We start from the raw sequence: 60,978 nt of genomic DNA on the forward strand, positions 1-60,978 counted from the left end.
ATGGACTAGACCACTAAAGAGAGGCAGGCTGCCAGAGCAATCCTCCCCACGATCCATGCTCATCCTGTACCTGCGAATAGCTGTCTTCGCCAGGCCGGGGAGCAGACAGACGAGAAGGTCCTCCGAAATTGCCCGCAACCCCGTCCCAATCCGTATCGGGTGGCCAAGGATCATAGTGTTGGGCTGAACTAGGAGCCACAAACTGTGGAGCATCATCATCATCATAGGCAGTCCCTCGTATCGAGGATGACTTGCTTCCACGCCAAAAAGGAATGAGTTCGCAGGTGTTTCAATGAAGGACATAATATTCCCGAACTGCATGTTGAAGGGTGGAAGATGCCTGTGCGTGGATTTTTTTTAACGTTTGGTAGCCATTGCACATCAGCCACCACACGGGCTTGACAGAGCTAGGTCTTAGTCCAGTGGCAAGAATTAACCAAGACGACTGGAGACCACCTCTGCTGCACGGACATATCGCAGTGTGGGCTGGCCCGTGCTGCTCCTGGGACCTCGCCTCTCCTGGGCCCCCATCACGTTGCACCACGATCACTCGCCGCTCCTGCTGTACCTGCCCACGCTCCAATCAGCAACCTGGACCTTGATGTCCAATCCAGTCGCCCTCTTCACAGCCGTCGCCCTCCAGCACACGTTGTATCTTGAAGTGGTATGCTTCTTTGAAGGCCCCAACCTGCTGATGATCCTTGCAGGTTGGGGCTGCCGCACCGAATGCCGGCATACGGAGGCTTCGTTTAAAGGTTAAACGACATCATTGCATCGACATCATGGCCCTGACGGAAATTTGACTGAGGGATGATGACACCTGTGGAGCAGCCTCCTTTAAGTAGTGGAAATAGGGGTTGCAATCTCTCGCACTCCACAAGAGATATGAATGTGATTTTTTTTTGCATCCAGGCTGTAAGCTGCCTGGGTTCACCTGTTTAGCAATGGGCTTGATTGGAATCATGTATCACTGTGGGCTTGCAACAAAAAAGACAAGACAGGGCACGCTGGGAATTGTGGTCTTTCTCCTGCGGGCACGGGGCGAGCACCATCGGGCAGAGACTACATTGCCCGGCAGGCACCGCGCGACGGCCGGATAGTTCCCGGATGGCGCAGCGCGGTCCAGCATGCAGCGCGAGCAAGAAGACAGTCTCTAACCGGCCATTTTGAGGCTGATAGGAGCGGTTTCTGAAGCCTCGCAGAATCCGAGCAGAATCCACGCTCAAGGGGGCCCATCATGCCCGGGAATTTACAGGAAGGCTTCGGTTGCGTCGTGACCAATCGGTTCGACCAACTATTTGACGATGAATCCGACCCGTTCGAGATTTTAAAAGAGGCCGAAATCAAGAAAGACAAGAAGGAGAAAGACAACAAGACGGCCGCGTCCAAACCGCAGCCCAAGAAGGAGTCCCAGAAGGACAGGAAGGTTCCCGTAACAAGCAGCGACATTAAACCAGAGTCCCAAGCTCCAGTGACCTTGAGAAAAGAAGGTATTGGGACCTGTGCCGAGCTGGTCTTGTTACATTAATTGATTGAAGGGGAAGTGTTTAGCGATTGTTTTAATTTTGCAGGTCTCGGGTTGGGCCCCGCTCATGGCAAGTGTCAGCCAACCTCGTGTTGAGGAAGCGGGAGGAACTGCCCCCTTCTCCGCGAGTCTCCACACACGCAGTCGGGCTTCTGTCGCCGGGTGGGCCGTTGAATGCGAGTGTGGATTAGGGGGGGGTCGTCCCTGGGGTCATCCCTGGAAATCCGCGTGCTTTGGGTTCCTCCCGAAACTGTTGCTCTGATGCACAACACGGAGACCAAGAGGCAGATTAACACCCACAACACCTTCTCATGTTTTTGTGGACGAGGACTTCATTTTTTGAAATTATAACCTGGTTAAAGCATTGCAATTTATGCTGTGCTTTCAATTTCCTTCGCCACACTCGTCGTAGAGGAAGCAACAGGCTTGGAAGGTGGCTTAAAGGAGTCATTTACTGGATGAAGCCTCTTCCCTCACACCTCCCAACTTCACGGTGTTTCAAAATCAAGTGTTTTTCCCTCGCAGTAGTTGGTGACCTAACCATTTACTTGCCGTGTGCACTGACGTTATTTTTTAAGCCAGGTGTAATGATTTGTTGGAACAAATATAACTAATTTGAAGGATTAATTTGGGCGTAGTTGGTGTAGGTGAAGTCTGTATGCTTAGTTTGTACATTTAAATAAAAACCTGCGAACAGTTAAAGGTATAAATGTAACTACACGCAAGTTTACAATAAAAGCAGAAACCACGTGGGTGAGGTGTGAAAGTTTGAACAGTTGAATTTATGCAAAACGAACAGTTGGGTGTCGCCCTAAATCTTGCATGTGCTGGTGTACTGCAGGTTGGTTCAAAATATGGTAAAACTTTCCCTTTTGCAGTAGAGACTTCAGCATAATGGCCACCATCTTGTCTCAGCGACCATATTTTCTACTCGAGCATTTAGTGTACTGTGGTTTATCTCGGTGCTTGCTGCAATGTACTTTAGTTTGAATTTAAGTTTCAATGTTGCTGTATCTGAATAATGTACACGTCTCTAGTCGCCTGTTGTCCCACGATAACTCGGGTTTTTATTATACCTGTACTTTTAATTTAATGTGGGTGGAAACCTGACACAATCATCGTGTAAAATCTATTTCCAGTATGATACACAGTGCAGTCTCAAGCTCTCTGTTAATGTGTATATTAAATTGTAGAGATCTCTCTAATGTATGTTGTATGTAGTTATAACTACATAATTTTGATATAGTTGCATTATGCTCTTGTTATAGCTTTAGGTTTTTGTAAGACAACAGGTGCAAAGGATCATACAGTCCTTGTTGCATGGTTTTATAAACTGGTCCTTTTTCAAGCTGAAATAATGGCCAGAAAATAATATAATCTTTGAGTTTGAGCAGTAGTTTTAAACCTTTGAGGATCACTTATCTTGAATTGTAAAAGTCCATGGCTACCTATGAAAACAGCGCTGTCTTGCAGAAAGTGTTTGGGTACAACAACGTAAATAATGTGCAAGTCAGTTGTCAAATACAAAACAAACACAAATCTGGTGAATTCACAGACCCTCTTTGAATCCTTTCACCCAGTGTCCAAAGGTCCTGGCAGTTGTCCCTTGAAGACCAGGTACTTAAGTCTGAAGTTGGATTTCTTACTTGCTGGTTTGTTCCATTTGAATTTGGTGGGCCTGGTGGTTTTGAAATGCCATTCCTTAGCACTGTTGCCTCATTGGTGACTAAGTCCCACACCAGAACCGAGATATGAAACTGGAGATATATGCAGATTCACGGAAGCATTGATTAAAATTTTAAATGTGGCCCCTGAAGTTCCATTGTACCTGTACACATTTTGTGATCACAGAAGACTTAGGACTTCTAAGTGGGTGATGGAAAATGTAATGGACAGACCTCTTAATTTGTAAACCCTGAAAGTTATTGAGTTTCCATTTCAGTTTGTAGTATGTAGTCTGAGCTTGGTTCCTCTAAAGAACTTTTTTTTTAGTGCCTTTTACATTCTTGGATTGACACACAGTGCTTTATAGCCATTGTATTGTTTTTGAAGTGCAGTAACTATTTTGTAGGCAAATGTGGTAACCAATTAGTGCATAACAAGATCCCACAATCAACAGTGAGAGAAATGACCAAATAATCTCATTTGATGGTATTGGCTAAGGAATTAATCCTCTATGCTTTGAATAGCAGCCTGGGATCTTTTGCCTCCATTTGAACAGGTAAGACGGCTTTTATCATCTGCATTGAAAGATGACACTGCTAACAATGCAACACTCCTTCAGTACAGCGCTGAAATGTCAGCTTTGATTATATGGTTATGTTCTGGAGTGGGAATTGCATTGATGGCTTTCTGACTTGGACAAGAATGCCACCACTGAGCCAAGTTGATACGGTTTAATTTCAAGACTTGCCAATAAAAGTCGGAAGTTATGCATGTTGATAATTTGGAACTCTTCTGCAGAAAGGGGCGTGAAACCATTTAGATAACACAAGATTTTTGGCAAATGGAATCTTATGATCTGGCCAGTATTCAATCCTGCAATTTTTATCCCAAATATCCATGAATCCCTGTGACTGCAGATAAATTTGTCCCAAAGCCCGAGAGCAATGGTTCAGCTCATTCAGACATTGGGCATCTCTTAAATTTAACTGTTCACTTCGTACTGCCTCTCTACGACTCGACCATTGTACTGAAACTTAACGACAAATACGCATGTAGAGCATGCCATTTTACAACCATATAGGTGAGTCATCAAATTCATAGAAATATAGAAGATAGAAAGTAGGTGCAGGAATAGGCCATTCAGCCCTTCGAGCCTGATATGATCATGGCTGATCATGCAACTTCAGTACCCCATTCCTGTTTTTTTTCTCCATACCCCTTGATCTCTTTAGCCGTAAGGGCCACATCTAACTACCTTTTGAATATATCTTAACGAACTGGCCTCAACAACTTTCTGGGGTAGAGAATTCCATAGGTTCAAAATTCTGAGTGAACTCAAAGTATGAAAACGTATAATCAATACATTTTTATACTGTTGTAACTAACAGTATAAAATCTGAGCGAATATAACTTAATAGATGTAGAGACTGAAAAATATATTTTTTCAGGAAAAATCCATGCCTGTAGATTTTGCATAAATCTTAATTGCAGCTCATTTATATTTGGGAATTCGTTCCTGGAGCCTTTGCGGATGAGGTAGTATTTATGTTGGAGGTGCAGCTGAAAACAAGTACTTTGGCACATGGCTTTTGTTTATACTGCAACTTTGCCACTGATTTTGAAAGTGACAAATTGCACCTGTAAATGGCCAATTAAATTTGTTGGTGCCCAAACAGTGACACATAGTGGAGTAGGTCTTCCACTGCCCCAGTATTTCTATCTGAGGGATTAGAGATTAGTTCAATCATGGGAGAGATGCTACATCCAACCGATTAGGTAGTGTAATAGGGTTATGGTGCAGTTATTGACATCCACTTACAACTTGTGGTAGTTTGAGAAAATCAATTTCAAATGTCAGTTTAAGGTGTTCCATTTCAGACATTTGAATGTGTTTCCTGAAAAGCAAGCATTTTTTGAGTAGATTGAAGATGAGCAAACAAGGGAATGTAACATGATCCAGTTTTTCTTGTCCAAAATTTATAAATTTGCTTTGTTGCATAGCTTTTGCTGTTTTAAAAAATTAGGGAAGTGCACATGTTCATTTAGTTTGCAAAGTAAGAAAATTCTATTTCTGTGCAAGGTAAAGTGGTTACTTCAGAATCTGTTGAATGTTTATCCTGTGTAGGCTAGAATTGAGTTTACTTAAATATATCAAAATAGATTTGAATTTGCTTCTGAATCTAATTCAGTTGTACATTGCTAACTAGTGGCAAACTTTATTTGTGCTGTGCCCGTGGTAGCATTCCTCCCTGGTTAGAATATTGGTTGATGCCCTACACAAGGACTTGGAGCATAAGGCTAACGCTTCAGTGTATTACTGAGTCGTGCTGCGTTTTTGGAGCAGTCGAAATTGAGACAGTAACCAGAAAAGTAGGAAATTGTCTTAACCAACCATGCCAAATAAGATTATTTGGTCATTTATCTAATTTGCGATTTGTTTGACCAAGCTGTGAGCATATTGCCTGCCATGTTTGCCTCAAAGAGTTGTTACGTCTCAAAAAAAAGTAATCCTGAATAGCCTTTGGGGCATCACTGTGAAAGCCACTATATATATATATGCAAGCTCATTATTTCTTTAGTATTCGTTCACAGGTAAATTAACCCCCATTAGCTTTTCAGTTTAACTTTATTTTGATGCAGTGCAATTCCAAGTTGACAACTGAAGAAAAGGAAAATGGCTAGTTTTGAAGAGGTGGAAACTGTGCAGTAGTTTTTTTTGGAATCAATTTAAAATTGTTTGCTGTCCTGAATTCTGGGTGAGAGTATTTCAAATACCTAACTTTTTTTCTTGGGAATAATGTCTGTCTTGTCATCAGGTGGTATAAATCTTTTTTTGCTATGGCCCGATGTCATAACACATGCCTCTTATCATTTACAAACTTGTATTTTAGGTGTCAGGAGGATTGGCAGAAAGCCTGAGCAGCAGCAATCTCCAGGTGAAGGGAAGCCTGGTGAGAGGAGGCCAGACCGAAGACCACCACCCCGCGAACGACGCTTTGATAGACCTGTGGAAGAAAAAGCTGAGGGGGGCGAATTCTCATCTGAAAAGTATGTGCAAACTGTTCATAAATGGGTCCACTGTGGTCTGTAGAGGGAAATCTAGTACTGCTGCAGGTTGAGCCTTCTACTGGAGTGCTGTCAAATCCATTTAACTGGATATGCTTTTGCATGTCTTGGATGGTTGTTAAGTTCACCTATTGTACATGAATCATTGCAAGTTACCCAACTGAGAAGCACTGAAAATTGTTCAGCTTTTCTACTTGTGCTGTTAAAAAGTACTTAAATATTTATCAAATATATGATCTAATTGACTGAGAAATTAGTTATTGTGCTAATTTGGTTACATTTGCTCCTCAAAAGATGCTAGTTGTTAGATCGTCTACACTTTGAAAAAGTTGACCATGCTATATAGCCAGTTAAGAATAGATGTGAACATGATCTAATGTACACCACTGCAAATTGTAGAGAATGGAGGAAGAGTTCAATTGGGAAATCCCAGCTTAACTCTTTTTTTGTTAGTGGTTAAATTTCATATCAAAATGATTCCTTTTGAGGTTTGCAGTGCTAATCTTTGTGCGGTATTTTTTTTAAAAACAATGATTGATGCACTTGTAACATTTGACTGTTTAAATTTGGCCTTAAACAGAAGAGTTGCATTTAAATTGCAACCAGGTTCTCTGCAAATCAAGGTCACTGAGAATTACCTCTTGTGCTGCTGCAGCCTTATTACTTTAAAAAAAGATGTTTGCTAGCTCCTCTCCATAGCTTTTAGAATTGGAAATCTAAGTACATTGTTTTGTACTTTGCAAAATAAATGTACTCTGTCTGCAGCATGTGAAGCGGGGGTGAGCAAATCCCAGGTTTAATTTGAGAATCCTGTATGCAATAAATTAATGTATTTCTCCTTAAGGCAGTGATTAATGTTTGGGTACAGTTCGATGGGTGTTAGCAGCTCTATAGTACCATGCGATCCTAGGGAGAATTTAAACAACCTTTAAATCTGGGAGGATACCAGCTGCTGTCCTCGCCTAATTTGGCTAAGGCGTGCCAGACTTTGAGTTTTATATCTCTTCGGCTTAGATCAGTTGTGGTACAGTATATAGTTAGATGGTTTGATTAGCACCTCTTAAATAGTGTAGGTTAGAGGTCTCCTTCCAACATCACCCTTTCCTGCATTCCAGCCAGCTAGGTGCTGTGAACTTAATGAAGGTTGTAACCTGATTGTACATGGGGCGGTGTCGGAAAGCAGCCAAACATGCTCAAACTTGTAACAAATTCTGAGTCACTGCTCACTTATATCCGATGGGCATTCAGTCATGATTCTCTGCAGGTACAGTACTTTAATATGAAGAAAGTGACTGACTTACGAGATGGAATCTCTGGATATACCAATGAGAGCAAGGTTAGTTTAATGCATTGGGTTTGGGTGGTTGCTTGTTAGGGAAAACTTCTAAGTGGAATACTTTTTTTTTAAAAAGCAGTATTCCAATCAGATGGTCTATTAGTTAACAGGATTTTTCAATCAATATTTTGGAGAGTGGTAGACATTAAAAATTTAACCAGCATTTGAATGCTAGTGAATAAAACTGCATATGCATGCGAATGTGAAGATCAGCTTTCCCAGGGCATAAGAGAAATTCTGAAACACCAATAAAGCAATTTGGCTCTCCAGTCCTGTTTCACTTTTACCAGTCTCACCTGTAGTACAGTCTCTCTCTCTCAGGCAGTCCCCCAGAGTTGAGGATGACTTGCTTCCAACTAAAATGAGTTCTAAGGTGACTGATGAGACCAATGCGGATCTACAGTCTCTGTCACAGGTGGGGCAGATAGTGGTTGGAGGGACGGGTGGATGGGGTGCTTGATTTGTCGTACGTTCCTTCCGCTTTTTGTGCTTGGCGAAGAGACTCAAGTGTTTGGTGCCTTCTCGGATGAGCGGTCTTGGGACAGAGATTCCCAAGAGTCAGTGGGATGTTGTATTTTTTCCAGAAGGCTTTGAGGGTGTCCTTGAATGTTTTCTTTGCCCTCCTGGGGCTCAGCTTGGAGTAGAGCACTTGTTTCGGGAGTCTAGCATCAGGCATGCAGACAATGTGACCTGCCCACCGGAGCTGGTCGAGCGTGGTCAATGTCTCGATGTTGGCCTGAGAGTGAACGCCGACGTTGGTGCGCCTGTCCTGTCGATGAATTTGCAGGATTTTGCAGAGGCAATGTTGGTACTTTTCCAGTGCTTTGAGGTACCTACTGTACATAGTCCATGTCTCTAAAGTATATAGGAGGGTGGGTATCACTGCTGCTCTGTAGACCATGAGCTTGGTGGCTGGTCTTTGAACACTCTTCCTCAGGTGGCCGAAGGCTGCACCGGCACACTGAAAGTGGTGTTGAACTTGGTCATCGATGTCTGCCCTTGCTGGTAGTTGACTCCCAAGGTATGGGAAGTGATCCACATTGTCCAAGATCTCATCGTGGATCTTGATAACCAGGGAGCAGTACTGTGGCAGGGACAGGTTGGTAGAGGACCTTTGTCTTACTGATGTTTAATGTGAGGTCCAGACTCTTGTACGCTTCAGTGAAGGTGTCAATGATGGTTTGGAGTTCGTACTCCCAAGTGTGCACAAGTGCAAGCGTCATCTGCATATTGAAATTCCATGACAGAGGTTGGAGCAACCTTGGATCTGGACTGGAGGCGTCGGAGGTTGAACAATTTTCTGCTTGTCCTGTAGATTAACTCGACTCCAGCAGGGAGTTTGATAAAGGGTGAAATGAAGCATTGCAGCGAGGAAGATTGAGAAGAGCATTGGTGCGATGGCAGTCATGCTTGACCCCGGTCTGCACTTGTATTGGGTCTGTGGTGGATCTGTTGGTAAGAATCGCGGCTTGCATGTCATTGTGAAGAAGGCGGAGGATGGTGATGAATTTTTGAGGACAGACGAATTTGAGGACACTCCATAATCCCTCGCGGTCGAAGGCCTTTGTGAGGTCAAAGAAAGCCATGTGCAGAGGTTGATATAGTACTGTAATAACCTTACCAAGGCCCTACTTTAAGATATAAGCCTGGTGTGGTGATGTACTAATGTCCCAGCAGTTTACAGACGGTTGAAAAGTATGATAGTGACTCCAAAAATACTGGGCTTGAACTTTTCTTGTTTTGAGCTTAGCTGATTCAAGCAAAGCTCTAGGCAAGAGTAGCAAAAGCTTGTTTTCATAACACCGATTCAATGAGTTGAGAACCTGCTTTATAGCCGTGGCATTTCTCAAATTGCAGCATGTGGATATAACCATGCAAATTTCCTGACTTGTAATACTTCAAAATTGGCTGACATTACTGTGCACCTTTCTACTTCAGATTATTTAATTCTTGCTGTTCTTTAAACTTGCAATTTGTATTTTTTGGTGTATTTAATTTTTGCCTAGCCATCAGTATCTTTTGTAAGAATTGTTGATGCAGCATCTGTCTTAACCTGCTTCCAAGAGAAGAATATTACAAAAAGGATGGATATAATAGCACTGCAGAAAGATTTACAAGGATGGTACCAGAACTGAGAGGTGCAGCTATCTGGAAAGATTGAACAGGCTGGGGCTCTTTTCTCTAGAAAAGAGATGACTGGGAAATGGTCCGATAAGAGTTCTTTAAAATTATAAATGGTTTTGATAGATTAAACGTAAAGAAGCTATTTCCACTTGTGGGGAATCTTAAATTAGGGGCCGTAAATAAAATAATTGTCAATAAATCTGATAAGGAATTCAGGAAAACCTCTCTACTTGGAGAATGGTGATAATGTGGAACTCACTACCACATGGAATGGTTGAGTGAGGCAAATAGCATAGATGCTGTTAAGGGGACACTAGATAAGTACATGAAGGAGAAAGGAATAAGAGGATATGTTGATGTCATGAGATGTATAAATGTGGGAGAAGACTTGTGTTAAGCATAAACACTGGCATAGACCTGTTGGACTGAATGACTTATTTCGGTCCTGTAAAATTCTATAAGAACCCTTTTGCCCAAACTCTGCTTTCCCATTTACAGATACAAACTTCAAAGATCATTGCAGGAGGAGTACTCAAATCTCAATAGCCTCGCTGGAGTCCACTGTACATGTCTTCAAGACTAAACATTTTGGTTAGTTTGAGGATTGAAAGTACGGATGTTTTATATGCAAGTCATCCGAGAGTGTATGCCCCAGCTGCTGGCTTGTCGTGCACCTCCATCCAATTCGTCTCAAGCCACTGGCCTCCCGCTCACTGTCTGTTGCACAGCAGTGGCATTGCATGGAACACTCTCTAGTTGAATTGAAATAAAATGAGCCACAGGGATTTTGAGTCAGTGTTTTGCTTGTCCTGGATTTTCTGCCCCAGATTGTTTTTGGCTGAAGATGGGCATCTTGTATATGGATTGCCTTGTGCTCAAATCCAGCAAGTTCCACAAAACGCAAGGAATTTACATCCAGGTATGACAGATGATGGTATTAAGTGTAGATCTTGGAAGAATTGCACTTTTTGAGCACCCCGCTTAATGAAATAAATAAAATTAGTTTTATTGTATGCTTGATGAAAAATATTTGCTTTAGGCCCAAGGCTAGTAATTACTGTAGATTTGAGTTTCAGGCCAGTCATTTAATGAAAGTAGTGGGGCTGATTTATACCTAAATATAGTCTATCCTATTCCTGCTTCAAGATCCTTTTCACTCTGGGGCAGTGTTGCTGGTCAGATTCATCTGGGAAATGTGCTGTTCTAACCAGCTGAATGATTTACTAATCATTGAGGTGAAGGTGGATGCCCTCAGTACGATATGGCTTTGCATGACATCTGTTCCTATTAATTCATTTCGGTATCTGGGGGTCCTGGTGGATGTCGTATTTGAGCCCCGATGCATTCTGAGGACTACATGAAGAATGGGTGAATGTGATTTAGTCTTCAGTCACAACAGAGTCCCCATGTAAGTTAAGCTTGTGACATGCAAGAGAGGTCCAAACATTGTTCCTTTTGTAGTTCAGAACTGAACATGCAATGGAGTGGCTTCCTATGGTCTAAGGTTAAGAACTAATCTAAACTCTTACTTGCTGAAAAGAGGAGCAGTTGCTGAGGTGGAGGGCTTTGTCTACATTGACCCTTGCTGAATAGCCTGGCAGATGAATAATTTTTTAAAACTATAAATACTGGAAATTTGGAACAAATGAAATGTTCCCGGTAGACAGTAGATCAATCAGCATCTGTGAAAAGAACAGCTTTGGGACGTGCCCTTCAGAACAATTTGTGGCAGCTGTGGTAGACAAGCCATTTTGCTAAAGCCCCTCATGAGGATGTGATTTAAGTAGCTGGTAATGAGTAAACTTGGCATGCTGCATTGGATTTGGTTATCAAGAACATTAATGTGGCTGGCACAAGATCTGCCTTTTAGGTTTTTTCATGATTTTGTAAACAGGTATCCATCATCAAGCTGCTAAAGAAACTCTTGCGACTGAGACCACAACTGTTGGAAGGTGTTACCTGGAGGACAGGAGATGTTTATGTACCCTGGTCTTATTGCCTGCTAGTTTTACATATGGAGACTGAGGAGATGTGGAGCCTTCTCAATAGTACCTCAGTGTGGCAGGAATTCAGACTTGGTAATGCTAGTATGAGATCTGTTCTGTTTTAGACTTTGACCTGCAGCAAATTTCAACACCATTGATCTTCAGTACCTTATAGTAGCAAATTACTTTGTTTACATGGCTTCAGCTGCAGTCAGCAGACTACTCTAGTAACCGTAACCTGCAGTATAAAATTAGCTCTGATCATGTGAACATTACTGTAAATATTGTGCTTGATGATGTCTGTTTAGAAACATTTGGTTGCTGCGCTAAGTACAATGTATCCTGTGGTCTTCATAGATTAGGTTTAAATCTGAAACTACCCTCTGGTGTGTCTTGACACTTTTTATATTGAGGCTTTAGTCAATACTGTAGGTTATATACTTTTGAAAGTGTAGTGTACAGCAAGGAGTTTTTGTCTAAATTACAATGTAAGAAAGAGACTTTTATAGCACCTTTCACGACCACCAGATGGCTCAAAGCGCTTTACAGCCAAGTAGGAATACTTTTAGTAGAATGAGTCGATGTTTTGTCATTCTCAAAAAAAATAATGGAGCCGTATAACCAGTCCTCCATAAATTAAATGACATGATGGAAAATCCTCTGAAATTTCTGCACCGTTGTACAATTAGACTGGCTGAGTACTCAAACCAAAATTTAGAAAGTAGTTTGCACAGTTCTTGGAGACGAGACTATGTCTTCACACCATGAGGACAGCCTTGTGTAATATGACACTACCACAATGTGCAGTTTTATGAAAATGAGGAGACTTCGGGTTTTTTTTATTTGTTGGCATATAGGCCACACTCGCAAGACTGCATTTATTGTCCATTGCTAGTTGTCCTGAGCAGTTTGTGGGACTTGGAAGTATTGTAATCCTGATGATGATGTGGCCCCACAAATTGTGTTTGGGTAAGGAGTTTTACTGTAACTCAATAACTATGGAAGACTAACGATATGTCCCAAGTCAGGATGGTTTGTGATATGGAGGCGATGGTGCCCCCATAACATTGCTCCTTTTGTCCTCTGGTAGCGGTGATGGGGAAGGAGGTGCTGTTGAAGTACTGAGAGTTGCTGCAGTCGTTGGCAAAGGCTGGCATATTGAGTGGTGGATTCACTATTGAATTGTGGCTTACTGCGTTCTATGTATTTTTGCATTTATTCTTGGTCATTAGATGTTCCATACTTTTTCTTTCAGCAGGTCAGTTAACTTATGAAAGAATAGTTAGTATTCTATAGACTGACCCGATATCCTACTGATTATAATATTGGACTAGCAACTTGGAGGGCATGCATTCAAATGGCAAGTTGTGAAACTGAATTCAACAAATCTGGTGAATTGTGGGTTCGCACCAGAAAACTAACCATGAAGGCTTCTAGATTGTTGTAAAAACCCAACTGGTTCAATAGTGGTCTTCATGAAAGGGAGCCTGTCAAGCCTACCAAATTTGGCCGACTTGTGGCATGAGTTCTATCTTAGAAGTAGCAATCCACCCAGTTGGAAATGACCTATCTAACAATCCAGGCACCGCATCCTATCCGAACTATAATCATAAGACTATAATAGTCAGCGCATCAAGATCCTTGCCAGCATTTGGGACTGGTGCCCAAGTTGGAAGAGCTGTCTCTCGGACTAGTCAAGCAACGCCCTGACTGCTGTGGTCACCGCATAAGCATCTGTAAGCCAACATCCGAGACTCAAGTCACAATCTCTGGGTATGTTCCACTGGCAGCATTGACCCACCAAAAGTGAGGGCACAATGACAACTGGCATCTACCTGATATGGTAATTTGGCCTATCCACAAAAAGAGGATACATAATCAATTACCACCCAATCGGCCTCCTTTCAATCATCGGTAAAGTGATGGAAAGAGCCATCGATGGTGACACCTCAACAATAACCTGCTTAACACTCGGTTCAGGTTCCGCTACAGCATTCGGCTCCAGAACTCATCAAGCCTTGTTGCAGACATGGACGCATGAGCTGAACACCAGCGGAGAGGTGAGAGTAGCGGCCCACAACATCCAGAACGTATTTGACCAAGGAGCCTTGGAAGTTGATGGGGATTCAGAGGGAGTGGTTGGAGTCACATATCATGCAAAGGAAGATAATTGACATCCAACAACAACAATCATCACTGCAGGAGCTTCTTGGGGAAGCAGACTCTGACTAGTCATCTTCAGCTGCTTACATCAATGACCTTGCCTTTGCCGGGTGGTCAGGGAAAAGGGGCTGTTTGATGATTCCACAGTTCACAACTCCTCCAATAATGAAGCAGCACATACCGGCCCACAGCAGAATCTGGATAGCATCAGGTGACATCTTGCATCAGAAATAGTAAGGCGATCTGTGTTTTGGATAAGGAAGTAAATTTAGAATCCTACATCAAGGTTAAGCAAATAATTAAATGTTCCACTAATTTGCAATTCTATTAGCATGATAATGAGATGTCTTTATACAAGTGAATATGCTTAATGTCGCTGGTGGGAGGAAGGCCCAAATGTTGCCGGTGGAGTGAAGGTCCGAAGGGGGAGGGAAGGCTTGTGTGTGAGGGCAAGGAGTGAAGGTAGGGGCCCAAACCTGTGGTTGGAGCTGGTCGGAGGCTCACCGCCATTGAGATCTCTAGGGATCGGTTGGAGCAACTGAGTCGGCCAGAGGGGAGCGAGAAGCGAGGCCGCCTCCAGTGCGCCAGCGCAGCCTTTGATCACCTGAGGAAGAGAGTTTTCGAAGATCAGGCCCTCAAATCTAGCACCAAGCTTATGATCTTGCAGGGCTGTAGTTTGGCTGAGACGTGGACCATATACAGTAGACACCTCAAATCACCAGAGAAATACCACCAACTATGTCTTTGCAAGATCTTGCAAATCCCCTGGGAACATAGACGCACCAACGTCTGTGCTCTCGATCAGGCCAGCATCGAAGCACTGACCACACGCGACCAGCTCTGTTGGGCGGGCCACATTGTCCACATGCCCAACAACTCCCAAAGCAAGCGCTCTACTCGGAACTCGCACACGACAAGCAATCCCCAGGTGGGCAGAAGAAACTTTTCAGGGACATCCTCAAAGCCTCCTTGATAAAGTGCAACATCCCCACTGACACCTGGGAATCCCTGGCCAAAGATTGTCCTAAGTGGAGGAAGAGCATCCAGGAGGGCGCTGAGCACCTCTAGTCTCGTCGCGGAGGGCATGCAGAAAACAAGCGCAGGCATCGGATGGAGCGTGCGGCAAACCAGACTCCCCACCCACCCTTTCCTTTGACTGTCTGTCCCACCTGTGACAGAGACTGTAATTCCTGTATTGGACTGTACGGTCACCTGAGAACTCTGAGTGGAAGCAAGTCTTCCTCGATTTCGAGGGACTGCCTATGATGATGAATATGCTTAACGAGCAGTTTCTTTTTATATAGTTGCAATTTAGGATCTACACTTGTACTTTGAGCCTCTGGAAATTAATAGTAATAGCTAAAGTTTCACCTTTTGAGCTTCTGTGCATGTTATGTCTCTTGTGCATGTCTTGGTGTACTGTGGTGTATTGGTGCAGAGTTTTGTGTCTCAACCAGGGAAATAGCCTATGCTTCAGCTGAAGTGTAGTTGCAGCGCAATCTGCCATCACTTGGTTTCCATTGGTTTGAAAAAAAACAGCTCCTTTCAATCATTAAAAGTTTCAACAGCAGTTGGCTGTTTAATCACCATTCTGTACATACTTTTCAGTATTTTAGGAGATACTTGGCAGTGATCCATCTGGGTAGTGTAACTGGCTCCCTATTTCTATCACTGGAAACGAGAAAAAATACTTGTGCATATGCATCGTGTCTGGCACAGGCACTAGGCTGAATGGCCTCCTTCTGTGTTGTAAACTTCTATGATTTAAGATTGAGGGAACAGATTTAGTTGACTTATAGAATCGGAGAGAATTAATTCTGGTCAGAATCTTAGAAATTTCGGCACAGAAGGAGGCCATTGTCTGTCAGCCGTGGCTCAGTTGGTAGCACAATCACCTCTTGAGTCAGAAGGTTGTGGGTTCAAGTTCCACGCCAGAGACTTGAGCACAAATATCTATGCTGACACTCTAGTCCAGTACTGAGGGTAAGTGCTGCACTGATGAAGGTGCTGCCTTTCAATGAGATGTTAAATGTTTGACCTCTTAATTCCATTCCCCTGAACCCTCAACATTTTTCATCATGCTTTTCTAATTCCCTCTTGAATGTTGACTGATTTGGCTTCAATAGGCACTTGCTGTAATAATCCATTGCATGAAAATCTCCCATTATGCTTCTAGGACTAGTACTATTCGGTGTAGTGCTGCACTGTTTTTCGGATGAAACGTTAAACAGAATCTCTGTCTGCTCTCGATGACCATAAAAAAATCCTATGGCACTATTCGAAGAAGAGCAGTGGTGTTATCCCTGGTGTCCTGGCCAATATTTATCCCTCAATCAATAGTTTAAAAAAAACGGATTATCGGGTCATTATCACCTTGCTGTTGGTGGGAGCTTGCTGTGTGCAAATTGGCTGCTACATTTCCTACATTACAACAGTGACTACACTCCAAAAAGTACTTCATTGGCTGTAAAGCGCTTTGAGATGTCGTGAAAGATGCTATAAAAATGCAAGTCTGTTTTCTTTGTAGATTTAAACCCCCTTGCCATCGATTCATTGATGACCAGAAATCGTCTTTAATCATTACACTCTCAACTGTTGAACATTTTTGAATGCTTCCATTGAATTTCTCTGCCTTTGTTTTCCCACATCATTCATACCTATATCTTCTTATCCCTAACATCTATGAATCCATGCTTCACCTTTTCAATGGCCAATACTCTTTCTACAATAGGATGCTGAATTTCACTCAACTGTTGAATGTGATTTCAACATGAGTCTTAGCTTTCCCTAACCGACCGTGTTGTTCAAAGCTCTTAAATATAAAACGCAGCACCCCATTTGCCCGTGTGAATTTTACCTGCAGTCCTACTTCTCGAGATTTGTGTATTTGCAGCCTGGGATCTCTCCCTCTTATTTCATTTGAGAATTTTATATAGGAAAAGAAGTACTTGCATTTATATAGCGCATTGTAGAATTTGGGGTGTGTCTCAATGTTTCATATACAGCAAATTGTTCTAAGTGCAGTCACGTTTGCTATGTGGACCAACTTGAGCTATTTTGCATACAGCAAGATTCCACAAATCACAATGAGCTGAATGGCTCAATAGGAGAAATGTTCACCTGAATCGGTGAAGTGTTGGTTTAATGTCTCAGCCGAAGGAGGATCACTCTGACAATACAGCACTCCCTCATTACTGCATTGAAGAGATAGATAAGACCTTGTTCATGGGGCTTGAACATACAACCTTCTAACTCAGATGAGAGAATGTTAACTTCTAGTTTTGCTAAAATATGCGACATCCCTTTTATCTACATTGATCAGCATTTTGTTATATAGCTCCCTTAACTTGACAGTCGTGTTGTTTCCTTCATTAAGTTTGCTATGCTCCTAATTTGATATTGTCAACAAATTGACATTCCGTGATCACTTTATGGAATGTTTTCTATTGTATCAATAAGTGAGTTAGGCTTTGTGTGAAAGCCCTGGTAGTTGGACATTGTGGAAACTGACCTGTACATGGTGTTTGTCTTATGGCAGAGGATTGGGCCAAGGAATAGTTTGTGCTGAAACTACTCTGCTGCCATTGGATGGCAACCAAAATTATTTAAAGTAGACATGTAGAATAGCGATTCTAAAACTGGATTTACCTCCCTGTCCTCTGGGCACTGATTAGAAAATGCCACTCCCACTAAAAAGGGTGCTGTTTGCTGGAGAGATATTTATATTTGAGCTTAGTGTAGTAAGGAAAAACGAAGTGTTATGTAGCTGCAACACCATGTGAATTTTACTAGCAATGCTTATTGCTGCACTGTTTCTAATTGTATGAAAATAAATCAGTTGTCCATTTGAACCCTTAAATTATGGGCATTTTGGTTTGCGGTGCCCTCATGATCTCGTGTTTGAAATTGACCATTCCATCTACAGTGGATATTTTGAATTAGGATGTATATCCTTTGACTATTGCATATACACGCCGCAAGTGTTGTACTTGTTTTCTTTAGAAAATTCTGTTGCACCTATCTCGCATTTAAACTAATCTATTAATTTTAGTTTATCTCTGAGTTTCCAAGGTAGGTTGTGCTGTTGCCCAAAAATTACCTGCTGCATCTGTTGCTGTCAACTTTGAGAGACAAGGCCTTAATCGCATAAACGCTGTTCCCATGAACCAGTTTGGAATTTTCAGTTTTTTTTTTTAAAGTGATCAGTTTAAGAAAAAAGTGCTAAGCATGTAAAAACCAGTTCAAAGTAGTGACTGGCAATGTGGTTCTTAACATGGGTGAAAGTGGGATTCTTAAAGGACTCCCCAGCAGTAACTTGGGAAGCCTGCATTTAGAATAGATACTGCTGAGTGTGTGTATTTTAATATATAATTCCTCAGTTCAATGCTGGAGAAATCCTTTTTGTTCTTCACTCCCACTCCTGCCCCAAGCATCTTATCTCCCCTACTTGACATTCAAAACGGCTTCTTGCCATTCCCGATGCTTACTACTTCTCGCTGCTTTTGATCTCCACTGCTGCGGTTCAAGAATGTTTCTATCAGCAGCACCCTGCAACTCTCCCACTGTTGATACCTACCAGGATCTCCTTCCTGGTACTTTCACATACAGTAACTCTCCTCTTCCAAAAGTATTATCTCCATGTTATCACACCCTACATTCAGCTTCCCAGCACTGCCATTGCCTTGCACTCTCGCCCTACTGCTGCTATACCTTGAGACCTCTCACATTCTGGTATTCTCTTTTTTTTTTTGGTCTCCTTTCCCCTCAGCTCAGTGGTAGTACTCTTGCCTCTGAGACAGAAAGATTCTGGGTTAAAGCCCATGGTCATCATTTATCACCCAACCAACATCACTAAAAGCATTGTCAATGAAGACAACTGTTGGAAATCCATATGCATTTGGTCTTGACCAGTCAACAATAACTTGCATTATATAACACCTTTTTAATGTAGTATAAACATCCTAAGATGCTTTTCTTCGAAGAACTGACATACCCCCCTCCTTTAGAATCATACTCTAAACCATACTAGTACTAAGTCCGGAGCTAACTGGAACATTAGAAATTTGTGAATTGTGCGGATTTGAATGGATACGACAGAGCTTTAGGCGTCTGGTACTTAAACATTTGTCGAAAGTCAATATCTGTTTTGTTAAACCTGACAACGTAATAATAGTTGTCTGTTATGAAACTGCCTGCCCCCATCCTCCTCCCTCCCCAGTTTTTGCAGGGGTCTGGAGTAGGGCATAGGACGAGGAGAACAGGCTAGTGTTTATATAGCATCTTTAACATAGCAAAATATCCCAAGGCACTTCACCGGAGCGGTATATAACAAAATTTGACACCGTGCCACATGAGATAGTGGGGCAGATGACCAAAAGCTTGGTCAAAGAGGTAGGTTTTAAGGAGCCTCTTAAAGGAGGAAAGCGAGGCGGAGAGGTTGAGGGAGGGAAGTCCAGAGATTAGAGCCTTGGCAGCTGAAGATATAGCCACCAATAGTTGAGCGATTTAAAATCTGGTATGCTCAAGAGGCCAGAATTAGAGGAGTGCAGACATCTCGGAGGGTTATGGGGCTGGAGGAGATTAGAGAGAGGGCGAGGCCATGGAGGGGTTTGAAAGCAAGGATGAGAATTTAAAAAAAAATTGAACTATTGCTTAACTGGGAGCCAATGTAGGTCAGCGAACTAGAACTCTCTTTTTGAGGGTGGGAGTAAGGGATGAAAAGTGTTGAGGGGATTCCAGATTGGAAAAGTCTGTCGGGTGTGGGTGGAGATATGGCATGGAGCAGGGCGAAACACTCTTGGAGTGGTGCCCGGTGAATTTCAGTCAGCTGCGCGGGAGGAGGGGTCGGGGGGATTTGATGAGCGGGGTGACAGTTTTGGGTTGGAGAACTTGTACCTCTTACAGGGAAGATTATTCACGAGGGGGAGGAGAAGATGAGGAATCAGACCAGCAGGGGCGATCAGTGAAGTTAATGGGTCAGTTCTATCAACAGGCGAAGGGGTAAAGAGATCGGGTATGGCGTGGGAAGCACTTGCTTTGGAGCTGGCAGGTTGCAGAAAGTAAACAAAGCTCGGAGGGAGCTGGGCAGCCTATGAAGAAGGAGCTAGTAATTTGACAAAGTAGGAACTCCAGTTTGACCAGGTCAGGCAAGGTTACAGGAAGGAGGAAATCTCGCGAGGCAAACTTCAGACAAGGTGGCGAAGAGAGTTTGAGGGAGCCAGACAGCGTAAACAAAATCATTGGATCAAAAAATAAATTACAATAATTTAGTTAGAATCAATAGGTAGTTACATATAGTACAGGTACAATGTCCCGAATCTGTCAACCGAGGCCGTGCCAGATTTCGGAGAAAAAAATCCAACGTCTTGAATCCAGCAACCTCTGGGCCGAGGCCATGCTGGACAATTCTGGTTTTCAGAATTTCAGATTTGGGATGTTGTACCTATATTTTTAAAACATGCATGGTAGCCTCAAATTGCTACAGGCACACCTGCTGGTGAAGGTGTGCAACTGCACGAATAGTGACCAGTAAAAAGAATCGGCTCTTGTTTTTTTGCACCAATGGTACATGATATTTAATGTTGGAAATCTTCCATTATAGTGCCGTCTGCAGGCACAAGAGGTACTGCACCCAAATGTTGACTCTGGAGATGTATTCTCCGAGGAGTACAGGAGTTTTCAAATCACTTTAAAATGGGATGTTGTGGCCCACTTGTCATTTAAAAAAAAATCTACATATATATACCATCTGGGAGTCCCTGGCCAGAGACCGCCCTAAGTAGAGGAAGAGCATCCACAAGAGTGCTGAGTACCTCGAGTCTCGTCGCCGACAACATGCAGAAAGCAAGCGCAGGCAGCGGAAGGAGCGTGTGGCAAACCAGACTCCCCACCCACCCTTTCCTTCAACGACTGTCTGTCTCACCTGTGAGAGACAATAATTCCCGTATTGAACTGTTCAGTCACCCAAGAACTCAGTTTTAGAGTGGAAGCAAGTCTTCCTCGATTTCGAGGGACTGCCTAGGATGATGATTTGCTGTAGGTTTTTAATTTCTCTGAGCCAGGCAACTGCACTTAAGAGAAACTGCCAACGGATTACTTTCTAATTGACATCAGTGTGTCCCAATGAAGACCATTGTCGGGTCAGATTAGCATATTAAGATTACAACTACGCAGACCCAAGACTACCCAAGAACCACATCATGGGAGATGATGGTATAGTCTAACTCTAGCAAAGGTTGGCTTATGTTGTCCTGGAAATTACTTTGGACCTTTTTAATTTCGCAATTTCTTTATGAAAATTAATTGATTCAGATACTTCATTATGGTTTTAGGGTTAGTTGATGTGATGCATATAAGATGGTGGTGACAATCATTGTGGACTGTATATGTAGCATGGGATAGTACATTCTAGAATTAAGCTGTCTAATTTATTTCAACGCAGTAGGCCTCTTGATCGTGATAGACCACTGCGTGGACGTGGAGGTGGAAGAGGGCGTGGGCGTGGTCGTGGTCTCGGACGGAGTGATGGTTTTGACTCCCGTGGAAAACGTGAATTTGACAGGCATAGTGGAAGTGACCGATCGTAAGTTAATATAACAATTAACTATTGTAATATAGAATTCTTATTTTGCTTTGTTAACCAAAAATACAAAACTTAAAATAAATTATAATCCTGATGGCAAGCAAAATGGGTATATTGATAAATGTAAAATCTCATACTTGCAGTAACTTGCCAATTCAAAAACATGAATTTTTTGTAACTTTTATTCAAGTACTTACTGAGTTTTGAACTAACAGAATAAACTATCTGCTGAAGATAATGTTAATTTAAGATTTAAAATCTAATTGAGAAGAAATTAGCTTGTATTTAATGCCAGTGCAGTGAATTAAAAGAAAGTATTAATATATTACAGGGTGCCTATACTTGTAGAAATACTATTAAGTTTGAGTTTTTAAAAATTGAGTGATTATGCACATACAGCAGATATATAGAGAGAATAGTTTCTCTTCCAGTAGCCTGAAACCGGAGGACAAACGGGGTGGCAGTGGATCACATAACTGGGGAACCGTGAAGGATGAACTTGGGTTAGTACAAGGACACTAATGTGGTTTCCTTTTTGTTCAACTTCAAATGTAATTTCCTTTTTGACTCTGAAGACTGCCTGTGTAAACGGTACTTTATTTTTTCTCATCCAACCATTATAGTGAACTTGATCAATCGGCTGTTACTGAAGAGGCACCTGAGGGAGAAGAACAACAAGTAGTTGACTCTGAGAACAAGTGAGTTTTTAGAACTGACACAACAATATCCATATAAAAAAATCTAGATCTAATAAACTTCTCTCTTGCCAAAATCTTTTGCAGTAATCTCAGAATTGCCAAAACATGATAAAAATGGAATCATACTACAAAATAATTTCCTGTAAGGTTCAAAGTGAATACTAAACTTTAGCCTTGCATGTGTATTGCATTGGTTCTATAATTCAACTTAATTGTCTTGTAAATCGGATATGATCGTGCAAACTGTTTCTGAACTTGAGGTTGGAAAAAAAAACTAAATTTAACTTGATTTGATTTAAATGAAAATTAATGATTCGGAATAGTTCATTACTGAGATTGGGTTACTGCGGAAATTCCCCACCCCCTTCCCAGATCGGGGTGGGGGGTGAGGGAACAGATCAGATGAAGGAGGAAGGAAAGTGATTTATGTTGAATGCATGTAAATGTCTTAAGTATTGTGAATAAAATTGCTGAACTGGATGCACCAATTGCAATATAATATTGATGGAGGAGTGGCTTGGACTATTTTGACTGCTGAGGAAAGCAAATTTGCATAAGGTAAATAAGATCAGAGAGTTAAGCACGTGGCTCAAAGACTGGTGTGAGAAATGGATTTTGGTTCATGGGACACTGGTACCAGTATTGGGGTAAGAGGGAGCTGCTCCGTTTGGACGGGCTCCACTTGGACTGTGCTAGGACTATGGTCCTGATGAATCAAATAACTAGTGCTGTAGAGAGGGTTTTAAACTAATTGGGGGGGTGGGGTGGGGGGGGAGGCGCGAGGATTCAGGTGAGCGAAAATTTAAATAGTTAAGGAATAAGGAGAAGGCAATAGTGCAGGGTAGCACTGGGAGAAATGAAAACCAGAGCGTGCCAGGAAGGGACAGAATGTATAAACATAAAGATGAATCAGAATGTGGGGTCAAAGCAGGAAAAAAATGTTAGTTAATTAATTAATTTAAAAGACTCTCTGAATGCTGCAGCATTCGTAACACAATAGATGAGTTGACGGCACAAATAGATACACATGGGTATGATCTGATAGTCATTACAGAGGCGTGATTGCAAGGTGACCAGGACTGGGAACTAAATACTCAGGTATTTTACAATTCGGAAGGATAGACAGAAAGGAAAAGGAGGTGGGGTAGCACCGTCGTTAAAGGATTAGATCAGTGCGTTAGTGAGAAATAATGCTGGCTCACAAGATCAAGGTGTTGAATCAGTTTGGGTGGAGATAACAAATAATAAAGGGACAAAGTCGCTGGTGGGCATAGTCTATAGGCCCCCTAACACACAGCTCCATTGTTGGATAGAGTACAAATCAAGAAATAATGGAGGCTTGTTTTAAAAAAAAAAGGAACGGACGATTGTAACCTTCATATTGATTGGACAAAGCAAATTGGCCAGGGTAGCCTTGAGGAAGAGTTCATAGTGTATCTGGGATAGTTTCCTTGAACAGTATGTTGTGGAACCAACCAGGGAGCAGGCTATCTTAGATCTGGTACTGTGTAATGAGACAGGATTAATAAATTATTTTCTAGTAAAGGATACTCCAGGAATGAGTGACCATAATATGGCTGAATTTCAAATTCATTTGGAGGGGGAGAAAGTTGGGTCTCAAAACAGTGTCCTAAGCTTAAATAAATGAGACTGCAAAGGTATGAAGGCAGAGTTGGCTAAAGTATACAGGGAAAATAGATGAAAGTATAGGACTGTTGATGAGCAGTGGCAGACATTTAAGGAGATATTTTGTAACTCGCAACAAAAATATATCCCAATGAGAAGGAAATGGAAGAGAAGGGATAACCATCCGTGGCTAACTATAAGGAAATAAGGAATGGTATCGTATTGAACACAAAAGCATGCAATGTGGCCAGAGGATTGGGAAACTTAAAAGCCAACAAAGAACAACTAAAAAATGATAAAGGGGGAAGATAGGTTATGAAAGTAAATGAGCACGAAATATAAAAACAGAGTTTCTACAGGTGCATAAAAAGGTAAAGAGTGGCTAAAGTAAATGTTGGTCCCCGAGAGGATGAGACTGGGGAATTAATGGGGAACAAGAAAATGGCAGAGACGTTGAACAAGTATTTTGTATCGGTCTTCATGGAAGAAGACACTAAAAACATTCCAATAGTGGATAATCAAGGGGCTATAGGGAGGGAGGAACTTAATACAATCACTATTACTAAAGAAGTAATACTCGGTAAAATAATGGGACTAAAGGCCGTCAAGTCCCTTGGACCTGATGGCTTACATCCTCGGATCTTAAAAGAAGTAGCTGCAGAGATAGTGGATGCATTGGTTGTAATCTACCAAAGTTCCCTGGATTCTGGGGCGGCCCCAGCGGATTGGAAAACTGTAAATATAGCGTCCCTATTTTAAACAAAAAGCAGGAAACTATAGACCAATTAGCCCAACATCTGTGGTTGGGAAAATGCTGGTGTCTATTATGAAGGAAGCAGTGGCAGGACATTTGGAAAAGCGTGATTCAATCAAGCAGAGCCAGCATGGTTTTATGAAGGGGAAATCATATTTGACAAATTTGTTTGAGTTCTTTGAGGATGTAACGAGCAGGGTGGCTAAGGGGGAACCAGTGAATGTGATGTATTTGGATTTCCAGAAGGCATTTGATGAGGTGCCACATAAAAGTTTACTGCACAAGATAAAAGTTTACGGGGGTGGGGTAATATATTAGCATAGATAGAGGATTGGCTAACGAGAAACAGTCGGAATAAATGGGTCATTTTTCAGTTGGCACACAGTAACTAGTGGGGTGCCACAGGGATCGGTGCTGGCTCCCAACTATTTACAATCTATATTAATTATTGTGTTCCTAACACAGATGAGACGGCACACAGGGAGGTTAAAGTAAGTGACCTCAGTCTTTAATAAGACACTCCAGAGTGAGGAACAGGCCTTTATATACAATGCTCCCAAGGGATGCTGGGATCCCTTGGGACTTCAGGGGATGAACTCCCTGGTGGCGGATCATGGGAGTGCATGCTTTACAGATACACAACATTAATGACTTGGATGAAGGGACTGAGTGTAATGTAGCTAAGTTTGCTGATACAAAGATGGGTGAGAAAACAAATTGTGAGAAGGACACACAAAACCTGCAAAGAGATATAGACAGGCTAAATGAGTGGGCAAACATTTGGCAGATGGAGTATAATGTGGGAAAATGTGAGGTTATCCACTTTGGCAGAAATAATAGAAAAGGAAATTATAATTTAAATGGAGAAAAATTGCAAAGTGCTGCAGTACTGAGGGACCTGGGGGTCCTTGTGCATGAAACACAGTTGGTATGCAGGTACAGCAAGTCATCAGGAAGGTAAATGGAATGTTGGCCTTTATTGCAAGGGGGATTGAGTATAAACGCAGAGAAGTCCTGCTGCAACTGTCCAGGCTATTGGTGAGGCCACACCTAGAGCACTGTGTATAGTTGTGGTCTCCGTATTTAAGGGAGGATATACTTGCATTGGAGGCTGCTCAGAGAAGATTCCGGAGATGAAAGGGTTGACTTATGAAGATAGGTTGGGCCTATACACTGGAGTTCAGAAGAATGAGAGGTGATCTTAGTGAAACATAAAATAATGAGGGGACTCCACAAAGTAGATGCAGAGAGGATATTTCCACTCATAGGGGGAAATAAAACTAGGGGACATAGTCTCAGAATGAGGGCCCGCCCATTTAAAACTGATATGAGGAGGAATATCATCTGATGGTTGTAAATCTGTGGAATTCTCTGCCCCAGCGAGCCGTGGAAATTGGGTCATTGAATATATTTAAGACGGAGATAGACAGATTTTTGAGCGATAAGGGTTATGGGGAGCGGGGAGGGAAGTGGAGCTTCAGCCATGATCTTATTAAATGGCGGAGCAGGCTCGAGGGGCCAAATGGCCTACTCCTGCTCCTATTTCTTATGTTCTTATGAAATGGAGGAAGAGATCCAGAAAGAGAAAAATGCAGGGAGAAGGTGGTCATAATGGGTGACTTTAGTTATCTAGCAATCGACTAGTAGATGTAAGTGGCAAAGAAGAGGATTAGTTTCTACAATATGCTCAGGGCTGCTTTTTTGGATGAATGTTTTTAGTCAAACAAAAGATGCGGTGCTGGAACTAGTTCTAGGCAATTGAGTGAGGCGAGTAGGCTGAGTAAAGACATCTAAGAAATCCAATTTAAAAAAAAAAAAAAAATTGAATTCGGAATATCCAAATGATAAAGGAACTGGAAGCAAGCCAAATTGTAATTAGATGAAAAGGAACTAGCTCAGATAAATTGCAACGGAAAATTGGCCAATAAAGTAGTGCAGTAATGATAGGAAATGGTCACAGGAGGTGATAAAATGTGCCCAGCAGCAGTAAAAATGTGCAGTAAAATCTGCAATTCCTTGAAGTAAAGAAATTAAAGTGAGACTTGGAGGTATGCAATAGAGAATGAAGCATCTAGAATAGAGATGAAGCAAGAGGAAACATAGAAACATAGAAAATAGGTGCAGGAGTAGGCCATTCGGTCCTTGGAACCTGCACCACCATTCAATAAGATCATGGCTGATCATTCACCTCAGTACCCCTTTCCTGTTTTCTCTCCATACCCCTTGATCCCTTTAGCCGTAAGGGCCATATCTAACTCCCTCTTGAATATATTCAATGAATTTTCTGCGGTGGGGAATTTCACAGGTTAACAACTCTGAGTGAAGAAGTTTCTCCTCATCTCAGTCCTAAAAGGCCTACCCCTTATCCCCTGGTTCTGGACTTCCCTAACATCGGGAACATTCTTCCTGCATCTAACCTGTCCAATCCCGTCAGAGTTTTATGTTTCGATGAGATCCCCTCTCATCCTTCTAAACTCCAGTGAATACAGGCCCAGTCGATCCAGTCTCTCCTCGTATGTCAGTCCTGCCATCCCGGTAATCAGTCTGGTGAACCTTCGCTGTACTCCCTCAATAGGAAGAACGTCCTTCCTCAGATTAGGAGACCAAAACTGAAAACACTATTCCAGGTGAGGCCTCACCAAGGGCCCTGTACAACTGCAGTAAGATCTCCCTGCTCCTATACTCAAATCCCCTAGCTATGAAGGCCAACATACCATTTGCCGCCTTCACCTGCTGTACCTGCATGCCAACTTTCAATGACTGACGTACCATGACACCCAGGTCTCGTTGCACCTCCCCTTTTCCTAATCTGCTGCCATTCAGATAATCTGCCTTCGTGTTTTTGTCACCAAAGTGAATAACCTCACATTTATCCACATTTATACTGCATCTGTCATGTGTTTGCCCACTCACCTAACCTGTCCAAGTTACCCTGCAGCCTCTTAACATCCTCTTCACAGCTCACACCGCCACCCAGCTTAGTGTCATCTGCAAACTTGGAGATATTACACTCAATTCCTTCATCTCATCATTAATGTATATTGTAAATAGCTGGGGTCCCAGCACTCAGCCCTGCGGCACCCCACTAGTCACTGCCTGCCATTCTGAAAAGGACCCGTTTATCCTGACTCTGCTTTCTGTCTGCCAACCAGTTCTCTATCCATGTCAGTACATTACCCCCAATACCATGTGCTTTAATTTTGCACACCAATCTCTTGTGTGGACCATGTCAAAAGCCTTTTGAAAGTCCAAATACACCACATCCACTGGTTCTCCCTTGTCCACTCTACCAGTTACATTCTCAAAATATTCTAGAAGATTTGTCAAGCATGATTTGACTTGGACTGATCCTGTCACTGGTTTCCAAATGTGCTGCTATTTCATGTTTAATAATTGATTCCAACATTTTCCCCATTACTGATGTCTGGCTAACCAGTCTATAATTACCTGTTTTCTCTCTCCCTCCTTTTTTAAAAAGTGGTGTTACATTAGCTACCCTCCAGTCCATAGGAACTGATCCAGAGTCGATAGACTGTTGGAAAATGATCACCAATGCATCCACTATTTCTAGGGCCACTTCCTTAAGTACACTGGGATGCAGACTATCGGGCCCTGGGGATTTATCGCCCTTCAATCCCATCAATTTCCCTAACACAATTTCTCGTCGAATAAAGATTTCCTTCAGTTACTCCTCCTCACTGGACCCTCGGTCTCCTAGTATTTCCGGAAGGTTATTTGTGTCTTCCTTCGTGAAGACAGAACCAAAGTATTTGCTCAACTGGTCCACCATTTCTTTGTTCCCCATTATAAATTCACCTGAATCTGACTGCAAGGGACCTACGTTTGCCTTCACTAATCTTTTTCTCTTCACATATCTATAGAAGTTTTTGCAGTCAGTTTTTATGTTCCTAGCAAGCTTCTTCTCGTACTCTTATTTTCCCCCTCTTAATTAAACCCTTTGTCCTCCTCTGCTGAATTCTAAATTTCTCCCAGTCCTCCGGTTTGCTGCTTTTTCTGGCCAATTTATATGCCTCTTCCTTGGATTTAACACTATCCTTAATTTCCCTTGTTAGCCACAGTTGAGCCACCTTCCCCGTTTTATTTTTACTCCAGACAGGGATGTACAATTGTTGAAATTCATCCATGTGATCTTTAAATGTTTGCCATTGCCTATCCACCGTCAACCCTTTAAGTATCAGTTGCCAGTCTATTCTAGCCAATTCACGAATCATACCATCAAAGTTACCTTTCCTTCAGTTCAGGACCCTAGTCTCTGAATTAACTGTGTCACTCTCCATCTTAATAAAGAATTCTACCATATTATGGTCACTTTTCCCAATGGGCCTTGTACAACAAGATTACTAATTAGTCCTTTCTCATTGCACATCACCCAGTCTAGGATGGCCAACCCTCTAGTTGATTCCTCGACATATTGGTCTAGAAAACCATCCCTAATACACTTGAGGAAATCCTCCTCCACCTTATTGCTACCAGTTTGGTTAGCCCAATCAATATGTAAATTAAAGTCGCCTATTGATAACTGCTGTACCTTTATTGCACGCATCCCTAATTTCTTGTTTGATGCTGTCCCCAACCTCACTACTACTGTTTGGTGGTCAGTACACAACTCCCACTAGCGTTTTCTGCTCTTTGGTATCCCGTAGCTCCACCCATACCGATTCCACATCATCCAAGCTAATGTCACTCCTTACTATTGCGTTAATTTCCTCTTTAACCAGCAACGCCACCCCACCTCCTTTTCCTTTCTGTCTATCCTTCATAGAAACATAGAAACATAGAAAATAGGTGCAGGAGTAGGCCATTCGGCCCTTCTAGCCTGCACCGCCATTCAATGAGTTCATGGCTGAACATTCAACTTCAGTACCCCATTCCTGCTTTCTCGCCATACCCCTTGATCCCCCTAGCAGTAAGGACCTCATCTAACTCCTTTTTGAATATATTTAGTGAATTGGCCTCAACAACTTTCTGTGGTAGAGAATTCCACAGGTTCACCACTCTCTGGGTGAAGAAGTTCCTCCGCATCTCGGTCCTAAATGGCTTACCCCTTATCCTTAGACTGTGACCCCTGGTTCTGGACTTCCCCAACATTGGGAACATTCTTCCTGCATCTAACCTGTCTAACCCCGTCAGAATTTTATATGTTTCTATGAGGTCCCCTCTCATTCTTCTGAACTCCAGTGAATACAAGCCCAGTTGATCCAGCCTTTCTTGATAGGTCAGTCCCGCCATCCCGGGAATCAGTCTGGTGAACCTTCGCTGCACTCCCTCAATAGCAAGAATGTCCTTCCTCAGGTTAGGAGACCAAAACTGTACACAATACTCCAGGTGTGGCCTCACCAATGCCCTGTACAACTGTAGCAACACCTCCCTGCCCCTGTACTCAAATCCCCTTGCTATGAAGGCCAACATGCCATTTGCTTTCTTAACCGCCTGCTGCACCTGCATGCCAACCTTCAATGACTGATGTACCATGACACCCAGGTCTCTTTGCACCTCCCCTTTTCCTAATCTGTCACCATTCAGATAATAGTCTGTCTCTCTGTTTTTACCACCAAAGTGGATAACCTCACATTTATCCACATTATACTTCATCTGCCATGCATTTGCCCACTCACCTAACCTATCCAAGTCGCTCTGCAGCCTCACAGCATCCTCCTCGCAGCTCACACTGCCACCCAACTTAGTGTCATCCGCAAATTTGGAGATACTACATTTAATCCCCTCATCTAAATCATTAATGTACAGTGTAAACAGCTGGGGCCCCAGCACAGAACCTTGCGGTACCCCACTAGTCACTGCCTGCCATTCTGAAAAGTACCCATTTACTCCTACTCTTTGCTTCCTGTCTGACAACCAGTTCTCAATCCATGTCAGTACACTACCCCCAATCCCATGTGCTCTAACTTTGCACATCAATCTCTTGTGTGGGACCTTGTCGAACGCCTTCTGAAAGTCCAAATATACCACATCAACTGGTTCTCCCTTATCCACTCTACTGGAAACATCCTCAAAAAATTCCAGAAGATTTGTCAAGCATGATTTCCCTTTCCACAAATCCATGCTGACTTGGACCTATCATGTCACCTCTTTCCAAATGCACTGCTATGACATCCTTAATAATTGATTCCATCATTTTACCCACTACCGATGTCAGGCTGACCGGTCTATAATTCCCTGTTTTCTCTCTCCCTCCTTTTTTAAAAAGTGGGGTTACATTGGCTACCCTCCACTCCATAGGAACTGATCCAGAGTCAATGGAATGTTGGAAAATGACTGTCAACGCATCCACTATTTCCAAGGCCACCTCCTTAAGTACTCTGGGATGCAGTCCATCAGGCCCTGGGGATTTATCGGCCTTCAATCCCATCAATTTCCCCAACACAATTTCCCGGCTAATAAGGATTTCCCTCAGTTCCTCCTCCTTACTAGACCCCCCGACCCCTTTTATAACCGGAAGGTTGTTCGTGTCCTCCTTCGTGAATACCGAACCAAAGTACTTGTTCAATTGGTCCGCCATTTCTTTGTTCCCCGTTATGACTTCCCCTGATTCTGACTGCAGGGGACCTACATTTGTCTTTACTAACCTTTTTCTCTTTACATATCTATAGAAACTTTTGCAATCCGTCTTAATGTTCCCTGCAAGCTTCTTCTCATACTCCATTTTCCCTGCCCTAATCAAACCCTTTGTCCTCCTCTGCTGAGTTCTAAATTTCTCCCAGTCCCCAGGTTCGCTGCTATTTCTGGCCAATTTGTATGCCACTTCCTTGGCTTTAATACTATCCCTGATTTCCCTTGATAGCCACGGTTGAGCCACCTTCCCTTTTTTATTTCTATGCCAGACAGGAATGTACAATTGTTGTAGTTCATCCATGCGGTCTCTAAATGTCTGCCATTGCCCATCCACAGTCAACCCCTTAAGTATCATTCGCCAATCCATCTCAGCCAATTCACGCCTCATACCTTCAAAGTTAGCCTTCTTTAAGTTCTGGACCATGGTCTCTGAATTAACTGTTTCATTCTCCATCCTAATGCAGAATTCCACCATATTATGGTCACTCTTCCCCAAGGGGCCTCGCACAACGAGATTGCTAATTAATCCTTTCTCATTACATAACACCCAGTCTAAGATGGCCTCCCCCCTAGTTGGTTCCTCGACATATTGGTCTAAAAACCATCCCTTATGCACTCCAGAAAATCCTCCTCCACCGTATTGCTTCCAGTTTGGTTAGCCCAATCTATGTGCATATTAAAGTCACCCATTATAACTGCTGCACCTTTATTGCACGCACCCCTAATTTCCTGTTTGATGCCCTCCCCAACATCACTACTACTGTTTGGAGGTCTGTACACAACTCCCTGAATGTTGAATACCCCTGGATGTTGAGTTCCCAGTCTTGGTCACCCTGGAGCCATGTCTCCGTGATGCCAATTACATCATATCCGTTAACTGCTATCTGTGCAGTTAATTCGTCCACCTTATTCCGAATACTCCTCGCATTGAGGCACAGAGCCTTCAGGCTTGTCTTTTTAACACACTTTGCCCCTTTTAGAATTTTGCTGTAATGTGGCCCTTTTTACTTTTTGCCTTGGGTTTCTCTGCCCTCCACTTTTACTTTTCTTCTTTCTATCTTTTGCTTCTGCCCCATTCTACTTCCCTCTGTCTCCCTGCATAGGTTCCCATCCCCCTGCCGTATTAGTTTAACTCCTCCCCATCAGCACTAGCAAACACTTCCCCCTAGGACATTGGTTCTGGGCCTGCCCAGAAGCAATTTGAATGGCCAAAAGGAAGTATGAAGAAAGACTGGCAGAGGGAAATAGTAATATTTTATAAACATGTAAAAAGTAAAATAATAGTTAACAGGTAGGGCTGATTAAAAATGAAAAAGTAAATCTTTGGGGATGAAGGAATGGTTAAATTATTAAATGTGTATTTTGCCATAGTTTTCACTGAAGGGTACAAAAAGTGGGCCGATTACATTGGATACCTATAAAGAATTACTGGGGGAAGAAAGGTTGTTGAAAATGCATCAGGTCCTGATGACCTGCATCTTGGGATACCAAAGGAAGTTAGAATGGAAATAGCAAAAGCTCAACGATCTTTCAAACATCCTTAGACATGGAAATTGTGCCAGAGGACTGGAGTGATGCCAGTGAAACCTCTCTGTTCAAAAAGGGAGAAAGATAAATCAGACAACCATGGATCAGTGAGCTGCTAGAGGCCTATTAATACTCTTCTAAAAAGATGAGTTAAGTAATAGCTTAGTATGGATTTATAAAAGGAAAGTTATTGACAATACAATGGACTGCATTGACAAAAGAAATGTGCATATGGATTTTCAGAAAGCATTATTTGACAAGGTGCTGCAGGAGGGCTCTTGTTGATTAAATTGAGGCACATGGTATTCGAGGGAATGTGACAGCATGGATAAGAAGTTGATCAATGGACCAACAGCAGTGGTTAATGGAAATTCAGAATGGAGGGATGTAAATAATGGTGTCTTCTACCTGTCAGTATTGGAACCACTGCATTTCTCTACATGTTTATGGAATTTAGACTTCGACATAGGAGCACAGGATCAAAATCTGCAGGTGACACAAATGGGAAGCGTATTAATTATGAGGAGAACTAGAAGTGGCTTCAGTAGGACATGAGATAAATTAGTAGATTGATCAGAAAGACGTTGGATGAAATTTAATAGGGAAAATGTGGCGATACATTTTGGGAGAAAGGAGGTTCGTACAATAAATGATCAAACTTCAAAAGGAGTAGAGACTCTTGCGGGTCTAATTACATAAATCCGTAAAAGTGAGTGCAAATTGATAAAGCTAATGTAAATTCAAGCATGTGGTATCTTGGGCTTTATGAATAGAATTTGAGTACAAAAATTGCGGTAGTGCTAAACAAATACAAATAATTGGTTAAAGAAAGGAAAGCTTGCATTTATATAGCGTTTCACAACCACCGGACGTCTCAAAGCACTTTACAGCCAATTAAGTATTTTTGGAGTGTAGTCACTGTTGTGTTGTGGGAAACGCGGCAGCCAGCTTGCACACAGCAATGTGGTAATGACCAGATAAACTGTTTTTGTTATGTTGATTGAGGGATAAATATTGGCCAGGACACCTGCTCTTCTTCAAAATAGTGTCATGGGATCTTTTACGTCCACCTGAGAGAGCAGACGGGGCCTCGGTTTAACGTCTCATCTGAAAGACGGCACCTGCGACAGTGCACTGCGACAGTCGACCTAGATTTAGGTGCTGAAGTCCCTGGAGTGGACAACCTTCTGACTCCGAGGCGAGAGTGCTACCCACCGAGCTACAGCGGACACCGGTTGCAGTTGGAAATTGTGTGCAAGTTTCTTTCTTTGGAAATGTTGTCAAGGCCTGGGAGAGGGAGCAGACGAGATTGGCAATGATTCCATGGTTTAAGAGGCTTTAGTTAATGAGGAGGTTAGATTCTGGGATCTTTTCATTAAAACAGGTGTTCAAAATAGAGAGGTTTTGATTAAATAAATTAGGAAAAACTATTTCCACTGATCAGTGAGTCAGTAACTGGAGGGCATACATCTTAAGATCAGGAAAATGAAGGGAGACGTTTTGCATAGCAGGGTGGAAATGCTGGACCAAAAGCCGTAGTGGAAACCGAATCCATAAACTTCTAAAAGTGGATAAATATATGAAAAGGTAAATTTTAATAGGCCATGGGGAAAGTGCTGGAGAATGGGACTAAGTGGGGGACCGGCATCGGTGTGATGAAGCAAATGGGCCCTTACTGTGCTGTGACTGTGATTCTATAAGGGGCTAATGTGGGTTCCTTTCTCCATTTAAAGTATTTGTAGGATAAGATGAGTTATCGTAAACATTACATTTTTCTCATTTTAAAATAAAATGAAGTACGGAGACCATGCTTGGTTGCTTAAAGTGACCCTCTTTGTGGAACTGCAAATATTTAACGGATGAGGAGCTACAGGCTAGCCATGAAAAAGTACTAGAGAAACTAATGGAACCAAAACCTGACAAATCTCCTGCACCTGACGGCCTACATCCTAAGGTTCTAAAAGAGGTGGCTGCAGAGATAGTGGCTGTATGGTTTTGATCTTTCAAAGTTTCCTAGATTCTAGAACTGTCCCAGTGGATTGGAAGGTAGCAAATGTAGCAGTGCTATTCAAGAAAGGAGGGAGCGAGAAAATGGGGAACTACAGGCCAGTTAGCCTGACATCTGTCATTGGGAAAATGCTGGAATCTATTGTTAAGGAAGTGGTATCGGGGCACTTGGATAATAAGATTAGGCAGAGTCAACATGGTTTTTGAAAGGGAAATAGTGTTTGACACATTTATTGAGGTGGTAACTAGCAGGGTAGATAAAGGGGAACCAGTGGATGTCGTATTTTTCGATTTCCAAAAGGCATTTGCTAAGGTGCCACAAGATAAGGGCTCATGGGATTGGAGGTAATGTATTAGCATGGATAGAGGAGTGGCTGATGGACAGAAAACAGAATAGGGATAAAGGGATCTTTTTCAGATTGGCAGGCTGTAACTAGTGGGGTGCCGCAAGGTTCAGTGCTGAGGCCTCGGCTATTTACAATCTATATTAATGACCTAGATGAAGGGCTGAGTAATGTATCCAAGTTTGCTGACAATATGGACAGTAAGCCGAGAAGAACACAAAGGGTTTGCAAAGGGATATAGATAGATTTAAGTGAGTAGACAGTAAGGTGGTAGATGGAGTATAATGTAGGGAAATGTGAGATTATTCACTTTGATAGAAAATAGAAAAACAGCATTTTTTTTTAAAAGCTGAGAAACTTTTAAATGTTGATGAGAGATTTGGGTGCCATTGTGCAAGAAACACTAAGCTAGCATGCAGGTGCAGCAAGCAATAAGGAAGGCAAATGGCATGTTGTCCTTTATTGCAAGGAGATTGGAGTACAAGAGTAAGGAAGTCTTGCTGCAATTGTACAGGGCCTTGGTGAGACCACACCTGGAGTACTGTACACAGTTTTGGTCTCCTTATCTAAGGAAGGATATACTTGCCTTGGAGACGGTACAACGGAGGTTCACTAGATTGTTTCCTGGGATGAGAGGGCTGCCTTATGATGAGAGATTGTGTAGAATGGGCTAATCTCATTGAAACATACAAGATTCTGAAGGGGATTGGCGGGGTAGATGCTGAGAGGTTGTTTCCCATGGTCGGAGTGTCCAGAACTAGGGGTCACAGTCTCAGGATAAGGGGAAGGCCATTTAAGACCGAGTTGAGGAGGAATTTCTTCACTCGGAAGGTTGTGAATCTTTGGAATTCCCTGCCCCAGAGGGCTGTGGATGCTGAGTCTCTGAATATATTCAAGGCTGAGATAGATTTTTGGAGTCTAGGGGAATCGAGAGATATGGAGATCGGGTGGGAAAGTGGAGTTGAGGTCGATGATCAGCCATGATCTTATTGAATGGCAGAGGAGGCTCAATGGGTTGTAGGGCCTACTCCTGAACATACTATGTTCTTGTGGTTGATGGAATATGTCAGTACATTACAACAGTGACTACACTCCAAAAAAAAAAGTACTTCATTTGACTGTAAGGGCCCATGAGACATCCGGTGGTTGTGAAAGGCACTATTTAAATGCAGGTCTTTCTTTACTCACTCAAGCTGGTCACTGAAAAAAATTACAGATTTAATTCATGTTCAGTGATTGCACACTGTGCCTAATAATTGCCTGTCTATCTCAGGGAAAACGAAGTAGAAGAGGTCAAAGAAGAAGGCCCAAAGGAAATGACCCTGGATGAGTGGAAAGCTATGCAAGACAAAGAACGGGCAAAGGCTGAATTTAACATCCGCAAACCTAATGAGGGTTGTGACAGTAGTCAGTGGAAAAAGGGTTTTGTTTTGCGCAAGCCTAAAACTGAGGAGGTAAGTACAGCGCAGTTCTGATTGAAGAACTAAATGATTCAGTCTATTATTGAATAATCTTGAATGGGTATTCTTGCCGTAAATTGTTTTATTTAAAATATTGTTGTAACGATTGCTGTGCCATAGTTGTACTTAGTAAGCCTTGTCATTGTAGCTAGACAGCTAACTTGTTTTTCGGTATCATGAAAATGTCAGTTTGTAGAATTGGGCCAAAGTTACACTGGTAGGTGTTAAAACCATAAAACTTACAATATTTCCTATCTAATGTTTAAATCATGATTAAGGCAGTCATTCAGTACATTACTTCTGATTTTTCAGTAGCTTGTGAGCTTACACTTTTGTATTTCACCATCAATGCCAAAAAATTATATTCAGAAATGTTTTGCATTTTTATTTGCTAGAAACGTTTTGAAAATGAAGCAGATGTTCATACCTTGGAATATACGGTAATACATTTCCTATAACTTTGTAAATTTTCTTTTTTTTTCTCATTTTATTGTTGCCGTGCTTTGTCAGAAATTTCTTATTTTGTCCCAAGGATTTCTATGATTTTACAAGTCCGTCACTTTGGATATTTAATACTTTTATTTTTATGCAGTAGATTAAATACAGCAGAAACAGTTAAAGGCCAATTGCGGCCTAGTGAAAATTGCGTGTTCTAAAATATGCCAGTCGAAACTGTTTTCAGTTCTTCAGAGATGCGGCCATACGGAGAGCATGTTTTTGATCAGTGCTGGAAATTGCTGGTGTAGTAAACCTTTAGGGTCAATATAGAGAGCATAATGAATGGTTGGAGACTTAACAAAAAGAAAACACTAGATATGGCTAGGCTTAGTGTTTGAAAGCACTTACAACCTCGTAAAGCTGCCTGGATTTGTCAGTACCTATTGACACTAAAAATGCTTATTTAAAGAAATTTTGGATTATCAGCATTACGGTTCAACAGATCATCACTTTTTGAAGGTTACTGCATAGTAAGCTGAATTTTGGCAGACCTATTTAATCATGAGTGGTATTGAGAGATGGCTTTTAATTGTACTTTTTAAAAATTGTGTTCTGGAATAAATACTTGGACTGGGCACACACTTCAATTTTAGCTTCACCTTGTATGGATGTTTTGTTTACAAATGTATTATAACTTCTGCAATTTGTAATTCCATACCATTCCCCTCAATGTGTTAGGAAAAGACTAAAGTGACAGTTGGTCAATTAAGCCCTTTATATCCTTTTGAAGGCTATGTTGCTTCAAATTGAAGATGTTATGAAATGTAATTGCAATCCTGTAATCTCCATGCATCTCGAGTCCGATCCTTCTGATACAACCTGTGTCGTAGTATCATGGTTCCTCACTGTTAGATCGACTAACCACTTCTGGATATCTAGAAAAGCGGTTTTGTGGTTGTCAATACAGAATATAAAATGCTACAGCTTGTCTCATCCCTTGATGTAATTAAATTTTTTGGGTTTACAAAGAAAGTATCCGGATTTCCTGAATTTTATTGACTTCAACATTAGCTGAGCTTTATCTTTTTCAGGTTTGTCTGCCCTGCACACAATTTGGAAAGCACTTTCATTTTAGGAGAAATATATTCATTTTAGAACATTGGAATGCTGGCATAGGTATTGGCTACAGCCAGTTAGTTCACTTTAACCCTTTTCTGTCATAGTGCCTTCACCTTCAATATATTACAGGGTTTTAAAAAAAAAACCTAATGATGCCTTTGGTTAAACCACCTCCCCAAAATGTGTTCATTTATCAGCTTTAATACTCCGTATAGCATCAGTCTGTTACTGTCTTGAAAATTCAGCCTGGATTTAATTTCTTGAGATTGAAGGTCTTTCTATTTTTTTCCCTAATTTGGCATGATGGTGCACAGTTATCACTCAATTGCATGTTAAAGATTTCTCATAGTGGTAAACAAGCCCCTGTGATTGTCTGACCTCAACATCAAGATTCATTTAGCTGAGGATAATGATTGCCCATTCGATTCAAATTCTGATTTATCAACTGTTAAAAATGCATCTCCAATCAATTGGATCCCTCACTGCATTGATTCCTTCAGCAGAGGGCAGTAGTCTGGGCAGCAGACTTACCAGTTTCTTAGCTTCTGCGTTGCTTTTGGATATTTTGCCTTGAGATTTATTTTGGAAATTGCATTGGTGCGCGAAAAATGTGCCAAATAGCTTTTCTGTATTATGTGATTTCTCGTATTTCAAAACTTACTTGTATTTTGTATTTTTGTCATTTTCGCAGGGCCTTGAGCTAAGTTGAGTTGTCATTGTGCGTTTCCCTGCTCAAAATAAAAATGTCTCCAGGAGGTGCAATTCTATGGGCTTGCACTGGTCTTGCTAAATTTTCTTCCTCTTCTCCCCCCGCCCCCCCCCCCCACCCATCCCTCATGGTGAAATGTTACATCCAATAACCTGACTGAAGATTGACTGACTAATCATTGTCTTTTTAAGTGCAATTTAATTTGATTAAGATTCAAGCTACACGGTCTATCTGTAGAGGCAGTTGAATATTTCCACACTTGGCTCTCGATCCACATTGAAATTCTAGTTACAGTGGGCTCAATTTTTCCCAATGCTATTTTTTGGCGTACTTGAAGCATTTTGCCCGTTTTTTTTTTTGGCCCAACTACGCCAAAAAAAAAGTAATCCAACTTTCCCCGTTTGAATTGTTGATTTTGGTGCCGCATAGCCTGTCCTTCAGCTTTGGGGGTGGCGCCTAAGATCTGTGCCAAAAAGATCGGGTTGCCAGGGTAACGAGGGACACACTCTGGGCTGAGGCTGGAAAGTGAAATATACAACACGTTCTGGCCTGCTCACGGCAACCTGCACAAGCACCTTGCACATTGCAGCAGCTTTCCAGCATTAAATTATTAGAGTTTATTCCAAAAATCTATCCGCCCCTCTCTCCTCTCCCGCGCCCCCCCCCTTTCCCAGCTGCTAGCTCTGGCCAAAAGGTCTCCCTCCTGCCGGTGTTGGGTGCCGCTGCTTGCCCTGGCCAAAAGGCCTCCCTCTCGGTGCCAGCCTTGGCCAAAAGGCTTCCCTACCCTCCTGGTGACGCTCCTAACCCTGGCCGAAAGGCCCCTCTCTCTTTCATCCCACCTCCCCCTTCTCCCCTCCCGCTCTGCTGTCCGGGCCCTGGAACTGCATCTGCTGCACTGATTCTCTTACCTGCGCTAATTTTGTTGGCTGGCCAGAAGGTTTTTCCATAGTGGTCAATAAAAATTGGCCAAACTTGCTTAAATGGCCAGAATTGGTGCTGCTGGCAGGTTACGCCCCCCCCAATGAGGTTTTTAAAAAATCCTACTTAAATGAATTACGCTAGCGCAGAAACCTTGGGGAAACTTGGAGATTTGAATGTACTCCCCCAAAAAGCGGTGCACACCAAAAAAAAAAGGTGCAGATAGTTGGGGAAAGTTACGCCCAATATAATTGTACGTGCAGTTTGGTTCTGACTTTTTAATGTGGGCTACATTTTTCTCCAGTTTGCATTCGGCTTTACCTAGTAATTCCAAACAATTAATAAAATTAGACCCGATTAAAGTATGCTGAAGAATAATACAAATTATTTTCTTTGGAAACTCCTGTTTCTGTACTCATCAAAATCTTCAGGCTATCTTAGACTAACTTTTTGTATTTTGAATTGGAAATCAAATGAAATGTAGGAAAGTTCATTTTTAGTTCTCTGTTCATAGTAGCTTTAAGCATTGGAGGATCTTGTATCTTCTGAGCACTTTGAATATGCGTGTCTTTTGGGTGAGCAGAGAAAGAAGTCCCCATGTATGTTTCTATTTGAGCGATTTATGAAATTAATGCATTGAGACATGAAATGTGAACTGAATTTCTTTTTATTAGGTCTCTGCTGACGAATCTGGTCTGGAGCATCACTTCCGCAAACCAGCAAATGATATAACCTCCCAGCTGGAAATCAATTTTGGTGATTTGGGACGCCCTGGCCGTGGTGGCAGAGGAGGTCGAGGTGGACGTGGACGTGGTGGTGGTGGTGGCGGCGGCGGCGGCGGCGGCAGTGGTGGTGGCGGAGGAGGCAGCAGCGGAGGCAGGAGCATCCGTGGAATGAGACCTGATAAGGTATCAACAGCACTTCTGGGTAGCATTGGATGGGAATGGTACTTTCCAGCCAAGTTACTAAAACAGTTAAAGATTTAGAAAACAAGTAACACTGCTCATAATGGTTAACAGCACTGTCCAGTATCATACTATGCTGCAGAGATCAGAAGGTCCTAGGTTTATTTCCGGTTCTTTGCTGAGTTCACTTCAGTCAAGAGAACGTTTGGGTGTGGTATAATTGGCTTTCATGTGTTGGACTGGCAAAGAAAAATTCAGCCATTGTTTCTGTTGCTGATCACTATTTAGTCACTACTGCTGGAAAATGTGCATATGTGGATGATTTTGAAAGAGAAAAGGAGTTGCATTTATATAGCGCCTTTCATAACCTCGATGTCCCAATGAAGTACTTTTGAAGTGCAGTCACAGTTGTAATCCAGGAACTTTCTAAGGTCATGAAAGGCTATGCAAATACAGATTTATTTTTTTTCTTGTGAGCACCTGTACTTTATTTGAAGCTTCTACCATAGCCAGGGGAAAGGAGTGTTAGGATTTTAATAAAGCAGGTTAATGCCCAATGTGAAGAGTGTTGACCTTGTTCGTCCTTCTTGCTTTTTCCCTCGATCTCCCTGTTGATAGGTTGAGAGTTTCTTAATGAAGGTGGAGCTTTTTAAAAATCTGTTCCGCAAGAGTGCAACTGTTGTATAATCACTAGGTAATATTATTTTACTCAACAGGATAGACTGCCTCCAATGTTCCAGAAAAGCTAGTCAAGTACATGAATATTTTTTTTTTAAATCAGAATTTATTAGACTAAAGCAGATTTTTTTTAATCCCTGCATGAAACAAACTGATGCATAGATTGATCAAAGCCTTCATATCGTAGTTGTCACTGGGTTCACTATATTGGACATTTCCACACACCGTTCAGCTCTCACATGATCTCCAGTTGCCTGCTCAGATTTAGAGCATTTTCCATTTGATCATTGAACATAACCCGATAAATGATAATTTTTTCTTAAAACCGTGCAGAAAATTGTTTCTTTAGAGTAAAAAAAAAAGCTGATCCCAGTCCAAGCACTGAAGTGTACAATGTTTGATTTAAATGTTTAATCTGGAATCCATAACCTGATAAATCGTGTTTTTTAAAAATTGGCCTTGAGCAAGAATGAGACCAGCCAAAAAACCTGCTCCCTTCCAATTAGGGTGTGCCATTGAATTGCAGCATATCTGGTTGCTACCAGTTTGTTGAGCACAGTTACTGTGTTTTGAGGTTTTGGTAACTAACATTTCAAAATAAATTTGATAATTTCAAATGTGGAGTATACATTTTTTTAATTTTAAGTTTAAAAACTATGCAGTGTGATTTTCACTGCGGTGTGACCTCCCAAGTAGATCCCATCATCTGTACTAGACCTGGAGGTGGGAAGAAGGTTTGTTTTATAAAGTTAAGTGTGTGGTAATTATCTCTCCTCGAAATGTGCAGCCGGGTTTTTTATCAGTCAGTGATGAGTTCAGCAGTCAGTGCACGTGTTATCATGCTTGAAGTTGCTGTAAGTTGAACTATAAAATTGCAACTGGTTCTCAATTTGTATTAGATATATTTTGAACTGGTTATCAATGTTACATGGGCAAATGGAAAATATTTTAATAGGATTTTAAAACCTGATGCATTCCTGTGTTTTGTTAACTGTTGTAGTGCGAGCAAAATTATTGCTCATCTAAATATCCAAGATTAAGAAAAGTTGTACTTTACTGTTGCTATTAGTTGAGTTGAAATGAGATGTTTAAAGACCCATGTATCAATCAATATTTTTAAGTTAGAATGAGCAGTTGTGCTTTGTCAATTGACATGGTAGTTATACTTTTCAGTTCCTGTGCATGTTTAAATCTAATGAATTCTTAAACCAATTAGATAGCTGAATGATAAGTCAGTGGAATTGCAAAAGTTTAAAAAAAAAAAATCTTGCCAACAAGCAATTTCTAGTTGCAACCCCAATTTATATAAACTGCATCACGTCTGGAGCCTGTAAGACTCACTGTTGCATCTCACATTTTTCCACTGAGGAGCAGCAATGGTTCTGTAGATGAAATGTTCTTTCTAGCTGCTCAAAAATAGAAGCCAATCCTTAAGCTATGACTTGACAACTGGTATGTGCAAGCTGTATGGTCCACCATCCTGTATGGTGACTCTGGGAAGTCCACTGTATAGTCAGGCAGCTGTAGTATTTTCTGATATCTTCGCTCCCATCTCATTGCTTAATGTGTGCTGCTCTTAGTGATAATTTTGTTTCAAAACACATAGGGCTGCAACAGGAAACCTTGTTTGAACCTTGTGATTTAAATAATTGAGGAATAATTAATGTTGAGCACTCCAATATTGTAATCTGGTAAAAGTCATTTTCAAGATGAAAATTGTTGAACTGTGCCTAAAGATACAAGTCATAACTTTCATTGTGTTGAAGGAAAAGTTAAAAGGCAATTGAGGCTAGTATAGTGGATTAGTATAGTATGATTTCACCTAGAGTAAACTGGCTTCAAATCCAGTCTATGGCAGTGGAGTGAAAGCCTATTCTGTCAACGATGTAAATTGGCAAACTCCAATCTAATTCCTTATGGATGTGGGTAAGAAGTGCAGAATTACCAACAAATGGGCAATATATCTACAGTCTTGTTCAGCTGCTATGAAGATTTAGTATGGTCAAAGAATTTAAGGAAACCTCTTGGACTAGGTATTAAGGGGCATTGTTTGACAGAGCAAGGGGAGTTTTACTCCATCTGCTCAGTGTATCTAGTCTCAGTTTTGATGCTGACACTTAATGCTGAAAGTAGGGTATTGCTTTATTTCTGGAACATTATAATTCTTGAATTTTGAGCAGAAAGTTTAAGGGAAAGGTCAGTCTTTACAGTAGAGAACACTAACAATATTCTGACAGTGGATAGTCTAGGGACTATATGAGGGGAGGAACTTAACACAATCACAATCACTAAGGAGGTGGTACTCAGTAAGATAATAGGACTAAAGGCAGATAAATCCCCTGGAGCTGATGGCTTGCATCTTAGGGTCTTGAGAGAAGTAGCAGCAGGAATTGTAGATGCATTGATTGTAATTTACCAAAATTCCCTGGATTCTGGGGAGGTCCCAGCAGATTGGAAAACTGCAAATGTAGCACCCCTTTTTTTTTTTAAAAAGGCAGACAAAAAGCGGGAAACTATACACCAGTTAGCCTAACATCTGTGGTTGGGAAAATGTTGGATTCCATTATTAAAGCAGTAGCAGGACATTTGGAAAAGCAAAATTCGGTCAGGCAGAGTCAGCATGGATTTATGATGGGGAAGTCATGTTTGACAAATTTGCTGGAGTTCTTTAAGGGTGTAACAAACAGGGTGGATAAAAGGAAACCAGTGGATGTGGGGTATTTGGACTTCCAGAAGGCATTTGACAAGGTGCTACATAAAAGGTTACTGCACAAGATAAAAGTTCGCGAGGTTGGGGATAATATATTAGCATGGATAGATGATTGGCTAACTAACAGAACAGAGTGCCGGGATAAATGGTTCATGAGGTGAACCAGGTGACATGATAGGTCCAAGTCAGCATGGATTTGTGAAAGGGAAATCATGCTTGACAAATCTTCTTAAATTTTTTGAGGATGCTTCCAGTAGAGTGGACAAGGGAGAACCAGTTGATGTGGTATATTTGGACTTTCAGAAGGCTTTCGACAAGGTCCCACACAAGAGATTAATGTGCAAAGTTAAAGCATGGATTGAGAACTGGTTGTCAGACAGGAAGCAAAGAGTAGGAGTAAATGGGGACTTTTCAGAATGGCAGGCAGTGACTAGTGGGGTACCGCAAGGTTCTGTGCTGGGGCCCCAGCTGTTTACACTGTATATTAATGACTTAGACGAGGAGATTAAATGTAGTATCTCCAAATTTGTGGATGACACTAAGTTGGGTGGCAGTGTGAGCTGCGAGGAGGACGCTATGAGGCTGCAGAGCGACTTGGATAGGTTAGGTGAGTGGGCAAATGCATGGCAGATGAAGTATAATGTGGATAAATGTGAGGTTATCCACTGGTGGTAAAAACAGAGACGCAGACTATAATCTGAATGGTGACAGATTCGGAAAAGGGGAGGTGCAACGAGACCTGGGTGTCATGGTACATCAGTCATTGAAGGTTGGCATGCAGGTACAGCAGGCGGTTAAGAAAGCAAATGACATGTTGGCCTTCATAGCGATGGGATTTGAGTACAGGGGCAGGGAGGTGTTGCTACAGTTGTACAGGGCCTTGGTGAGGCCACACCTGGAGTATTGTGTACAGTTTTGGTCTCCTAACCTGAGGAAGGACATTCTTGCTATTGAGGGAGTGCAGCGAAGGTTCACCAGACTGATTCCCGGGATGGCGGGACTGACCTATCAAGAAAGACTGGATCAACTGGGCTTGTATTCACTGGAGTTCAGAAGAATGACCTCATAGAAACGTTTAAAATTCTGATGGGTTTAGACAGGTTAGATGCAGGGGAATATTCCCACTGTTGAGGAAGTCCAGAACCAGGGGTCACAGTCTAAGGATAAGGGGTAAGCCATTTAGGACCGAGATGAGGAGAAACTTCTTCACCCAGAGAGTGGTGAACCTGTGGAATTCTCTACCCCAGAAAGTTGTTGAGGCCAATTCACTAAATATATTCAAAAGGAGTTAGATGAAGTCCTTACTACGAGGGGGATCAAGGGGTATGGCGAGAAAGCAGGAATGGGGTACTGAAGTTGCATGTTCAGCCATGAACTCATTGAATGGCAGTGCAGGCTAGAAGGGCCAAATGGCCTACTCCTGCACCTATTTTCTATGTTTCTATTCTCTGGTTGGCAACCAGTAACTAGTGGGGTGCCGCAGGACTCAGTGGTGGGACCCCAACTATTTACAACCTATATCAACGACTTGGAAGAAGGGCCTGAATGTAACGTAGCCAAGTTTGCTGACGATACAAAGATGGGAGGAAAAGCAATGCGTGAGGAAGACACACAATCTGCAAAATGACAGAGACAGGCTAAGTGAGAGGGCAAAAACTTGCCAGATGGAATATGATGTTGGAAAGTGTGAGGTCATGCACTTTGGCAGAAAAAATCAAAGAGCAAGTTATTATTTAAATGGAGAAAGATTGCAAAGTGCCGCAGTACAGCGGGACCTAGGGGTACTTGTGCATGAAACACAGAAGGATAGTATGCAGTTACAGCAAGTGATCAGGAAGGCCAATGGTATCTTGGCCTTTATTGCAAAGGACATAGAGTATAAAAGCAGGGAAGTCTTGCTACAGCTATACTGCGTGCTGTTTTGGTTTCCATATTTACGAAAGGATATACTTGCTTTGGAGGCAGTTCAGCGAAGGCTCACTTGGTTGATTCTGCGGATGAGGGGGTTGACTTATGAGGAAACATAGAAACAAGGTGCAGGAGTAGGCCATTCGGCCCTTCAAGCCTGCGCCACCATTCAGTATGATCATGGCTGATTTATGCGACTTCAGTACCCCATTCCTGCTTTCTCGCCATACCCCTTGATCCCTTTAGTCGTAAGGGCCACATCCAACTCCCTTGCGAATATATCTAATGGACTGGTCTCAACAACTTTCTGTGGCAGAGAATTCCACAGGTTCACAATTCTGAGTGAATAAATTTCTCCTCACCTCGGTCCTAAATGGATTACCCCTTATCCTTAGACTGTGACCCCTGGTTCTGGACTTCCCCAACATCGGCAACATTTTTCCTGCATCTAACCTGTCCAATCCCATCAGAAATTTGTGTGTTTTTATGAGATCCCCTCTCATTCATCTAAATTCCAATGAATATAAGCCTAGTCGATCCAATCTTTCTTCGTATGTCAGTCCTGCCATCTCGGGAATCAGTCTGGTGAACCTTCGCTGCACTCCCCAGTAGCAAGAATGTCCTTCCTCAGATTAGGAGAACAAAACTGCACACACTACTCAAGGTGTGGTCTCACCAAGGACCTGTACCTCCCTGCTCCTATATTCCAATCACCTTGCTATGAAGGCCAGCATGCCATTTGCTTTCTTTACTGCCTGCTGTACCTGCATGCCTCCCTTCAATGACTGATGTACCATGACACCCAGGTCTCACTTTTACTAATCTGTCACCATTCAGATAATCTGTCTTCCTGTTTTTGCCACCAAAGTGGATAACCTCACACTTATCCACATTATACTGTATCTGCCATACATTTGCCCATTCACCTAACCTGTCCAAGTCCTCTGCAGCCTCCTAGCATCCTCCTTGCAGCTCGCACTGCCACCCAGCTTAGTGTCATCTGCAAACTTGGAGCTATTACATTCAATTCCTTCATCTAAATCGTTACTGTGTATTATAAATAGCTGAACCCTGTGGCACTCCACTAGTCACTGCCTGCCATTCTGAAAAGGATCTGTTTATTCCCACTCTTTGCTTCCTGTCTGTCAACCATTTCTCTATCCATGTCAATACATTACTCCCAATACCATGTGCCTTAATTTTGCACACTAACCTCATGTGGGACCTTGTCAAAAGCCTTTTGAAAATCCAAATACACCACATCCAGTGGTCTCCCTTATCCACTCTACTAGTTACATCCTCAAAAAAAATTCTAGAAGATTTGTCAAGCATGATTTCCCTTTCATAAATCCATGCCGACTTGGACCGATCCTGCCACTGCTTTCCAAATGTGCTGCTTTACATCTTTAATAATTGACTCCAGCATTTTCCTCACCACTGATGTCAGGCTAACCGGTCTATAATTCCCTGTTTTCTCTCCCTTTTTTAAAAAGTGGGGTTACGTTAGCTACCCTCCAATCCATAGGAACTGATCCAGAGTCCATGAAAAGTTGGAAAATGCCCACCAATGCATCTACTATTTCTCGGTCACTTCCTTCTGGTTTTACTAGTCTTCAGTCCCTTTAATTTCCTGACTAATAAGGATTTCTCTCAGTTTTCCCCCTTCTCGCTTGACCCACAGTCCCCTAGTATTTTCGGGAGGTTATTCGTGTCTTCCTTAGTGAAGACAGAATCAATTTGTTCAATTGGTCTGTCATTTCCTTGGTCCCCATTATGAATTCACCTGATTCTGACTGCAGGGGACCTACATTAGTCTTCACTAATCTTTTTCTCTTCACATATCCATAGAAGCTTTTGCAGTCAGTTTTTATGTTCCCTGCAAGCTTACACTCATTCTATTTTTCCCCTCCTAATTAAACCCTTAGTCCTCCTCTGCTGAATTCTAAATTTCTCTCAGTCCTCGGGTTTGCTGCTTTTTCCGGCCAATTTATATGCCTCTTCCTTGGATTTAACACTTTCCCTAATTTCCCTTGTTAGCTACGGTTGAGCCACCTTCCCTTTTTTATTCTCGCACCACACAGGGATGTACAATTGTTGTAGTTCATCCATGTGATATTTAAATGTCTGCCATTGCCTATCCACCGTCAACCCTTTTCAGTATCATTCTCCAGTCAATCCTAGCCAATTCATGTCTCATACCGTCGAAATTACCTTTCCTTACGTTCAGGACCGTAGTCTCTGAATTAACTGTGTCACTCTCCATCTTAATGAAGAATTCTATCATATTATGGTCACTCTTCCCCAAGGGGCCCCGCACGACCAGATTGCTAATTAATCCCCTCTCGTTACACAAGACCCAGTCTAGGATGGCCTGCTCTCTAGTTGGTTTCTCGACATATTGGTCTAGAAAACCATCTCTTATATGCTCCAGGAAATGCTCCTCCACAGTGTTGCTACCAGTTTGGTTAACCCAATCAATATATAGATTAAAGTCACCCATGATAACTGCTGTACCTTATTACACGTGTCCCTAATTTCCTGCTTGATGCCACCCCCACCTCCCTAATACTGTTTGGTCTGTACACAATTTTCCACTAACGTTTTCTGCCCTTTGGCTCTACCCATACAGATTCCACATCATCCACGCTAATGTCTTTCCTTACTATTGCGTTAATCTCCTCTTTAACCAGTAACGCTACCCCATCTCCTTTTCCTTCCTGTCTGTCCTTCCTGAATATTGACTAGCCCTGGATGCTGAGTTCCCAGCCTTGGTTACCTTGGAGCCATGTCTCCGTAATCCCAATTACATCATACCTGCTATTGAGTAGGTTGGGCCTCTACTCATTGGAATTCAGAAGAATGAGAGGTTATCTTATCGAAATGTATAAGATTGAGGGGGGCTTGACAAGGTGGATGCAGAGAGGATGTTTCCACTGATGGGGGAGACTAGAACAAGAGGACATGATCTTAGAATAAGGGGCTGCCCATTTAAAACAGATGAGGAATTTCTTCTGAGGGTTGTGGATCTGTGGAATTCGCTGCCTGAGAGAGCTGTGGAAGCTGGGACATTGAATAAATTTAAGACAGAAATAGACAGCTTCTTAAATGATACGGGGGTAAGGGGTTATGGGGAGCAGGCGGGGAAGTGGAGCTGAGTCCATGATCAGATCAGCCATGATCTTATTGAATGGCGGAGCAGGCTTGAGGGGCCGTATGGCCTATTTCTGTTCTTATGTCAGTATGTCTTTACAATTTATACTAGGCTGCATAGTCTGAGCTTTCAGATTCAAGACTTGTTGGCTGACATAATGCAGCTTCAGCTGTAAATACCATTCCTATACATGCTTCAGTGTATTATAATATAGGGGGTTGAAGGGAGGTAAACCAGCCACTTTTAAAACTATCAGTCTAGGCAGCATTTAAAACCAGGTCCCAGAAGTGATTGTCTCCTCTAGCTGTAAAGGTTCTTTGTGTAATACTCATCAATTCCTAATGGCCTTAATTGGTATTAAAATTGTAATCTATTTTGATCTACTGGAGAATGATTTAATGAGACCACTAGAGACTCTTAACTTTTCAATTACTCTGATTTTTAAATTTACTTTTAATCTATATATTGATCAATTTTGTTTTAATATAATTGATCTTGATTTACTAATTCTTCTATTGTTATCAACCTATTCCCTATTCGCTATGTAAATTTGTTTTTTTCCCCGGTGTATATTTGCGTGTGCATTTTGGCTGCCGCTTTGGACCCGAGCCATTCACTTTTCTATTTCCACTTCCTTCTCCCACTTTTTCTTTTCTCTCTCGCTCCCTGACCAGTCTCTCCTGTTACCATGCCGCCTTTCATCTCTCCTCTCTTGGATACTCTGTCCTCCCACATCACTACCCCAATCCTTCATTACTCTTCAACTTTCCTACTCTCCTGCCGCCCCGCCCCAAGCTCCACTCCCTGCAGCTTCCCTCTGTGCCTCTCTTGGCATCCTCTGAAGGGCCCACCGTGGCACTCATCGCTATCTCCTCACGAGTAGCAACCCCAATTGTCCCATCCTACTCTCTCTCCGACTTTGCCGCCCAGCTTGCCCGCAGAGTGCTCACCTTGTCAATCTCCTCCCCGTCCAACTCATCCCTCCAAGTGCTGACCCTGTGTATGCTGGCAGTGGATCAGCCATCACCGATCCTCTCCAGATCTCTTTGCAAAATGTCCATTCGCTTGTGAAAAAGGCCCTTGCCATCCATGACCTTATTGTGGATGATTGCATGGTCATCATGGTCCTGATTGAAACTTGGCTGTGGGGTGATGACACCTTACCTTTAAACAAAGCTTCCCCACCTGGCTACACCTTCCACCACCACCACCATGGTGGCAGTGTGTGTCTCATCACCAAATCTTACTTTGGTCTGTCCCCCAACTCCTGGCACTTTCTCTTTTGAACATCTCGCCTTATTCCACCCCTCTCACCTCATTTAAAATTCTCGTTCTCTGCTGCCCACCCAAATATAATTGATCCTATTCCCACTAAACTGCTGACCACCCAATTTCCTTTTCTGGCTCCCATGTTAGCTGACATTGTTAATGGTTCTCTCTCCTCGGGTATTGTCCCCCCTCCTTCAAATCTGCAGTATCACCCCTTTCCTCAAAAAAAACCCCTTGACCCCACTGTGCTTGCTAGCTACCGCCCCATCTCCAACCTCCCTTTCCTGTCCAAAGTCCTTGCGAACATATTGTCGCCTCCCAAATCCGTGCCCATCTTTCTCGGACCTCCATGTTTGAATCCCTTCAATCTGGTTTCTGCTCCTTCCACAGTACCGAAACGGCTCTCATCAAAGTCACAAATGACATCCTTTGTTACTGTGACAAAGGTAAACTGTCCCTCCTCGTCTTCCTGGACCTGTCTACAACCTTTGACACGGTTGACCACTCCATCCTCCTCCAACACCTCTCCACCATTGTCCAACTGGGTGGGACTGCGCTCGCCTGGTTCCATTCTTATCTATCGAATCGTAGCCAGAAAATCTCCTGCAATGGCTTCTCTTCCCACTCCTGCATTGTTACCTCTGGTGTCCCCCAAGGATCTATCCTTGGCCCCCTCTTATTTCTCATCTATATGCTGCCCCTTGGCGATATCATCAGAATCAGTTTGCACATGTACCATGATGGCACCCAGCTCTACCTCGCCACCACTTCTCGCCACCACTTCTCTCGACCCCGCCATAGTCTCTAAACTGTCAGACTGCTTATCCAGAACTGGCTAAACAGAAATTTTCTCCAATTAAATATTGCGAAGATCGAAGCCATTGTTTTTGGTCCCCTTCACAAACTGTTCTCTAGCCACTTACTCCATCCTTCTCCCTAGCATCTATTTGAGGCTAAACCAAACTGTTTGCAACCTAGGTGTCATATTTGACCCTGAAATGAGCTTCCGGCCACATCCGCGGCATAACTAAAACCGCCCATTTGCACCTCCGTAACATTGCCCACCTCCGCCTCCTGCCTAAGCTCATCCGCTGCTGAAACCCTCATGCCTTCATTACCTCTAGACTTGACTACTCCAACACACTCCTGGCTGGCCTCCCACATTCTATCCTATGTAAACTTGAGGTCATCCAAAACTCAACAGCCCATGTCCTAACTTGCACCAAGTCCCATTCACCCATCACCTCTGTGCTCGCTGACCTACATTCGTTCCCGGTTAGGCAACGCCTCGATTTCAAAATTCTCATCCTTGTTTACAAATCCTTTCGTGGCCTCACCCCTTCCCTATCTCTGTAATCTCTTTCGGCCTCTCAACCCCATGAGATGTCCGTTCCTCAATTCTGTCCTTTTGAGCATCCCTGATAATTGCTCCACCATCGGTGGCTGTGCCTTCAGCTGCCTGGGCCCTGAGCTCTGGAGCTCCCTCCCTAATCTTTCCACCTTTTTAAGATGCTCCTTAAAACCTAACCTTTTGACCAAGCTTTTGGTCATCTGCCATAAATTCTTCTTGTGGCTCGATGTCAAATGTATTTGTTTTGTCTTATAACACTGCTGTGGGACATTTTACTACATTAAAGGCACTATATAACTAAAAGTTGTTAAACAATCACACAGGATGACTGGTGTGTGAAATGAAATAATCTCACTGGTGTAGCATGTGATTATGGCACCTTTTGGGGCTGAATAGTATCTAGCCTGTGCACTTGATGTTGATACCGAATGCCCGTAATGAAAACAGTTTCATTCGCTAGCACTAACATTCCTTAGTTGCATGAGCACAGGATTAAAATAAAATGTGAATGGTCAATTTGATCAGAGATGAGCATGAGATTTTTTGATTCACTGCTTTTGAATATTGCACCTAGCCCATTTTGTTAATAGACACTCAAACATCCTTCAAATTCTTAGCATCTGATTACTTGGAGGTCAAAGCACAAGAAAGCTGTTGTTCTCCTTGCATAAGTGGACCAGTTTACCTTTTTCATGCACCAGTACTTGAGGTGACATTTCAATCTGACTACATTTAAACAGCACATAGATTTGTTTCTGTTTTCAATTTTAAAATTTTCAGAAATGTTTCTGTTTTCTCAACAGGAACATTATTGTTTTTAATAGTTTTACTGTTTCTTTTAATTTCTTGAAAGTAAATCAGAATATCAAAACTATCTTTAAATATTTTCTTGGGTTGAACAGATTTTTAAAAAAAATGCCTGAGTAAAGTAAAACATTTGTTTTCCCTTTAGTGAGAGTGGATGGTATAATTTGTTTCATCAAAGTACCTGTGATTTAACTTTCAAGATGAATCTGCAGGCATTCGGATCTAGGCTAGGATCTTGCAGGAGTACCAAACTCAAAGGACTCGTACACTTGTCTTCAATTTTCATTACTATAAATCTACTAAAGTGTTGAATTGTACAAGGGATAGTTTTTTTTCATCTTGTTGTAATCCAAATTCTACCAAGCGTCATTTGGTACTAAATTGTTGCTGAGAGATTGATTATATAAACTGTTACTTCCCTTAAATTCTTAAGTACTCTACATTGCAATGAAATGAGCTTCAAAATTTAAACCGGAATCTCAATAAAGCACTGGAAGCCCACACAACTCAAAAGACATATTTTATATTTTGTTCCTTAAATAGTTTTCCTGAATTTGCTTTTTATAGTGCTGGTTTTGTGCACACTATTACTATACTTTATCTGATCAAATTTCTCTTTTTTTTATTTTGCAGTCGAGCATCTCTGTTCCAAATGTTGATGACCCAGAAGCTTTCCCAGCTCTGGCCTAAATGGATGTCGTCAGCCTGGCCTGAAGTCCTCGGGGGGGCCCCCTCTATGAGGCTTGCATGCTTAAGGAACCCTTCTCAACTATATTAACAGAAAAAAAGGAGGAAAAAAAAGACTTTCATCCATACCATTCACACCTATGAACTGTCCACAAGGAATTGTTGAAATGGACTTCTCTTGCTACACAGAAGCAACAAATATTGGTAGCTGGTTTTATATCCACAAAGTAAATGGTAGCAGAGGAAAAAAGCTGTTTTCATAATAAATTTTCAGAAATTATGCATTCTTCATGGATTGATACTTTTTTGTATTGCTGCTTGAAAATATGCATTTCCAAACTTGAAATATAGGTGTGAAGAGTGTGCATCAATGAATGAGTCCAATGAGGTGCTTTATTTCAATGCATATAGAATCCTTTTGCCTTCATCAGATGAATTCTCTCCTAGTGCAATTTAGTATGCTGCTGATCTATGACCCAACTGGTGCAGTGTTTGGAGGAAATGCATCCCTGTGTAAGAATGGAAAAGGTACTACTTGTCTCAAAGATACTGTTTTTCTGCAAAGAAGTTGTGGTTTGACATTGCAAGGGCTAAGATTCCGCTCCCCCCCCCCCCCCCCCCCCCCGGCCCCATTGTTGCAGATTCTAAACATTTACTGAAAGATCAATGTTGAATATTTTGGCTAATGAAGCAGATGTCACTGAAATGGACACTGGTTAGTACCCATTTTTGTAAATCCTCCTCGCCCCCTTCTAAACTACTCTTCATATACAGGTCTCACTGGACCATATGCCCTCTGTGTCTTGAGAGAATGTTGAGACGTGTTCCTGCGCTTCTGCCAACTAGTGCTGGACCACAGTGTCCAGGCAGCTCTGTTTTGGCATCTTCTATTTAATACCTCCCTTGCTCCTCTTGCCTAGAAGGTAATGAGAGGAGACTGGCCAGTCTGCACAACAACCTACATTATCTACTACTTTTTTAAGGCACTGGATTTATACTCTCAATTTGCTGAGCCACCTTGATGGTGTGGATTCTTTAAGTTTTAGTATTTATGGTGAGCCTGAAATACTGGGACCTAGGATTTCAAAATAAATGCTGTAATGTGGAAGTCTAGCTTTTTTTTCTGTTGAAGTTTTAATAAAGGAGTACTTTTGAAATGTTACAAAAACAAGTGAGATACCATTAACGTGTCAATTAACTTAGTGAAATGGTATTTCATTTGTTTTAAATCTACAAATCCCAAGTCTATATATGCACATCTTGTGTATATTTTTGTCTGGTTGTTTTAACATTGCCCCAGCATGTTAAAATGGCCCATATAGTTGTTGCCAGATAGCAAATTGCTAATTTTGTTGAATCCAGAAAGACTATTGTTTAGACATGATAATGGCTATTTTTTTATTAGTGCACTGCAAAAAATATCCTCTGATATTTGCAAACTGGTAACCAATGTAAACTGTTACGTGAATTTATGTTACAGGTTTGCAACAGCGGAAATATGTTGTGTGTGACTTATTGCTTTATTGAATTAATTTCTCAATTTGAGTGGTGTAATGGATCAGACCTTGGTCTTTGACCCCTTGGATGATGGGATGAGCATCATCTCAATTTCCATTGCTTTCTTGGAGGGCAAGAGCCTGAAGTACCCTTAATTTAGTATTCCAACAAGCTGGAAATCTTAGCACCAGGAAGACTGACGGTAATATAGTTGAAACTGGAAGTATCTTTTGATGTGTGGTTAAGGCATGTTGCTGAAAAGTTTGGAAAGCTTTGTTATACCTGGCCTTGGATTGCTTGATGTGGACACTGGATATTTAAAAGCAGAACGTGTCCCATATCTGGCATTTCAAAACAGAAATCCATGCATTTCACCCAAAAACACTGCCGAATGTCAACATCTAGCCAGCTTCACTGTTTGTGAAAGACTTTAGCAAAAGGATGTGCAAAACAGCACTACAGTTACTTTTGGGGAAAGATTTCTTTCCATTCACTGGTGAAATCCACTAAATCTTTACAATGCAGCCTTTCTGGTGTCCTGTTAAATCCTTGATTCCTTTAGTAGAAATCACAAACCTATAGGCATAAATGGTTATTAATTATTCCACATTTTATTAATTGTTGGAGCAGCAGATTTACTTGAGGTGTACAAGCTGTAGTCCACCGAATTACTCTATCCCAGATGTTCTAAAGGTGGCTTTTCCCTACCTCTACTGTAAGGTACCCTGTTGTATGCTTTTGGAATTTGTATTTGCAAATGGGATAGACTGGGATGGAGAAACTGCTTGTATGGTCCTTATCTCTCATGATGATTGGGGAATGCTGTCCACAATTGAGTATTCTCATTCATAATGTCCCATCATAGGAAGTTCACCATGAAATGTCTGCTTCTGGACTGACTAAGGACCTTGGGAGTGACTGAGATGCTAGTAAGTATATAGGTATCTATAACACACTACTCTAGAACTTCAGCATTAGCTAGGCTGACACTTGAATACAGTAGGAAAGGAATCTTATGGGATTTTTTGAGGCATAGACCTTTAGGTGAGTTGTTAACTTGTGATCTAGCCTGCCTGCTTTTAAAGTTTAGGTGAAGATTAAAGATCCTATAGGACTTGAAGACTAGTTAATCTGCTTTTGTAATGGTTGAAGGAAGAATTTATCCTGGCTAACACAAGTCCCTTAACCACTACCACCAAAAAAGATTATCTAGTCATTCATCTCATTATGGCATTTTGCTGTGTGCAGAATGCTAAATAAATTTGCTTACATATGTTACTGCAATATAATTTATTCTATTCACATTGAAACATGAGAAGGTGCTTTACATAAAAGCAATTCCTGTTTAAAATAAATAACTAAAAATCCTGTACTCTGTCTCTTCAAAGGAACCCATTCTTAACCCATGTTCTCACTAAGTACCACCTAATCTCCAACTTATTTTTCCTCTCCAATGACAGTGTTGTTTAAGATCTGTGCCATCTTTCCCATAACTTTGTTATCCCGATCCGCCATTGTCCCTCCCACTGCACTGACACAGCCTAACACAAGTCGCATGACATTCACTGACTAATTCATTATTCCTGCTCCACCTCTGCATTCTTAAATATGGTCGGATCCTACATCCTGTGCCACCGCCTCTCTTGTAATGTCCAGTTAAGTGGGTTCATGGTTGATTGGTTTCAATGTTATCTGATTGTAACCTGACCATCTCAAGCAATAGCTTTTCTTCCCATCCCTGCATTGTCGTTTTAGGAGTTCCCCCTCAAGATCCATCCTTAACCCCTCTTATTAACATGCTGATTCTTGGCAACAACATTGGCAGGTACAGGGTCTGCTAATGATGCTCTGCTCTACTCTTCCACCTCTAAGCCTCTCCAAATTCAGTTTTGGAAGTGCCATAATTTCCTACAGCTAAACATTGGGAAGGCTAAAACCATCTTCTTTAGCCCCTTGCACAAACTCCATATCCTTGCCATTGACTATTTCCCCCTACCTGACCACACTCTGGCTGAATCACACTGCTCAACTTTGGGTTGTTTAATTTATGGCTACCTGCAAACTATATTTCCTGTCTGCTACTACTAAAATCATAGAAATTTATGGCAGAGGGAGGCCACTCAACCCATTGTCTGTGCCAGTCAAAAAAGTTATCCAGCCTAATCCCACTTTCCAACTTTTGGTTTGTAGCTATACAGATTATGGCACTTCAAGTGCTTATCCAAGTAGTTTTTAAATGTGATGAGCGTTTCTGCCTCTCCCACCCTTTCAGGCAGTGCGTTCCAGAGCCCCAACGCCCTCAGTGAAAACATTTCTCAATTCCTCTAATCCAACCAGTTACTTTAAATCTATGCCCCCTGGTAATTGACCTCTTTGCTAAAGGAAATATGTGCTTCCTATCCATTCTAGGCCCCTCATAATTTTATACACCTCAATTAAGTCTATCAGCCTCCTCTGCTCCAAAGAGAAAAACCCCAGCCTATCCAATCTTTACTCATAGCTAAAATTCTCCAGTCCTGGCAAGATTCGTGTAAATCACCTCGAGTGTATTCATCTCTTTCCTGTAATGTGGTGACCAGAACTGTGCGCAGTACTGTAGCTGTGGCCTAATTAGTGTTTTATACGCCCCCGATAAGTCCTCTTAGCCACCTCTGTTCCAAAGAAAACAATCCCAGCCTATTCAATCTTTCCTCATAGCTAAAATTCTCCTTTACAGTTCCAGCATAACCGCTCTGCTCTTATATTCTATGGCTCGGCTAATAAATCCCGTATGCCCTCTTAACCACTGTATCTACCTGTCCTGCTACCTTCAGGGATCTGTGGACATGCTCTGTTGCTCTTCATTTCTCAGTATCCTACCATTTATTGTGTATTCCCATTCCTTGTTGGCCCTCCCCAAATGCATTACCTCACACTTCTCCGGATTGAATTCCATTTGCTGCTTTTCTGCCCACATGACCAGTCCATTGATCTCTTCCTGCAGTCTACAGCTTTCTTCCTCACTATCTGCCACATGCCCAATTTTTGTATCATCTGCAAACTTTTTAATCATGCCCCCTAAACTGGGTATATAGGAACAGGAGTATGCCATTCAGCACCTCGAGCCTGTTCTGCCATTCAGTTAGATCATGGCTGATATGTATCATAACTCCTTTACCTATCTTGGTTCTAAAACCCTTAATGCTATTACCTAACAAAAACCTACCAATCTTGGTTTTGAAATGTTCAATTAATATGGGCTCAACAGCTTTTTGGTTTGGATGAGGGAGAGTTCCAGATTTCTAGTAACATTTTGTGTGAAGAAGTGCTTCCTGACATCACCTCGATCTGTAGCTCTAATTTTAAGGTTATGCCCCCTTGTCTGGATTCCTTCACCAGAGGAAATAGTTTCTCTCTATCCTGTCAAATCTCATTTTAGCACCTCAATTAGATCACCTTTAATCTTCCATATTTGAAGAATACAAGCCTAGTCTATGCAACCTGTCTTCATATTTTAATCTTGGTATTCTGGTAAATCTGCTTTCTTCCCCCCCCCCCCCCCCCAGCTAATGTATCCTTCCTGAGGTGCAGTGCCCAGAACTGAACAGACTACACCAGATGGGGTACAACCAGAGCTTTAAATAACAGTAATTTCTATCCCTTTATGTTCCTGTTCCCTGTATAAGGGCCAACATTCCATTAGCCTTTTTAATTCTTGTTTGTAGATATCTCCTAGCTTATGCTGGTTTCTGTACATGGACCCATAAATCTCCGCTCCACAGTACCTAGCTTTTCACCATTTAGAAAATACGTCTATCTTTTGTGTCCAAAGTGGATGACCTCACACTTCCCCACATTAAACTCCATCTGCCAGTTTTTACCCACTGTCAATGTCCCTTGGCAACTTTCATTATATTTGATGTGATTGGTCAGCAAAAATCTGTTTGGATGTGTTGAATTGTGTTAGTATATGCAATATGTTTGTGAGGAACATTGTCTTTTTTTAAACCGGGTTTGCCTATACTAAAGATAAGCTGTTTTGTTTGCAAAGTGAAATTGAATAGAATGCTATTTAAACACTGGAAGATGTGTATGTTCTCCATTATTGCGCAGTGGAAACAGTCTTGCTGTATTGGTCAGTCCTTTTGTGGAAAAATTAACCTTGCGAAAGAAAGACATTTGCAGTTTTTTAATCGGATTGTTATTTAGGTTCAATAGGATTTGGTTTACCTATTTAGTCATTTGATCTAATTGTTTTGCCATGATTGGGTTAATGTAATAGATCTGCACTGGCCTAGTTATTTTGTTTTGAGCAGCTGTTTACTTTGATCTGAACTAGTTTTTTCATGTTTACAAATCAAGCATAAAAACAATACAAATTTAAGGAAAATATTGCTCCCTACATTACAGAATGATGTATTAAGTGGTTTTTTATCCTAGTGTTTATCCCTCCCCACTCCACTGGTGGAAGGACGGACTAAATCTGATGGTATTGGCAATTCCTAGGAACAAATTGAGATTTGACTAGCTAAGTTTATAAAAAAATATATATATTCTTGGATGGATTAATGTTGGCAATCCCATATTTATTTCCCATTCCTTGCTGTCCTTTAGGACATTGAGTCAACCATTTAGTGTGGAACTGGAGTTGCGTGTAGGCAAGACCCAGGTAGGGATGGTGGGTTCCTTTTCATTTTCATAACTAATGGTGGGATTTAAATTCATCACCTCTGTTGCTAATCAAGTACCATAACCACTAGGCTACTGTACCCTAATCATTCAATGAGATACTAGCATTTCAGTATTTCCAGTTATGGTCCCTATAATCGGGAATTAAACCTGAACTTAAAGTTATGAAAATCAAACTTGACTTCTCAGCAGGGAGGAGAGAACTTTGGAGGGGAGGTTCACTTAATATCTCTAGCAGCAGGTTACAGGAGGCTTTGGTGGTACTAGAAGTAGGCTGCAAAGTCCAGTAGGCGAAGCAAAAGCACAATTCAGAGGCATCCAGAAATACCCTCTAATTATTTCTTTAAAAATGAGAGGTTCACCCACTTTTTTGAGAACACAACAAATATTTTATACCAATTAAAACTGACTTGGAAGTTACTATGCACAATAGCATAAGGGAGCTGAATTTAAGGAGCAGCAGATACTGTAAAGGAGGATGTACAATATGATTTTATTTTATTCAGTGGAGCAACATGATCTCAATGTGACACTTTGCTTGCACACCAGTAAAAAGTTCATGCTCATGAGAAGTCAACTGGCCACAAGTTAATTTTTAATTTTGAAATTGTATTTTTCTTTCCGTATCTTGGCAGTTCCATTGTGTGTAATAAGTGATGTAATGCTTCATTAGTGTGGAAATACTGCATTAAATACCTTTGCATTATTGGTCACTTACAATCATTAAAGGAGTTTTTAATGAAAGCTTGTGGCAAATTATGCCAATGGCATGAGGAAAAGGGATAAACTTTGTGCTTGTAATTACATTGACTTGTGTTAAGTGAAATTAAAAGGCTTGCCTTTTTCTTGCACAGTATCTTTAAAGCACCCCAAGTGTCCTTTCAGTTACAGTTTAATTAAGCCCCCTCACATTGAGGGCATAGCAAGGAAACTAATATGGAAGAGGTAGAAGGCTAAAATGGTATTGAGGGAAGATTTAATAAATATTGGAAACACAGGAAGATGCAGGGCAATGGGAATAGTTTTGGATTGCTCTAACCAAGAGCTGGCAGAGGCATCATGGGTAAAATGGTCTCCTGTGCTGTAAACATGTAAAATGTTATGGTTTATGAAGTGCAGGTTACTTTGAGTAGACCACATGAATTTTATTTGGTTAATATGCAGTTGCAGGATTGTGTTTTAGCTTAATGTGTTTGCAGGTGGTGGGGCAGAAACCATTTTAATGGGAAGGTTGTGTATTAGGATACTCCAGTTTGATGAACTTTAGTTACATGTTTTCCCAGTTGCAGTTAGGTTTCGCTTTCAAAACTACTTCACACGTCGAGCCCTTTAGTATCACTACTTGTAGCTGAATGCATGGAACTTTACTAAAAACAAAACTATGTTTCAAAAATAGGATCACCTCCGTGTTTCATTACTCAAGATTGTACATATTTCATGGGAAGAATTTGAGAAAATTCAGCTAAACAGTATCTACCATGTCTTTCTGCCATGTGTAAGTTACCAGAGGATGTGACTAATAGTTTATATTGAATGGTATTTCCCTTCACTCCACAGCAACATGTTTTAATTAAATTCAGTAAACTCCATTCAGAAATATATCTGCTAATGTCATTCAGAGTGCACTGAGACTATGGAACACACCTGATGCATCCTGGAACAATCAGTAAACATGTACAATTCTACATGTGGTATAGAAAATAATGGTAA

General features: G+C 41.7%; 1 protein-coding gene across 4 annotated transcripts; it reads left to right on the top strand.

Annotated features, from left to right (window-relative positions):
- The first annotated feature begins 1,134 nt into the window (after nt 1–1,134).
- On the top strand, nt 1,135–53,383 carry LOC139268609 (SERPINE1 mRNA-binding protein 1-like). 4 transcript variants are annotated; one of them, XM_070887004.1, is made up of 9 exons: nt 1,135–1,490; nt 6,082–6,238; nt 21,309–21,446; nt 21,878–21,949; nt 22,070–22,144; nt 36,267–36,447; nt 36,849–36,893; nt 40,312–40,545; nt 53,050–53,383. In XM_070887004.1, the coding sequence occupies exons 1-9, from the start codon at nt 1,238–1,240 to the stop codon at nt 53,104–53,106; spliced, it is 1,212 nt and encodes a 403-aa protein (XP_070743105.1). In that variant the 5' UTR covers nt 1,135–1,237; the 3' UTR covers nt 53,107–53,383. The 4 variants fall into 4 exon arrangements, with proteins under 4 accessions (XP_070743105.1, XP_070743102.1, XP_070743104.1 ...); XM_070887001.1 differs by having other exon boundaries at nt 1,136–1,490; nt 21,306–21,446; nt 21,866–21,949; XM_070887003.1 differs by having other exon boundaries at nt 1,136–1,490; nt 21,306–21,446.
- Nucleotides 53,384–60,978: the final 7,595 nt, after the last annotated feature.

This window comes from Pristiophorus japonicus, chromosome 8 (genome assembly GCF_044704955.1).
Source record: "Pristiophorus japonicus isolate sPriJap1 chromosome 8, sPriJap1.hap1, whole genome shotgun sequence".
Taxonomy (NCBI): Eukaryota; Metazoa; Chordata; class Chondrichthyes; family Pristiophoridae; genus Pristiophorus; species Pristiophorus japonicus.

Excerpts from the sequence above, each read along its gene's own strand:
- LOC139268609 (XM_070887001.1), top strand. The coding sequence starts at position 1,238 with ATGCCCGGGAATTTACAGGAAGGCTTCGGTTGCGTCGTGACCAATCGG. Across the intron at positions 21,447-21,865 it reads CATAGTGGAAGTGACCGATC|TTTCTCTTCCAGTAGCCTGA; the intron begins GTAAGTTAATAT and ends TAGAGAGAATAG. Across the intron at positions 36,894-40,311 it reads TTCATACCTTGGAATATACG|GTCTCTGCTGACGAATCTGG; the intron begins GTAATACATTTC and ends TCTTTTTATTAG.